The sequence below is a fragment of the Prionailurus viverrinus genome, chromosome C2 (assembly GCF_022837055.1).
Source record: "Prionailurus viverrinus isolate Anna chromosome C2, UM_Priviv_1.0, whole genome shotgun sequence".
In the NCBI taxonomy this organism is placed as follows: Eukaryota; Metazoa; Chordata; class Mammalia; order Carnivora; family Felidae; genus Prionailurus; species Prionailurus viverrinus.
The window spans coordinates 115925052-115997140 of NC_062569.1; the positions used below are offsets into that span (position 1 = coordinate 115925052).

Genomic DNA, 72089 nt, shown 5'->3' on the forward strand with positions numbered 1-72089 from the left:
ATCTTGCAAATTTTAAATTTTTTTCTTTATCACTATATATATATATACATTGCCATTTTAAGTACTATGTATCTTAGTGTACTCCTTTCCTTCTTGGGTTGAATTTGTTAGGGGATGTCTGTGCCTCCTAAATCTGGATCTCTGTTTCTCTCCCCAGATTTGGGAAGTTTTCAGGTATTATTTCTTCAAATATATTTTCTGTCCCCCTTTCTCTTTTCCTTCTGGGATCCCTATAATGCAAATGTTATTACATTTAATGTTGTCACTGAGGTCTGTAATTCTATTATTATTATGCAGTATTTGTCTTTCACCTGTTCAGTTTAATTTGTATTAGTGTATCCTCCAGGTAACTGATACATTCCTCTGCTTTCTGTATCCTATTTATTCCATCTATTGTATTTTTTTTATTTTATTTATTATGTTCTTCATCTCTGGTATATTATTTTTTATCTCTTTGTCAAGAGTCTCACTGATGTTTTCCACCCTTTTCCGAAGTCCAGGGAGTATCTTTACGATCGTAATTTTAAATCCTCTATCAGGTGTATCGCTTACTTTTGTTGCACTTAGATCTGCTGTAATTTTGTCCTGTTCTTTTATTTGGGGCACATTCCTCTGTTTCTTCATTTTGTCTGTCTGTCTGCTTCTTAGTGTTAGGAAAATCAACTACATCTTCTGCTTTTGAAAGTAGTGGTTCTGTAAACAAGAGGTTCTGTAGTGCTCTGCTCTGCTGTATCCCCTGTTCACCAGAACATGGCACTTCAGAGGAGTCTCCTACATGTGTTGCTTATGTCCTGCTAATGTGTGTGAGTCACTTTTTCTTTCAGTCCGGATGTCTGCACTGACTGCCTGTTCTGGGCTGTGCTTGCTCTCTGTGGTGTTAGTGAGACCCAGGCAGTTTGGATTGAGGGAGTGTGGCTCAAGAGGGCTCATGAGCTGGGTAGTGGCGGTAGCAAAATTTGCCCTGAGCCAGCAGGCTTGGAATAGGTAAGTCTTCAGGAGTACACATGGGCAGGACACACTGCTAGCAGGTTAAGTAACAAGAGTGTGCAGTGCCATCTCCTGCACATGACCCCGTGTTTATGCCATGAGATAGACGAAGGTGGACCTCACCAGCTCTTCCCAAGGAGGTCCTCTGAGATGCTCTGAAATCAGAATAAATAGATCTCCTTCCCATTTGCCCCATTGTGCAAACTGTCACTTTTATGTTGCCTGTCTGTGGGCTGCTGTGTCTTTAAGGGCAAGGATCCAGCTATCATTCCCTCTCTCTGCTTGCCCAGTGCTGAGTCAGCTGACTTTTAAAGTTCCAGGCTCCTGGTCCTAATGGTTATATAAACTCATGGATTGCAACCGTCTGCTTTTCAAAAACAGACTTGGGATTTGCCTTTCCCATGTACATTCCCTAGTGATTTCCCTTTCTTGCACTTACATCTCTCTCTCTCTCCTGCAGGCAACCCCCAGGTACCATTTCTGACCATCCTAACCTCTCAGATGTGACTTCTTCTCTACATTTGTGGAGTTTGTCCTGCCATTCTTTAGATTACTCTCTGGTTTACGTTCATGGTTCCAACTAGATACCACTAGTTGTAAACACGGATTGGGGTGAGCTTGGGGTCCTGCTATACCACCATTTTTCCAAGCTCCGCAGTTTTAATAATTATTTTAGTATTCTGGTGTTTCCATGTGCTTAGTGTGCCTGGTGTTTCAAACAGCTATGACAAGTTTAGGTTGGTTTCCATCAATTGACTTATTTTCATATTATTATTCATATTTTTATACTTAGACAATTTTAATTGGATGGTAGATATCATTAAGTTTACCTTATTAGGTGGTAGGTTTGTTTTTGTTTTTGTTTTTGTTTTACATGTATTCTTGAGCTTTTGTCTGTGATGCAGTGAATTTATGGAAAAATTTGGAAGTTATGGAAAAAGTTTGATATTTTGGGTCTTGCTTTTAAGATTTGCTAAATGCTAATAGAGCATTGCTCGGTCTAGAGCTTATTATTGTCCCACCGCTGAGCCAAAGCCCCATGAATCTTGAGATTGTCTACTCTGTCTTATGGGAATGAGTACTATTCCCAAATCTATATCAGTAATAGACACAATTACCACTGATTCTTTTGGATAGTTCTATCCCCAGCCTAAGGTGAATCTCCCTCAGGTATACACTGGTTAGTACTCAATTCGATGTTCCAGGGGAGAATTCTGCAGGACTCCCGAGGTTCTTCAGTGATCAATGCTCTGATCTCTTTTTACTTTTCATGTATATTTCCTTAAATAAGGAAACCTGTCCATTTTCACCTAGGTTCCCACTTCCTGTGCTATATTCTGAAAATACTCTCATTCATATATATATATATATATATATATATACAGGTGGGTATATATGAAAATTCTAATCATAAAAGAATATCATGATCATGCACCATTTCTTTTCTGGAAATATAAGAACTATTAATTAGTTGGGATATACTCATTTTCCTATTATAGTCAAGGTGATAGTAAGGAAGTCTCTAAGAAAATATTTAATATGAGGCTTCCTTAAAATTAAAAAATGCAGTCAAAATTAGGAGTGTTTGAAAAATATGCACTTCAATTTGTTGGTTTTTACCCTTTGATATGAGTTTTTTTTGTTGTTGTTTAGCATTTTATAAACTTAGTTAAATTAAACTTAATTTTATGAAAACATTATTTCATTATATTGCCTTTGACTATACAAGCAATCTAGGTATCTTTTTTTTTTAGAGAGCATTTTCTGATTATATATCTAAATTCTAGCAAAATAGGATGAAATGAAAACGAAAATGAAAATCAAGACTGAGGAAGCCCCAGTTTTTGATACTGACATTAGAACATTGCCGGGGCCACTGGGGATTTTATTATTTTCCAATCAGTAAAACCATCCCATAGATTCTATAAATGACTTTCAAGAAAAGAAAATCCAAAGTCTGATTACACAGCACCATGTGTTCAAGCTCTTTACATGTGTTTGAACAGTGGGTATTCCTTCACCCCACATTAGAAAGTCCCTGCTCTACAGAAAATGCTTGCATAGGACTGCAGAGCTATTTCATTTTTCTGCTTCTCTTCTCCTGACAAGCTGCTGAAAATGGTAATTTATGTGCAAGCCAGCCAGCATCACAAATATTCAGATAATTTTACATTTCTTTCATGCCCCAAATTTAGTGATTTGCTTATCACTTTGACATATAACAGGAGTCTTCTACTGAAACATCCTTTTGTGCTCTTTTTTCTGTTGAGCTACGGACAGTGGGTCTTCAGTGTTGGCCAAATATTTAAGGGGAGTTGTTAGGTTTATTTCAGGGCCTTCCTTTACTACACTGGTTTCTCCTTTCTGGGATTTCTCTTTTCAGTTTCCAGCTATGCTAACAGCCCTAACCACATCTGAAGATACCTGTAGTCAATGGAATTGTAGCTTTGTATTTTAGTTTAGTAGCACCAAAAGAAATATATAAGTGCAAATCTCATTCAGTGAGTGTGGTTCTTTTTTCTCAAAAGTTAAATCACCTCAGAGTTTTGCCTGGTTTTGGCCTCCACTATGGCTTTAAATATTATGCAACTATAGATTGAGCTTATAATTGCTGCTGGAGTATTAGTCCTTTACAAGGTACTCTACCATTACCTGAAGCGAACCTTGGCCTGAAATAATATATTCTAAGGAATTTTCATAAGTTTGTTTTATATCATAAAGTTATGTTGCTATGTGTTGTTTCCAGTGTTTACATTTATATGTGATTTAGAACTGCTATATAGATTATTTTCCATATCCAAAAAAATAGGTGGGCATAAAGATGATTAACTTCAGTCATTATTAAAACTATCTTTTTCTTAAAACATTCATCTAGTGCATTGTGATTTTAAAAGGTGAACTGGAAAGCAAACTGTTAGGGGCTGTGGTATGTGAAAATTGCTGGAACACAAAAACTAAAGCCCTTCTGAAAGAAAAGACAAATGTGCTTCAACATCTTTTATTCATTAGATTTATACATAAAAATAGTTCTATTTCACATCCAAGTGAAGGTTTTCAATTATTTACTTTATAACATTATTTTTTTTTTCAATGTTTATTTATTTTTGGGACAGAGAGAGACAAAGCATGAACGGGGGAGGGTCAGAGAGAGAGGGAGACACAGAATCGGAAACAGGCTCCAGACTCCGAGCCATCAGCCCAGAGCCCGATGCGGGGCTCGAACTCACGGACCACGAGATCATGACCTGGCTGAAGTCGGACGCTTAACCGACTGCGCCACCCAGGCGCCCCCAATTATTTACTTTAATAATGAGTGGTCTGGATGCCCAATGTGGACAGGTAAGCAAGATACATCCCATCATTAATCAGGTAAAATAAAGGGTACATTGTAAGAGTAATTATGAACCATAAATGAGCCCACTACTAGCTGCCCTCCTTGACTGCAGGTAAGTCTTGCAGTTACAAACAAGAAGTAGGAAAAGAAAATATTTCCTGAAGGTCCGTGCCACAAGCATGCTGTAAAAATTTGCATACATGTTGCATCACTGATATGATCTTGAAGTCCCAAATGAAAAATTTTAATTTCAAGTGGTCCCCTGAAAGTGGTTCTCCCAGTGACTAGTGAAGCATAAAAAAAAATAGTTACCAGTAATTTAAGTCAAGTAGCTGGTTAGATACCATGAAGATGGGAACAGAACTTGTATTCCCCAAAATTAATGTCCATAATGAAAATAAGTCACAACCTAAATCTTAAGCTATCACCCCTTTGGAAGTGCCGTTTACCTCTACCCTCAACTTTATAACCTGAATTCCCAGATTGGTTGTCAAGCAGTTTCCAGAGTTACATACTAATTCTATACTAGCAAGGGAAACATAATTATCTGCAATTAGGAATCATTGATACATTTCTATGATTCACATCTTTGTATTTCAAACAAAAACCAAATTGAGAGGCAATTTCTCACAAGTGATACTAAACTTCAGTAGACGTTAATATTTTATTGACAGTCCATAATTGACATAATTTAGCAAAAGTAATAGCAGTATGATTTTTTCTAGACTTTGTGCAATATTAATGATTCATATGTACTGTCCAATGTGTCACAATACCACAAACAATAATAACAAAGAAGGGTTCTATTTCTCTAGCAAATATATATTTTAATTTATAAAGAATAATGGTCAATTTTTAAGCTTACCTTCCTATGTTTATACTGCATGTCATTGTTATTCGGGTAATTCAATTAGGCAAAAGAAATAAACCAAAATGAGTTAAAGAAGATATTATAACATGTTATTTACAGATGATATCACCTTATGTGTATAGGTTAGTATAGGATCTCCAGAGTGTTACTAGAACTAATAAGTATATTTATCAGTTTGCAAATTGCAAGATCAGTACGTGAATTCAACTTCACAAATTCACACACAAAAAAACAACCGGAAAACAGTAAACCACTACCACTTGTAATAGCATAAATATATCTTGGAATGAATCTAATAAAAGTTATGCAAGGGGCACCTGGGTGGCTCAATCCAACTCTTGATTTCAGCTTAGGTCATGATCCTGAGGTCATGGGATAGAGCCCCACATCAGGCTCCGCTGAGCATGGAGGCTGCTTAATATTCATTCTCTCTCTCTCTCTCTCTCTCTGCCCCTTTCTCCTGCTTATGCCTTCTCTTTCACACATACATACAAAATTTTTTAAAAAACATATTTTTTTAAAGTTATGCAAGTTTTCTAGACAGAACACTGGAATATATGGCTGCAAAAATTAAAGACAAATAAATGTAGATATATTACATTCATGAATTACAAGATAATGTTTTTATGATATTCACTTTGCGAAATCCACATCTTCAAAATAAATAAATAAATAACCCATAGCTTCAGTGCAATCCCACTCAAAATATAAACAAACATTTTGGAAAAAATAGACAAATGGTTTCATTAGAATGCAAAGAATGTGGAAATGCTAGGACTTTTACAAAAGATGAGCAAAGTAGGAGGATTTGAAATAACTGATGTCTACTCTTGCTATAAAGATAATGCATTCAAGATAGTGCTACATTGGCATAAGAATAACACATGGGTTAATATATAATAATCCAGAATTAGACTTATACATGTATGTTCAATTGAGTTCAATTCATGTCTTTTATACAGTTTTCTTTTTTTTAAAAAAAAAAATTTTTTTAACGTTTATTTATTTTTGAGACAGAGAGAGACAGAGCATGAACGGGGGAGGGTCAGAGAGAGGGAGACACAGAATCTGAAACAGGCTCCAGGCTCTGAGCTGTCAGCACAGAGCCCGACGCGGGGCTCAAACTCACAGACCGTGAGATCATGACCTGAGCCAAAGTCGGCCGCCTAACCGACTGAGCCACCCAAGCACCGCGATTTTATACAGTTTTCAAGTCAAGTAAATAGATAAGGAGTTTTTGAGCATTGGCAGTAACAACTGGGTATTTTCATGGGGAAAATAAAACATGGCACCTACCTCATCCTATACATTATAAAAGTAATTTGAAATAGATAGACCTAATTGTAGAAGACAGAATCAGAAATATGTTAGAATCAAACAGTAAAATTTCTTCAAGAATTTGGGTTAAATTTTCTTAAATAGTACATAATAAGCACTAATTATTTTAAAAAATGAATTTTACATCATCAAATAAAACATGTTTGCTAGTCAAAGTCATCATTAAGAAATTTATGGGGCTCCTGGGTGGCTCAGTCGGTTGGGCATCTGACTTCAGCCCAGGTCATGATCCCACACTTCATGAGTTCAAGCCCTGCATTGGGCTCTGTGCTGACAGCTCAGAGCCTGGAGCTTGCTTCAAATTCTGTATCTCTCTCTGCCCCTTCCCTGCTTGCACTGTCTCTCTTTCTCCCCCAAATAAATACTAAAAAGAAAATGTATAATAAAAAAAAGAAATTTATAAGAAATTTATTACAGGAGTGCCAGGGTGGCTCAGTCAGTTCAGTATATAACTCTCGATTTCAGCTCGGGTTATGATCTCCCAGTTCAAGGGACCAAGCCCCACATGAGTCCCATGTCATGGAGACTGCTGGGGATTCTCTCTCTTTTCCCCTCCCGTGCTTGTGCACGCTCTCTCTCTCTTTCTCTCTCTCTCTCTCTCAAAATAAATAAACTTAAAAAATACTAGTCAGAAAAAAATATTTTAAAAAATTTTACTATACAAGTCACAGACTAAAATATTTGTAATTCTTATATGTGTCAAAGAGCTTACTTAAAATCCTCCTAATACTCCTACAAAAAAAAAAATTCCTATACATACTCTTACAAATCTACAATAGAAAACAGAAATAATATAGATCGGTAAAATCATGAACAGACATTTCACACACAAGAAAAAGATACAGAAATAGCAAAAAAAAAAAAAAAAAAAAAAACACATGAAAATGTGTTCAATGCCATTATTTATGAAGAAAATGCAAATTTCTTCATAGGAGACCATTTCATACACACTAGAATAGCTAAAATAAATCTACTTTGATTACCCTATTTTGGTAGGATCAACACAATGAGAACCTTTGTATGTTGCTGGTGGGAGAATAGCTAGCTGTATGGCCACTTTGTGGAAACATGTTTATAATTAAAGTTAAATATACATTAGGTTGCCACCCTGCAATTACCCTTCTAGATATTTAATCACGTACATTTTTAAAGACATAGAAAAATATTTGCACATATGTATTCATGAGAACCTATAATTCAACTCAAATATTCTTAAGAGAATGAACGCATTTGGTATATCTATGATATGGAATAATATTTAAGTATAAAACAAACGAGTTATTGATACATTAAACATCATGGATCAGTCAAAACAAAACAAAAAAAAAATAAACACGGCATTTTGAGAGGAACCCCACACAAATGTGCTGATAAGTTTTCACTTGGGAAAAACTAATAATGATAGCAATCAAAACATGGTTGACTCTGGGAGAGATAGAATGGACTGAAGCGGAGCTTATGGGAATTTTGTACATCTCTACGTTATGAAAATTTGTCTACTTCTAATTTTCGGAGTGCTTACACAGGTGTATACAATTGTCTAAAGTCATGAAACTAAATATTTCTGTGTAAATATCATATACAAATTACAGTTCCACACATGAAGCTATCAAATAACCATTTTAGAAAATTAAGTTTAGGGGCACCTGGGTGGCTTGGTCGGTTGAGTGTCTGACTTCGGCTCAGGTCATGATCTCACACTCCGTGAGTTCGAGCCCCGCGTCAGGCTCTGTGCTGACAGCTCAGAGCCTGGAGCCTGTTTCAGATTCTGTGTCTCCCTCTCTCTCTGCCCCTCCCCTGTTCATGCTCTGTCTCTCTCTGTCTCAAAAATAAATAAACGTTAAAAATTTTTTTTTAAATAAAAAAAATTAAAAAAAAAAGAAAATTAAGTTTATACCAATTTGGTGAACTTAAATAAGTAGGCGGATAAAGAGTATCATTATTTATCTTCAGTACAGTGTTTGGGTTGGTAAATGAGACTAGGTTGCACTTAAGAAAAACAAAAAGCCTATGTGAGTACCCAAAGGTCTGAATGTCTAAAACTCAGTGTCTAGCATTTTTGTTTAGTTTTAATTTTTTTAAACAAAGGGCATCTCATGGTAAAAAGTGAGATTCAGTTTATAAATATTGTATCTCCTCTGTGTTTATTTTTGCAAAGCAACATATCCATAATTTTTATTGAATTTCTTTGATTTTCTACAATTTCCCACATTTTCTGGATAACTATCCAAATATAGCTGATGACTTTGAATGAAAGATATGTAGACTAGCAATTTATTACCTAATAGCTATTGCTTATTAAATATATTTTTGTTTCGGACACTACATTAGGTTCTAGGATAAGAAACTAGTCATCAGTTTTGATTACATAATAGAGATAAAAACTTACTAGCAGTGACCTTTTGCTCCTGTTTCCTAATCTTTTAGCTAAGATAATATTTTCTGGTATATTTACTAACTGTACTGTTTCTTCTTTCATCAGTTTCAAAATATTTTTTTCACATTTCAAAACCTACTTCTATGGTCTCATCTTTAATGCTCATCAATGGGGCGCCTGGGTGGCTCAGTCGGTTAAGCCTCCGACTTCAGCTCAGGTCACGATCTCACGGTCCGTGAGTTCGAGCCCTGCGTCGGGCTCTGGGCTGATGGCTCAGAGCCTGGAGCCTGCTTCCGATTCTGTGTCTCCCTCTCTCTCTCTGCCCCTCCCCCGTTCATGCTCTGTCTCTGTCTCAAAAATAAATAAATGTTAAAAAAATTAAAAAAAAAATAAAATAAAATAAATGCTCATCAAACAATTACATATAGTAGCTGAGGTATATTCTTGGGTTGCCTATCACATTTATGTTCTCTGGGCATCTTTCCATTCACCTTTCTATTTCATTCTCTGTACCTAGAGTATTTCTTTCTTTTTCCATCTGTTAAGCTATTTAAGTCTTCCCTCCAGGATCGATCCCACCACAAAATTAAACTGTACTGCCATCTGTTTCTCACAAGTAAACAATAGCAAGTATGCCTTTGAATATACTACTAAAGGTCTATACATTATTTTTCTCATTTTACAAGGCCACGTTGGGAAAAACTAAACCATTAATTCTCATATCACTCATTGGATATCATAAGACTAGCTTTATCTTTTAAAATTTAAAAAAAAACGTAAACTTTTTTTTTTCCCCAAAACATAATTCTATTACCAGCTATACTGTTCAGGCTATACAAGTTCTGATTTTGTTATAAAGGTGCAATCACTTTCTAAGAAAGAAACTATATGATTATTGCGATAACTACTTTAAATTTGAGTCACTGAGACAATTTCCAAGAAGATATACATATGCATATAATTTGTAGCCTTAATTACTAAATTACATCTTACCTAGCAAGGCTTTTATTTGATTAAAATTTATACTATGAGATTAATGAACCTAACCACTTTGGAATTTTGTCATATAAGCATGCGCCTAAATAAGTGTGTAGAACATGTAATATCTTATTTTCCCAATATTAAACAAAAAGATTAGCTAATGTGAGAAAATTGGATTCAAAATTGTACATTAAATTCATTTAATTGCTATTTTTCAAGGGATTAATCATTTCCAAACATTTAAAATAAAAACAGCTTCTGAGTAATTTTTTTTTTTTGAGAGAAAGCATGTGAGGGGGGCGGTGGGGAGACGGGGCAGAGGGAGACAGTCTTAGTCTCCACACTTAGCAGAGAGCCAGGCATGGGACTCCATCCCACAATCCCATGACCCCAGGATCATGACCTGAGCTGAAATCAAGAGTCTGATGAGCAATCAACTGAGCCACCCAGGCACCCTCTGAGTAATCTTTTAAATCGTATATCAATGCATAAAAATATAGGGCCAACAAGAGTCGACGTATATCTACAACAATCAACATCTAAGTCAAAATGCAGAAAAAGTTAAAATTCAGAAAGCAAGTTCCACGTTGCCACGGGTTACTTGCTCCACAATGAACAGATTCTGCCTTTTTTTTTTTTAATTTTTTTTAATGTTTATTTTTGACAGAGAGAGAGCAAGAGTGAGCATGAGTGGGGGAGGGGCAGAGAGAGAGGGAGACACAGAATCTGAAACAGGCTCCAGGCTCTGAGCTGTCAGCACAGAGCCGGTCTGGTCATGGGGCCCAAACTCACAGACCGTGAGATCGTGACCCGAGCCAAAGTTGGACACTCAACTGACTGAGCCACCCAGTTGCCCCAAATTCTGCTGTCTAATAATTTTTTTCAACCTAAACTACAGCTCAGTTTTTGGTATCTGATTTAAAAAAAATTTTTTTTTAACATTTATTTATTATTGAGAGAGCATGAGCAGGGGAGGGACAGAGAGGGGGAGACACAGAATCAAAGCAAGCTCCAGGCTCTGAGCTGTCAGCACAGAGCCTGACATGGGGCTTGAACTCACAAATCGCGAGATCATGACCTGAGCTGAAGTCGGAGGTCCAACTGACTGAGCCACCCAGGAGCCCCTGATATCTGATTTTGATGATGAATAAAATGTATTTGGTTTTCCAGTATTATACGCAATTCATCCCCATTACCATATTTTGGCCACATAAATGGGAAATTTGCTTATGTGATATTTGACCTATTCTCTGAACTTTCTGGACACTATAGTATAGTTAGACTCTAATTCACCAATTTAGGCACGTACCATGAAGTAGGAAATGTGTTAGGCACTAGGAACATAGTCCTAATCAATGAATTTTTTCTTGTTTTATATATATGTATATAATTAAAACATTTATTATAAAAGTAAAAGTATTAAAGACTATAGAAACATGGAAGGATAAGAAGGTCACATTAAGGAAAATATATTAATGAATGATGAATAATGGTTATCTTAGGGGTGCCTGACAGGGCTGGTCAGAAAAGCATGTGACTCTTGATCACAGGGTCATGAGTTTGAGCCCCACATTGGGTATAAAGAACATGTATAAATAAAGAAAAAAATAAAAAAGGACTGGAAGCCTTTAAAAAAATGATTATTTTGGGGTACTCAGGTGGCTCAGTCAGTTAAGCCTCTGACCCTTGATTTTGGCACAGGTCATGATCTCACAAGTTCATGAGTTTGAGTCCTTCAACCACCTCTGTGCTGGTGACAGTGTGGAGCCTGCTTGGGATTTTCCCTCTCTCCCTCTCTGCCCCTTTCTCTGTCTCTCAAAATAAATAACTTTAAAAGAATGGTTATCTTAAAATATTAAAAAAAAAAAAAGTGAAGGATACAAGTAGAAAGGAAAGTATAGAGGAGATATGAAACAGCCTGGAATATTACAGGAATTAGAATTCCTTATAGTTCTGGAGCACTGCTGATTCTGATTAACTGCTAATTTTGTACCAACTGTCCTCTGTGGTTTTTCTTTTTAGATTACTTTCTGGTGTCTCTCTTGGTCCTTCTCATTCTCATATACTTAACTTCGATCATGCTTGTTTTGTCATAAGACAGTTATTGTTAAGCATGTAAAGATTAATGTAGTACTTTATATATTTAGGTAATGAATTTAGGTAATTTTCACTAAATCATAAAAAAATAAAAAATCAGGCACAGTTCCAATTGGGACAGTCTAATCCCAAAAGGGATTTGGACTGAAGGTCAACACAGTTCAAACTGGTATAGTTTCAAAAGAACAGTCTGGTTTTGAAAAGGAGTCAGACCTAAGGCTAGCACAATTTCAGCAGGAACAGGACAATTTCAAACAGGAAGTAGGAACAGTCCAATCCTGAAAATGAGCGGGACTAAAGCCAAATGAGTACTTGCAGAGATTTAAAAAAAAAAAAAAAAAGGCCTTAAAATAGATCCTGAATAAAGCCTGGAGGGTTCTGGATATAAGGTGTGGAATTAAAAAATCCTGGAGAAAACTTATTCTCAATCCCCAGAGCTGGCAGGAAAGCAGTGAGCCCAATCATCTCGGGATCTTGGGGGGGGTGGGGCACACCTGTTTGCCCAGAACCCCAGAGTTGTTGGGGGATTCTCTCTGGATCCCATCATTGCCACCAACCAATGATAAACTTAAAAAAAAAAAAACAATTAGTTATTTTACCATGAAAAATTGATTTATTCAGAAATAAAAGAGAATTGCAATCCAGGACAAACAAGCTGCAAGCAAAACTGTGGCGGTTGCTGGGGGTAGGGCCTGGGGGTGGGGGGGCAGGGGCGGGCATCCAGAAAACAAGAGATGCGTGCTTTTCTATGGACAAAAGGGGTGAGTTGGGAAGGCTCTTATACACTAAAAATCAATTGGGTTAAACTAAGGGTTTGGAAGTACCATGGCTTCTCATTGGCTGAGCTTTTGCCAGGGATTAGTGTCTTCCTCTGGCTGGGATAGTAAGGTAGTATCCCCACACAAAGTCAAGTCCGTGTCTTCCTGTTGCATTTGCAACTGACTATGAGTCGTAGGGTGTGTAAGTTCCCTCTGCTGAAATCTCCTGACTCCATTTTAGTGAGGTTTTCTGTTATCAATTTTCACATCACTTTGTAAATAAAGTCCTGACAGAATGAAAATTAGACAATTTAGAAAACATTCTTCCATAGTTTCTAACATTTCCTTTCATAAGTAGGTTTTAATATTATTAAGGGTTGGTGAACATAGTATGTGCTTTTTAATGTTATTTTATCATCTGTTTTCATTACTGTAAAATAGAAAGTGAGCCAAAGCTGAAAGCAGCCTTTGCATGATTTAATGTAAAACAGATCTCCTACTACTGCTAACACTGTAATGCAAACTTCTTTGCTCCCACATCGGCTAAGAACGCTGAAAACTCACGTAAAACACACATTTCATGAAGGGAATCAAAACAAACGATTATAAAATTCCTCTTTAAAATGAATGAATGAATTTGAAATGGGTTTTGATCTTCTTAAATGTGATTTTTTTTTAACAAGCAAAGTCATATCAGCAAGAAAGATTCAATGTTATTCATTAACACGCATTTATTGAGTACTCTGTCAGAATATGGCATAAGCTACGGGGAGAAACTGACTTCGGAACAGACCATTTACTGTACAGCGTGTAAACACTGATAGAAATGGCTGTGAAATGAGGAATGGAGGGTTTAATTCAAATTTCTGTGGCCAGAAAAAACCGTCACAGAAGGATGGGCAGATGGGCATAACCAACAAAAACATGTTTTCAAGATGTGAAAACACCTGCGTGAAATGAAAAGAAAAAAAAAAACCAACTGATGTTTTGTTTACAAAACAAATGAATATCTACCTACAAATGACAGTTTAATTTTGAAAAGTGTTTTAATGAAATCTACCATGTTTTTTTAAAAAAATGTACTTTTCTAATTCCTCTTTAAAATCTGACAAAAAAACAAAAACAAAAACAAAAGTATAGATTCTGCTGAACTGAACTGGATTTTCATTAACCAGAGCCTCTTTACATAATATGGTATAAGATGAAAATCAACAGTCCACAGGTTTTCCCTGTTCTCCAAGTAGGAACCTCAGACTTAGTTGTCCAGAGTATTTTTTTAGTCGCTTTTGTCTATTTTAGTTTGTCTATATATTCCCTTTATCATCCTAAATAATTTAGTGTGCTAATCTACAATTTTCCTTTAATGTATTAGGAAAGTTCATTTTGTTAACAAAAATTCAACCAAGTAAAGGTCTGATTGGCTTTATGAAATCATTCATGTGTTGACAGCATGCAAGTAGAGGGGGGCTCCACGAGGTGTACAAAACGAAAGGTTTTTATAGAAGGAAGGTGGGGCAAAAAGTTATTAGCAAAATAAAAAGATGGTTTTAGGCCAGGCGGCTTTCCCTTAGGTGAAACAAAAGATATATCAAGCGGATTGTTTAGCATTTGGGGGGGTGGGAGATGGAGAAGGCCTGAATGGAAGATTCATTGGTGGAGATCAGAAAATTCCCGAGTGACCAGTTTAGGACTGTGTTCCTAGGGGAGGATGAAACTGCCATTAGATCAGGTATTAAGCCCCAGTTTGGGAACTTGGTCTAAGTGACCCCCTTTTGGGTGTGTGGTTTTCGACTGAGAGGTGTGATCAAAATCATTCTCAGCTAATGCTCTGAGGTTCCCACAGCTTTTTTGCTCCTCCTTGTGGCATGCAGAGGCCATGACATTGTTACTTAACCTCTGACATTCACAGGTTCTGTCTTCTGGCTCACATTGCATTGGTTATTTTGTTCATTCTTTAGATGTTCCAGTCTTAAGGCGATCCTTTGCTTGGTGGTTAGTGGCTGCAAGCACATCTAAAGTTCTGAGAGAATATAACACACCAAGGAGATTATTATGATTGCTTTAAGTAGGATAATTCCCAATATTTGGAGTGTACTTTTAGAGCCATGGATCCCAAGACTCAAACCAATCAAAATCAAATAAATCAAAGAGAGACCTTGTGGAAGTAATCACCTTTTTAAGTCAAGTGGCTTGTTCTTATGTAATTGAGTTTTAACCTCCCCATAAGTGTTAATCCAGTCACAGCAGGTGTTGTTGGAGGCAGGACAGACACCTCCTTGCTTAGCTAAAAGATAGGTAAGAGCTATTCTGTTATCAAGGATGACTTTGTTTAGAGAGTTTAAGAATCTTTGTTGTGCTGCTATTGCTTTAGTGGTCCATTTTGTAATAATTTTAAGAATTAAGAAATTCTTCATCATAGCCTCATTTACCTTTTTCCCTAACCAGGGAAATAAGGACCTGCCAACATAAGTAAATCTGGAATCAGAAAAGCCTCCTGGCAAGTTTTTAACTCAACAATGTAAATTCAGGAGAGTTGACCAATGAGATGGCTTATTTTCCTTGGGAAAAGTCATGGGGACAGTTAGATTTTCTCCTAGCCTAAAATAAAAGGTTATTCCTCTCCCTTAGCAATGGTCTGGGAGATACAGATGAGAGTGCTACCTTTCCAGGCCAATGGCAGAGTCAAGGAAAAGAAAAAAAAAAGGAAAGGGTTTTATCTTTAGCTAAAATATGGTCTTGATCCATTGTCTTGGGTGGAAGCAGTCTACCTTGGTATCAGCTACTTCTCTTTCTCATCTATTTGATTTAGAGGGCTCTATCATGTCTTAGTTTTGCAAGTGTTAGTGGTTAGGACTACTTGGTAAGACCCCTCTCAAAGGGGCTTGAAGGCTGTTTTCCTCTGATAATGTTTTGGAATACCCAGTCATCAGGCTTTAGATTGTGACTGACAGTTTCCTTTGAACTAGGATCCAGGAAGCCTTCTTTAATCGGCTGATAAGAGGCTGGAACCTAAGACATTAGAGACTTACAGTAGTTGATCGTTTTAGCATGAGATAAGAAGGGATGGACAGAAGGCTGTATACTGATAGAATTTCAAGAAGTTTGTAACATTTTGGTTAAGGCTCCTATGATTTGTCCAGTGACATAGGTGCCTTGATCACTGGAGATAGTGGGAAATATACCTCAGGTGGGATACACATTATTTTAACTCTTTTGTTATTGTTCATTCACTTTTTTCTGTGAGGGCATCAGCTTTGCAGCAAGGAAAACACACATACAATAACAAGAACATATTGATAACCTATATAAGTGGCAACTTAATGATACCCGGTTGCAGGTGTTTAAATGGTCCAGAAGGAGGTCTGAAGCCTCTAAGAACAAACAACAACAGTTTTTTTCAGGATTATGGACCAAACAAGTCAGATGTTGCTGATAGCCTGTTTTTGTAATTTTATACCAATGTCTATTCAATAATTTGAGTCATCTTAAATGTACCGCGTTGGGTGAAGGAATGTAAAAATTGAACAATGGGATTTGTCAGGGGGCCAAGGAGCACTGAACAGTCATCTTGAGCTTCCCCATAACCCTGACTGTTCATTGAGTTTACAACCATCATATGACCATCTTAATTATTTTTATTTGGAAGCAGTCTGTCATGAGGACATCAGGGTGACAAAAGTCTGGCACTGAAGGGCCATTTTTGTGGAAACAAAATGGACTTTATCTACATGTGTCACAATCTTACAAATATAAAGGCAGCTTAGTATTTGTTATTTGACACTGCTTCTCATGTAATTTATATATAGAATAAGCCTAATTAGTTTTAGCATTTTTATTTGGAATATTCAAGGTCAAAGGACTTCATTTAGAATTTTATTTTGGGAAGTTTGTAAAAAAAAAAAAAAAAGAAAGAAAGAAAAGAAAGTTTGAAAACATGTGCCTGAATAAATAGGATCACAGATAATGTTGAAACCTAATACTTAAAAGGTAAGGAAACTTGTACTTCCCTATCAAAGGCAGACTGAAAGTCCAAGAAAACCTTGTCCTTTTAACAGAGAGAAAGCAAAATTGTAATAGCATTTGTTTTAATCTTATCCAGTTTTGTCACTAGGAAAAGCAAAAAGCGCTTTGTGTCTCAGCTCTTAAACGTGATGCAGTAAGAATTAGAGATCAGCGCCCAGGTGAAAGCAGAATGCAGCTTTGTTAAAGCAACAGTATACTCTCTAGGTGGGAGAGTGGGCAGACCCAGAGGTGGCTGTGTGGTCTCTAGTGGAGGCTGCTTCCAATCATTTGTGGAACTCTCAAAGCTTGGAAGGGGGAGTTTTTGACCCTACAACCTTTGTACCAGAACTCTCTTGGCAGCCTTTTCCTGTGTTGGGGCTATATGGTGCAAATGCATTATAATGAGTCTAGGGGTTACCCTGGAGCAGAAGTGGAAGAGGAGAGCCCATGCTCAGCACCTGTGGCTCTTGGTCTATTAGCCTCAGGGTCATAGACAGGATGTTGTGCTCCCCCACCAAACCCCTCCATTCTTTAATGCTAATCATAATCTATTTATCACCATCCTTGCCTCCAGCTAGGGTCCCTATCATTCCCTCCAACATTCCCCCATCAAAGGCCTGGGGACTGCCTCAGTGCGTTTCTTCCACTGTTCACAAGTAGCTGCTACCTAACAGTTTTAATTACATATATTAATTACAATTTTTAACCCTTAGGAAACTTGATTTCTAGTGAAAATTAAGAATTATGAATGGTCTTTCATATTAGCATTTTGTAATTTGTAAATTTATTAATACATTTTAAAATTTCTAGAAGCATATGACTTTTTCATATATTTTTTTAAGTTTGTTTATTTACTTTGAGAGTGAGCTGAGTAGGGGAGGGGCAGAGAGAGAGAGAGAGAGAGAGAGAATCCCAAGCAGGCTCCATGCCACCAGCACAGAGCTCAAAGGAGGGCTTGATCTCACAAACCTTGAGATCATGACCATAGCAGACATCAAGAGTCAGATGTTTCACCCACTGAGCCACTCAGGTGCCCCTAGAAGCCAAAAGTAGATAACATATGTTTAGTAATTATTTTATTATTTTGTCTTATTTGGAAATTATGTGGATATTTAATAATTTTTTTTATGTATATGTATTTTTGAGAGACAGAGACAGACAGATGGAATGTAGGCAGGGAGAGGCAGAGAAAGAGGGAGACTCAGAATCAGAAGCAGGCTCCAGGCTCTGAGCTGTCAGCACAGACCCCTAGTGGCTCGAACTCACAAACTATGAAATCATGACCTGAGTGGAAGTCAGACGTTCAACCTAATGAGCCACCCAGGTGCCCAGGATATTAAGTAAATTTAAGTAAACTCATCACTTAGCAAAACTTTGAGGGTTTTAAGTTAACAAAGATCTTAGAGCTTTTGTTTTTAAATTACTGCGATAGGTACACAATTCACTAGTTATAAAAGTTGAGTCTGGGTTTTAGTGTTGATGGAATAAGTTAAGGTTACTTATCTGGATGAATAAAGCTTTATTTTAGCATTTGTAGAGAAGATACTTAAGACTTGTGTTTATCCTTGGCAAGTTTTAAATGGCCCTTTCCCCTTGGCTTTATTTGTTTACAATTATAGCCCTGAAATTTGCATTTTAAAGAGATGGACTTGATAAAGAGATCTTGGAAAAGACCAGGTAGAACACTGAACATTTACATTTCAAAGTCACAGGGAAAAAAATGCAAGCACTTTCTGGAAGGACTTTTGTTCCCTCAAGGTCAGAAATTTTACAATACTTATAAGCCTTTTGAAATAAATAGGGGAGGTTTTGGGATTGGTAAAAAAGGATTGGTGGTCTGAATTGTTTTGGGAACCACACTTTTTCTCTTGTAAAGACTTGATCTGTAAAACAACGACAACTGTTTTTAATTTCTCGAAAACAGATGGTTGTTGCTAAAAACCAAAGCGATACACCATCTACCTTTGAGAATGTCTTCTTTTCCTCTGGGTACATTTAGCATAAGAGAGAAGACCTAAAAAAATTTTTTTTCAGGTTTTGAATACCAGCTTCCAATTTGACCCAATTTTGTTTCAGAAAGTCTGATACCCCCACTATGGAAACATTGTTTTCACTCTAAGGAATTTGTTTTCCTAGGAGAAATGGGCTTTAAGATAGAAAGGGTAGCTCTGGTGTCAACCAAGTTTTCATAAGATTTTTCATTAATTTCAATTTTAGTTTCCTCTTGGCTGTTTAAGGCAATTCCTGGTAGCAGCTTACAAGAGAATCCTCTGGAGTCCTCTCAACTCAGAGAGGGGCCCACATTGGGGCCTCCCTTGGGGACACTAAAACTGAAGAGTTTACATAGGTCTTTGAGGACATTTTTCCAGTGCTCCCGTTCGTTATGAATTAGACATTGATCTTCTGGCCATCATTTTGAAGGTGGACCCTTAGAAAAGAGAAATGTGGGGTCCCAGATGTTATTTTAGGTCTCTGGTCTTGGACCTGTTGTAGCCGTAAAGCCAACAGTTTGGTAGAGTTTTGCTTATAGTCTTGCTCCAAGGTCCTTTCATAATACTCAGCTATAGATAGCTATGAGCTCGGTCAGGCCTTGCCCTCCCATCCTATTTTTTGCCTTTTTATTAACCCACTCATCTCTGGGGGTAATCCATTTACAAGTAGGGCAGCTAGGGCATGTTGAGTGATCTCTTTTATTGCATGGAAGCTGGAATACCACAGAAAGAATGCCTCCAAATGGGCTTTAAAGGCTTTCATATTCCATTCTTTTGCATGTTTAAATAGACCAATCAGTATGGGCAGGAAAGGCTCTAGGAATGGCTTTTTAAAAGATTAGCTGCTATTTTGCAAGGTTTTTGTTTTGTTTTGTTTTTTTGTTTTTGTTTTTTCCGATCCATAGGAGAACTAGAGACTGAGGACCTCAATGATCATTCTCAGGATTATGCCATTCTACTTCCCACATCCATTTTTTGTACCTCACCAAATCCTACCACCATGTACACGAGTTGAGAAAGATGTGGCAGCCCAGGGTTATAGGACCTGATAAGGGTTTTAAACTCTTCAAAAAACCTTTGGGGATCCTCCCTTCACGTAGGAAATTCTTTATGGCCCTTAGTTCAGTCTCCCACCAAAAAGTAAAAGATATCTCAGGAGGGTTGCCTCCAAATTCAGGCGATTTTATCTAAGAGGTAACTGTTTAATTGTCTCTTCCGAGTAGAAAGGTAGTTCAGTAGTTCAGACAGAAAATAAGTAGACTATGAGAACTCAGGTAAAGAAAAGTAGAGGGGAGCAGTAGGAGTCACATCAGTTCTGTCGTCTTTTAAGTTCCTCTTGTGTTTTTATTTTTCCATTAGTCTTTTGTAATGAATCTTTCAATGAGGCTATTTTGGAATCTTGAAGCCTTTGGAAACCTTCTGCATACCAATTACAATAGGCAACCTATTCCATTTGTTTAATTCGGGAATCTTTACTTTCAAGTGCACTTCTTAAATGAACAATCTTGTCTAATTGGAACATTCCCCATAATAGCCACTGTAATTCTAGGTTATTTTTAGTATTTTTTTTTTTATCTTGCTAGATATCTGTAACTTCCAGAACTATAGTCTTAGACATAAAATAAGCAGGTATGCCAGAAGGTAGTACATTTGACTCTTCAGAATTTAAGAAATCCGTTAGTTCTCGGAGCTGAACTAATACCTATGAGGGATAGGCATATTCCATAGTTTGGGGATTGTGTGTTTTACAGTGTACCTCATTGCATGACAGTTTTCTAGGTAGGTGACCTGGTATAAATCTAATCGGTTCTGTAAACAACTTATGGGAGTCCTCTTGAAGTGGTGAACAGTGCCTGTCAGTGCTCAAACCATGCCCAGCAATTTTTGCAGCTTTCTGGCCTCTGACATCCCCACTAGCAATAGCCTTTATCTACACAAAATAAGACTACAACCACGGGCACCTTAATGTACTCGTAGTACAGTGTCCTGACCATGAGGAGGCACTGTGTGAATAATCACCAATTCCAATAGAATCTTATTCTTCTCCAAAATCTTCCTCCACCTGAGGAATTGTGGTCTGAAAGGCTAGGGGCTTGACTCTGGGCAGACCCTTCTGTCAGCTCACTTGGGCTCTAGGCAAAACCGCCATTTCAACTAGGCTTAGGGCAGAACTGCCAGCTCGTTTGGGCTCCAGGCAAACATGCCAATTTACTCAGGCTTCAGGCATAACCATCTGCCAGCTCAAGCGGACCTGCCTTATAAAGGAAATCCAGTTAGATCAGGAGCTCGAACACACACAAAAAGAGCAAAGCTCACAACTGAGAAGAGCTTACCCATGGCCTTCAGAAATGGCAAGAAATACAGTGAATTCAAAGGGGTCATGGCTACCCTTGCTGCTGAGTTGACTGGCCCTGTGTCCTCTACCCAGCCTGCCTCCAGGGACATCTAATCTGGTTCCAAGAAAAGAACTCAAGGCTGGGGCACCTGGGTGACTCAGGCGGTTGTGTCCAACTTAGCTCAGGTCACGATCCCATAGTGCATTCGAGCCCCGCATCAGGCTCTGCTGATAGCTCAGAGCCTGGAGCCTGCTTCAGATTCTGTGTCTCCCTCTCTCTCTGCCCCTCCCCTGCTCATGCTCTGTCTCTCTCTCTTTCTCAAAAATACATAAACGTTAAAAAATTAAAAAAAAAAGAATTCAAGGACAGATTAGATAATGGTTGAATAGCACAAGTGAAGAGCTTATTAAAAAAAGCGTAAACTCTCAAGATAGGAGAGCAGGCGACTTCAAGGGAGAGCTGTGCTTGGGGTTTTATTAACAGTTGTTAACTAGGTGGAATATTTATTATTTGGGGAGGGGACTTCTTTGTGAGCAGGGTTTTGCATCCTTTTTCCTTACTTGGTCAGGGTCTCCGACCTTTGTTTTGGGTCTGTCTGATTCGATGTGGCTTCTTGTGGCCTTGTTTGTGGAATGCTGCCAAGGCAGGTTGTTAACTTTCCTCATAATGGATCTTGACTCCCCCTTTGTTGGTCTCCAGGCATCCTATTAAAGTCTAACTGCCTTCTCAAACATCATGCCCGCATTTCTCCGTGTCCCTTTCTCAATGCTGCTGGAAGTTCACGTCAGATTCCATCGCTGCCACCAAATCAGTTAAATAACAGAAATTCAACTGCATAAATTATAAAGATCTAATTGACTTTATTAAATGATTGATGCATTGACAGCCTCCCATCTAGCACGTAGAGTGAGGCTCCAAGGAAGTGTATACAATAAAAGGTTTTTGTAGAAGGAAAATGGGCCAAGACAGCTGTTAAAGGAAAAGAATTGTTTCAAGCAAGGTGGTTTTCCCTTGGAGGAAAAGCAAGGTGTCCTATTATGCATATTACTCCATCTTTCTTTGGGGGCTGGCGAGGGCCCACTTAACCAACTCATTGGCACTTTTTGGAAAATTTCTGACTGGTTAAAACATTTCTGGGGAGGTTAGATTAGGTATTAAGCCTCAGTTTGAGAACTCGGTCTAAGTGAGAATGTTTTGGGCCTGTGGTTTTCTACGGAATAACTTATATATTAGTTTCTCTGTAACAATACTCAATGTATTATTGTTTAATCTATATGTTATTACTTATTCAGTATTTACTTCACACTTCTGTGCATACCTATTTGTCAGGATCTCGGCTAAGCTAAAAAGTGAGGCGGTGCCAGGTGCCAGAGTAATTGCTAAGAGCAATAACAAGCCAAAATGAAATTTAATAATTATCACTTACTGTGATAGCAATGTTGTTATTATTATCAATATTATGGTAGAGGGCCAAGAATTTATTCCTGGTTCTTTTCCTTGGACCATATTTGATATTGTTTCAAATGCTCAAATTTTACAATTAGTTTCTCTGCTTTATTCTTATTTAAAAAATTATTGCCTAGTAATCTCCTTTAAACGGAGTCTGGTTCTATAGAACTGCCAACAGTGAACACGTTTGCATTCCCACTCTTCTTACTATTGGTGCTATTTGCAAGTTTTTTAGCGTTTTGCTTTATTTTTAACCTTAGGATTTTTTTTGCCAGATTGTCTCTTATGTATTCTCTTTTGCATGGCTGTATTACCATTAATTACAGTAACAACTTCTGTCCTATTTGATTCATTCACAGTCATTCTGAAATCAGATATTTAATAAGGTTTATTACTGTTGGATATCATGCTAAGGCCTGGGGATACAAATGCAAAACTAAGATACATGATATATGGCCTCTGAATAGTGAATTCTTTCTAGAGGTGAGTAAAAACAAAAACATAAATCATAACATAATAAACCAAAAATAATTTACTAATTGTGATAATTGCTATGACAAAAACAAGCAAAGAATTTAAGATAGAAAGTAGTAGAATATAGAAATTCTGAGACTGAAATTTTCTTTTTTTTATCTCAGATTGTTTAGGAATTCGGTGTGTTATGAGTGCCAACTCAGAGAAATTAGGCCTGTTATAACCTGTCAGTGTTAGCAACACAGTAAATAGGAATGCGTTAATTTTAAATCCTGGTAGGCACATGAGGGTCTTGATTTTTCCTTTTAAGATATTTTAGAATACAGTTTCCATTACTTTCTATTTTGTTTCCAGAAACAGGGAAAGCTAATGGAACTAATCTACATATCTTTATTTTCTAAAAAGTTTTTAAAAGCATGCTATTTTCATAAAGAGGATGGGAGTTTTAGAAGAGAAATTTATATCTTGCAAGGCTGTAAGCCATTTTCTCATCCAGTCATCTGGCAAAATGATTTAGGGAGCTATAGGCTAGTCACATTCACATGACCTTGAACATCACCGTATCTTCAATAGGAACTTTTTTTTTTCTTTTTCTCAACCTAATTCAGTGTCCTGAAATGAATAACTGGGTATGTGTTAATATATGATCCTCCTGCTAATGAACATTCAGATCCCTCAAGGCCTGGAACCAATTTGACAGTTGTCTGAATGTTATATACTCTTAAGACTTCATTAGCCAATATCATAATTTCCAAAGACTTAAATGCCAAGATTGGCAATTTTTCTGCCAAAGCATTATTCATTGGTATTCTGAACTGGGAATTGCTTCCCTAGGGACAATTTCTCAATGGATAGTTGGCCATATTATATTAAAACATCACTCAAGGTCATTTTTAAATCACAATATCATACTGCTCACATCAACTTGTCTGATAAACGAAAATTTAAGTTGCTTCTATATCAGGTAGACTATTTCTGTTAGTCACCATTTCTGTTAATCTCTGATCTTGGCTTTTTTTAATGCAAAATATAAAATATTGAATACAACTATACAAGTTTTAACATAACAGAAAGGTTATATACCTATAGCTATCATTAAACTGACAAAAGTACTCTGCATTTGAAATGGCTCTATGTAAAATATTTATTTTGCAAAATATATTTTTAACATAAAACATATATTAAAGAATAGGGGCATCTGAGTGGCTCAGTCAGTTCACTGTCTGACTTCGGCTCAGGTCATGATCTCACTGTTCATGAGTTCAAGCTGTGCTGACAGCTCAGAGCCTGGAGCCTGCTTCAGATTCTGTGTCTCCTTCCCTTTCTGCCCCTCCTGACTCGCACTCTGTTTCTCTCCCTCTCAAAAATAAACGTTAAAAAAAGTATAATATATATCTAGACAGGCCTTGAGCTATTTGCAAAATTATATAACAACTCACTATCCCTCCCTCCTGTGATACAAACACTGTTCTGAGTTTGGAATATCTTATACCCATGAGTATTTTATTTTTTATTTTTTACTATTTGTGTAAACATGTTATGTGTGCATGCAAGCACATATATGTTTGCATTTTCATTTTTACAGAGCTTTACACATATAGTAAACATTGGAAAAGAATGCACATGGGTGCATGTGTTTAAAATCTAACATAAATGTGGGACACCTGGTTGGCTCAGCCGGTTGAGTGTCTGACTTCAACTCAGGTCATGATCTCACTGCTCATGAGTTTTGAGCCCTGCTTCAACAGATCTTCTGTCTCCCACCATCTCTGCTCCTCCCCCACTTGCTCTCTCTTAAAAATAAATCCTTTTAAAAAAATCTAACATAAATGCTATCTTAAAGGGGACATCTTGCAATTTACTTTTTTAACTCAGTATTGTGCTTTTGCATTTTTTCCATATTTGACATATGGATGATGCAGGTAGGCTGGGTCCAAGGATATGGAGGAGGATCCTGTAGGACTAGCCAGTAAGGTCCTTGGCTTCATGCAGCATAGAAATCAAACATGAACCGGAGAAATTAAAAATAGTTTATTGAATAGTGTGTCAGAAAAATGCAGACGGAGTGTCTGGGAGACTCAAAGGAAAGGAGAGTGAGTTTCCCTGTCACGTGGGGTTAGGAATTTATCCTGGAAAGGGGTCTAGGGTCCATGTGCCTCCAGGAATCTAGAGTAGGAATCTAGGGTAATCTATCAAAGGTGAGTGTCAGGTGAACAATAGGTATTATTGCATAAATCACTGAAGGTAAGGAGGGTTGATGCCAGCGTCAGCAGAGGATTGTTCAGAACTGACATTCTGGAACATGTTTGGGATCTGGCTCTTCTTAAATGTTATCAGGTGTTTGGGGCGTAGGACAAAACTCAGAGAATGATTAATTTTCTTGTTTTCCCCTTGAGGTGGGAATATAGTTTTTTGGCTTATCCAGAAATGGGACCTTGCAGAAAAACAGCAGAAATAAAGATTTTCTCAACTGGAGTCCTTTCGGCTTCCCTATTTCATGGAGACCTAGTATATCATTCTAATGTTTTGTAAAGTATTCCATTTTTTGAATAACTCAATTTATTTATCCATTTCCCCAAATGAGCAGTTAGATGTTAGTGTTTCTGGTCACTCCTTTTTTTTTTTTTTTTTTTTTTAAACCATTACTTGCAGTATGAAGTGAACACATTTGCACTTACATCTCTGGGCATTGTGTGGCAGGGCCTTTAGAGAAGACCCATATGAATAAAATTGTTTAATATTAGAATGTTTAAGTCTTTTATTTATAATAGGTATGTCCCAAAGGCAGTCTTTTACCCTGATTTTTTTTATCCCTTATTTTGCACTATATGACGAGTAGTTTGTCTTCTATTTGAATTTTTCCTTAGTGTTGGCATTGAACATCTATTTTTCCCAGTGATATTCTTTCCATATTTTTCAGGGTGCCTAGCCGGCTCAGTCAGTAGAGCATGCGACTCTTGATCTCGAGGTCATGAGTTCAAATTCCACACTGGGTGCAGGGATTGCTACAATAAATAGACTTTGAAAAAAAAAAAAAAGAATATATGTTTAGACTTTCTTTGCAACTTGTGTATTTTTATTTACTAGCATCTTTACAAATAAAGTTGCTTAGAGAGGGTTCATAGCTTAAGCTTATAATGCTGATGTCTTTTTATTCTCTTGGCTCCAAGAAGCTATCGCTTCTGCCGTGAGTTCTAGGTTGCATAAGTAGCAAAAAGGGATGTGTAACTTGTATATCTGCATAGGGACAGAAAATTTTCCATTCTTCTGTTCTTCTGTTCTTTGGATGATCTAATAATTAAATTGATACATGGCAGATGAGGAGAAAAATAAAAGTTTGGTAACATATATACATGGGACAGACCCAGAAAATGGATTAACTCTGAAATGCCCAAAGCTATCACCTCAAATACCAACTCCAGCTACAGGCAAAAGAAGATGTTTTGGGTGGGGAGTCAGTTATGGGATGTTACCTGGAAAGCACATTAAATAAGGATAACGGTGTAATGCAGACTGAAATTGTCTTCTTGGTAGGAGTTTCTAGAGATTTAGAGTCCTTCCCATCTTTCTGGTACAGTGAGGGAGACACCTTTATGAATGTCGATTTGCCTCATACATGTAAATGTCTCTTATGAAACAGTAAATTCTATTTTCAGTTTTTTAAAAACAATCAGCATAAAATAATTCTTATGCAAAACAGACATATTTTAGGGGTGCCTGGGTGGCTCCATCAGTTAAGCGTCAGATTCTTTCATGACTCTTCCGGTTCAGGTCATAATCTCACAGTTTGTGGATTCTGGCAGCATGGAGCCTGCTTGAGATTCTCTTTCTCTCTCTCTCAAAATAAATAAATAAACTTTAAAAAAAAAATTTAAAAAGAGAGACATTCTGCACAGCAAGTTTTGTTCCCCTACAGTCTTGCTTTGAAAGCTTAGAAGTTTCACAATGCAGAAGCTAAGTTGATAGATTTGCTCCATACCTCAGTGAGCCAGTCTCTCAGACCTGAGGATAGGTCATTTTAAAGAGTTGTGTTTCATTTAAGGATGCAGGTCTTTCAGGTGGGCTTTCCAAGGTATGCCTATATTGCAGGTAAAAAAAAAAAAAAGGTATTTAATAAGGCATTTCTATGGAAACAAAAACAATTAAAGGTTAATGATTAGAATATAATATACAGTACAAGCTTGGATTGTGAGTAACGTGTTCTGGGAGTTTTCCACAAGACGAGCAAACATTTCTAATAAATTTTAACTTAACAAAGGAGCAATGTCTTACATTACGAGTAGTACATGACACCGAACATCCCATGATCACAACTGAGCCAATGGTTCTTGAAATTCGCTTTGATATACAAGTACTTTGTATTACAAGCATGTTTCCAGAATAAATTACGCTTGCAAACCAAGGTTTTACTGTAAATCCATTTTGAATCTTGAGGCCAGCCAGTTGAGACATTTCTAGATGTAGGAGTTAAAGTATCTTTTGCAGTCTGAACTTCTCTGATAATGTCATCAGGTATTCAGGTAAACTCTAAGTGGTTCACATAGCAACAGACACGATTTGTCTAAACATGAGCTGTTGTGATTTTTCTGAAGGTTATATAGTCATCTAGCTTCAGTCTGCAGGGCATTGAGAAAAAGGGGCAATTTTAGTTCTCAAAGATTCCAAGTCAAAAGAATGGGAGAAAATTGGAATGTTACTTTGGAGTGTCATAGCCAGATATTTGAAGAAACCAGAAAATTTCAGTATCCAGTTTATAAGCAAACAACAAGCCCTCAAAAACAATGAGATCTAGAATTTAATATTGACAAAAGTGTGTTACCAAAACATAATTTTTCCTTCTAAAAATACTCTTATTTTCAGCAAAGATAGCCAACTTAAAGCTGATTTGTTTGTGGAGTAAGTCTAGCCAATTAAACTTGGCTTATTTACATAAGCACATCAAGAATACCAATCAATTATATAAGTTAAGATCTGCATTACAGAAACTTTATAAGGAGGCTCAGATTGAACTTCTAAAATCCTCTCAAGGATGAGAAGCCAAGCCAAAGATTTGCCATCAGACTTGCCTGTAATACCATTAGATGTGGGTGAATTCCTCTCTTCTTGAGGCTCCCAGAATATCTAGAGGTTCCTGCACCTCCCAGGAAATGCCCATCCTAAGTCACCTAGGAAGGCTGCTGGAAACCCTGTAGGCAAGGTACCACTCTGTCTTCCCAAGGGGTTTTAGTGGCTTTGTAATATTAAGCATAGTCCTTAAAGCTGTTTTGTCCTCTGAGTCTATACATACCTCTCTCAAATATGACATTCCAGGCAAAGCTTCTGTAACATAACCAGTGTTTCTGATTGTATCCAAGAAAAACAAGATTATAAACAAGAAAAACAGATTCTTATTGAACATAGGCAAACAAATGTATTGCCATGAAAATATAAGAACTCACTGAAAGTTTCTGGATTCTAAAGGAATCAGGTAGGGTGGAAAAGACAAATGTTTCAATTTGTTCACAGAGGTATATTTTTATCAAATTGCTGTAAGTCATAGCTTAACAGAAAAAGTTTCTCCAAATCTGGCAAAACAAAATATTAAAAACTTGGCAACACAAAAATATCACAAACACTATAATCATTCTCATTATCTCATTTAGTCCTTTGTTACTGATTTTGTTTTGCTTGAGTCTCGTTTTTCTGTTAGTTCTGGAAGTTCTTACTCCCTTCAGTTTTATGATATGAAAATTGTCAGAAACCTGTAGTCTAGAGTACTTTCCATTAGTCTCCTTATATATGAAAAACTTTTGTTGTAAACACTTTTTCAAAACCATCAGATAAAACAACTGCCTGTAAATGACAGACTTAAAGCTCAGATGCAAAGCAAGTTCATTACAATGCAATTGACAAAGATATTTGGTTATTTCTGCGACATACATTTTAAGACAACTAGAATTATGACTGATAACATCATACCAGGGCATAGCAGAACTTTAGGAATTTATTAGAATATCTAGAACACATTATAACAACTATATTATAGTTATATAATTACAACACTTATGTTAATAACAGGTTATATTTTATGGGTAAATATATGATGGCTTATCATCACTTACTAGACAATAATTTTTTTTCCATAATTTTAACATGTAAAATAAGCTTAATTAGGTTAGCAAATCTTTTGTGATGTTCCAGGGACCCTCTGGAATTTCCTACAGTATCTTTCAGGTCAAAAATACTTCATATAGGGGTGCCTGGGTGACTTAGTCAGTTGAGTACCCAACTTGATTTTGGCTCAGGTCATAGTCTCATGGTTTGTGGGATCAAGTCACATGTTGGGTTCTGAGCAGATAGCACAGAACTGCTTGGGACTCTCTCTCTCTCTCTGCCCCTACCCTGCTCTCAAATGCATGCATGTGCTTTCTCTCTCAAAATAAACTTTTTTTTTAAAGACTTCATTTAATAAATTTAATTTGGGGACGTTTCTCAAAGATATCAAAAGATTTTGGACACGACTAAATAGGAGCATAGGTCACTGTGAAACAATGGTTATTTATCTGTTTAACCAAACTGATAATTAAAGACTTCATAGGCAAATATAGAAGGTTATATAGTTCTGAGCAAAACTTAGCTATTTTAATATCAAAAGGAATAGGTTTATTTAAGTAATCAATGATCTGTTGATACAGATAACATGAAGCAAAGATAAATTTGTTTTATTCTGATAATAAATAAAATATAAAATAAAAATAAAATAAAATATAAAAAAATAAATTTGTTTTATTCTGATAAAACAAACAATCTTTGCTTTTTAGGAGTAGACAAATGGCACAAAAAGATTTTGTCCTTTCAGCAAATGAAAGAAAATTAACTTTTACTTTTACATAGCACATTACTAATATTAAAACTTATTTTAATAGACTTTAATATTAATTCAATTTGAGGCTGTTTGATTATACAAGGTAAAATTCTCTCTCCTCTCCCTCTCTTTTCCATTCTGAACAATCAAGACAAAATTACTTGTTTTCTTCCTTAACAAAAACACATATGCATACCTCATACATTTTTTTAGGTTCTTTAAATTAAAGTATAATTGATATACAATCTTACATTACTTTTTGGCGTCTGACATAGTGATTCAACAATTCTATACATTAGGCAATGCTCACCATGGTAAGTGTAATTAACATCTATCCCCATAAATGTTATTACAACATTATTGACTATATTCCTGTGCTATACTTTTCACCCCTCTTATTTTTATTTATTTATTTTTACTTATTTTAAATCTAGAAGTTACCTCTTATTTTCCTTCAATTATTTTGTCTATTTCCTCACAAATTTTCCCTCTGGCAATCACCTGTTTATTCTCTGTATAAGTCTTTTTTTTCCCCTTTATTTCAATGTTTGTTTATTTTTGAGAGAGAGAGAGAAAAAGTGTGAGTTGAGGAGGGGCAGAGAGAGAGGGAGACACAAAATCCAAAGCAGGCTCCAGGCTCTGAGCTTTTAGCATAGAGTCTGACACAGGATTCGAACTCACAAACTGCAAGATCATGACCTCAACCAAAGTTGGACACTTAACCTACTGAGCCAACCAGCCACTCTGTCTTTTTAAAATTTGTTTATTCTGGTTTTCTTTTTTTAACTTCCAAATATAAGTGAAATCATATTATATTTGTCTTCCTCTGACTTATTTCAGTTAGCACTGCCTAGATTGAAATCTTGCCATTCATAACATGGATCATTTTTTATAGTTGAGTAATATTTGTGTATGTACATGTGTGTATACACACAAATACACACATGACATTTCTTTATCCATTCATGTATCACTGTATGCTTAGGTAGTTTCCGTATCTTGGCTATTGGAAATAATGCTGCAATAAACAAATCTTTTGAAATTAGTGTTTATTTTCTTTGGGTAAATACCCAGCAGAGGCATCCCTGGATGGGTATTTGATTTCAGCTCAGGTCATGATCTCTGGTTTCTTGGGTTCTAGCCCCACATTGGGCTCTGCTCACTGCGCAGAGCCTGCTTGGGATTCTCCCTCTCCTCTCTGGCCCTCCTCTGCGCGCTCTCAAAATAAATAAACTAAAAAAAAAATCCTTTTGGTATATCTCAAATAATTTGGACCATGTGTTTTTATTATCATTTGTCTCAAGGTATTATTTCCTCTTCGAGTTCTTCATTTACCCATTGGTTGTGTAGTAGCAGGTTGTTCAGTTTCCTTCTTGCAATTATTTCTAGTTATATTCTGTTGTGGTCAGAAAAGCTGCTTGCTACAATCCAATCTTATCAAATTTATTGAGCCTCATTTTATGCTCTAACATGTGATCTATCTTGGAGAATATGTTGTGTGCACTTGGAAAGAATGTATATTCTCCTGTTTGGGGATGGAAAGTTCTGAATATGTGTCAAAGTCATTCTTTCCTTATTGATTTTCTGTATTGGCATGTATTCATTGATATTAAGTGAGATGTAGAGTCCCCTACTATTTTTGTATTACTGTCAAATTTTCCTTTATCTGTTAATGTTTGCTTTATATATTTAGGTGCTTTTACATTAGGTATATAGATACTTACAATTATTATAATCTCTTATTTGGCTGATCCTTTTATTGCTATATGATGATCTTTGTCTTGTGTTATAGTTTTTGTTTTAAAGTCTGTTTGTCTGATATGAGTATTACAACTCTAGCCTTTTTCTTTTCTAATTACCATTTGGATAGAATATTTTTTTCTGTCCTTTCACTTTAAAGAAAGAAATCAGTTAACATACTGTACAATATTGATTCCAGGAGTAGAATTCACTGGTTCATCACTTACATACAACACCCAGTGCTCATCACAAGTGGTCTCCTTAATACCCACGTACCCATCTCCCACCCACCTGTCTCCATCAACCCATAGTTTGTTCTCTATCAGTTTCCCTCTTTTCTCTACCCCCATTCACATATGTTCATCTGTTTTGTTTCTTAAATTCCAGATGTGAGTGAAATCATATGGTATTTGTCTTTCTCTGATTGACTTATTTCACTTAGCATAATAAATTCTAGCTCCGTCCACATCATTGAAAATGGCAAGATTTCATTTTGTTAATGGTTGAGTAATTTTCCATTCTACCTCTTCTTTATCCATTTGTCAGTCAATGAACATTTAGGCTCTCTCCATAGTTTGGCTATTGTTGACTATGCTGCTATAAACATTGGGGTGCATGTACCCCTTCAAATCTGCATTTTTGGATCCCTTGGGTAAATACCTAGTAGTGCAATTGCCAAATCGTAGGGTAGTTCTAATTTCTGTTTCTTGAGGAACCTACATAGTATTCTCCAGAGTGGCTGCACCAGTTTGTATTCCTGCCAATACTGCAAGAATGTTCCCCTTTTTCCTCATTCTTGCCAATACCTGTTGTTTCTTGTGTTGTTAATTTTTGCCATTCTGACAGGTGTGAGGTGATATCTCAGTGTAGTTTTGATTTGTATTTCCCTAATAAGTGATGTTGAGCATCTTTTCATGTGTCTGTTAGCCATCTGGATGTTTTCTTTGGGAAAGTATCTATTCATGTCTTCTGCCCATTTCTTCACTGGGTTATTTGATTTTTGGGTATTGAGTGTGATAAATTCTTTATAGATTTTGTACACTAATCCTTTATCATATATGTTACTTACAAATATCTTCTCCCATTCTGTAGACTGCCTTTTAGTTTTGTTGGTTGTTTCTCTGTCCTTTCACTTTCAGTCTGTATGTATCTTTTGGTCAGAAGTCACTTCCCTTGCAGACAACTTACAGATTGGTCTTGTTTTCCATTCAGTCATTCTGTTTTTTGATTGTAGCATTAATACCACTTACATTTAAAGTAGTTATTGCTAGGTATGTCATTGTTAACTGTTTTCTGCTAGTTTTCATAGTTGTCCTCTGTTCCTTTTTTCTTCTCTTGCTCTCTACCCTTGTGATTTATGACTTTTAGTGTTATGCTTGGATTCCTGTCTCTTTATATTTTTTCTGTATCTTTTACAGGTTTTTGGTTTGTAGTTACCATGAATTTCATATATATCATCCTGTGTATATAGCAATGAATATTAAATTGATAGTTGCTTGGATTTGTACACATTCTAAAAGCACTACATTTTTACTGTCTCATTCATTTTATGTATATGATGTCATTTTTTTTTTTTTTTTTTTTTGAGAGACAGAGAGAGAATGTCAGTGACCTGGGGAGGGGCAGAGGGAGAGAGAGAGAAGGAGGAGGAGAGAGAGAATTCCTAGCAGGCTCCATACTAGGTGTGGAGCCTGGCATAGGGTTTGATTTCATGAATTGTGAGATCATGACCTGAGCTGTAACTAAGTCTGCTGCTTCACCAACTGACCCACCCAGGTGCCCCTATGATGTGAATCCCTTAACTAATATTTTAGACATATTTTGCTACTTTTGTCTTTAACCTTTATACTACTTTTATAAGTTATTGATCTACTACACTTACTGTATGTTTCTTTAACCAACCAAATATTTTTCTTGTAAAATCTTCTTACTTCCAGTTATGTTCTTTTCTTTTCAAATTAAAGAAAATCCTTTAACATTTCTTGTAAGACCAGTGTAGTGGTGGAAACTCCTTTAACTTTTATTTTACTAGGGAACTCTTTATCTCTCATTCTAAATAATAAGAGTCTTCTTGATTGTACATTTTTTTTTTCCTTTTAGCATTTTGAATATATCCTGCCACTTCCTTTTGGCCTACAAATTTCTTCTAAAAAATGAGCTGCTAATGTTATGGGGTATTCCTTGTAAGTAATTACTTTCATCTTGCTGCTTTTAAGATTCTCCCTTTATGTTTCATTTTTGCCATTTTAATTATTTTGTGTTGTGGTGTGGACCACCCTAGGTTCATTTTGTTTGTGGCAGTCTGTGCTTCCTAGACATGGATGTTCATTTCCTTTGCCAGGTTAGTGAATTCTTCTTCTCCTTTATTTCTCTCTTATCTTTCTGGGACCCTAATAATGCAAATATTAGTATGTTTGAGTATCCCAGAGGTCTCTTAATGTAATCTTACTTTGAAAATTCTATTTCTTTTTGCTGTTCAGCTTGGGTGCTTTCTATTACCTTGTCTTCCAGATCGATCCATTTTTTCTGTATTTTCTAATGTGCTGTGGATTGCTTCCAGTGTATTTTTAATTTCAGGTATTGTATGCTTCAACTCTGGTTCTTTTTTTACACTTTCTCTCTCTTTATCAAAGTTGTTAGTAAGTTTATCTACTAAGTCTGGTGAGTATCTTTATGACCATTAGTTTGAATTCTTTATCAGGTAGAGTGCTTAACTCTATTTTGTCTTGTTCTTTTGTTTGGTGCATGCTCCTCTGTTTTTGATTCAATTTCTGTTTACGCGAAATAGACAAAACATCTACTATCCCTTGTGTAGGAATATTCCCTGTGTAGATTACATGAGACTTGCAGGTTTGGCAAGTTGGCTGGAGCTATAACGAACAGAGGTTGGGGTTTCCAGGGGACTCCATGCCAGGGCTACCCGGGGGGGGTTGACTGAAGCTAAAGTGTGCACAATCTAGGGTTTTCTGTGCAGGGGGCTCACTGGCATGATGGCTGGAGCAGAAGTGGGTGTGGGCCAGAGGGGTCCTGGGGCATTGTGCACAAGGGGTAAATTGTTGAGAAGCTTGGAGCTAAAGCAGGTATGGGCCCCAGGTATCCCAGGGTGCTTTGAGCTGCTGCTGCCTTGACAAGATAGGTAGAGCTGTAGTGGACAGGCCAGTGTTATTCCCAGTGGACTGTGCTGTGGCTGCCTTGGTGGGAGAGCTTGAGCTGGTGTTGGCTCGGGGCCTGGGGCTCACCAGTATAAAAGATGGATAGAGTGCTTGGACCCTGCTCAAGTATGTACTATGAAAGTGGAGGAGGAACATAAACTTAGCACTTGCTAGCATTTCTGACTGTGGAGAGAGTTCTAGTCATTCCACCATCATTTGGCAGATGCTCTAGGGTTAGTAAATGAGTTTCCTTCATTTATATTTTATTTGCCTTTTAAACTGTGGCTTTTTTTTTTCTGTGCCCCAGTGTGGGGAGATATGTGCATGGTTCTCTTAGTGCTATCCCTTCCTAATGCATTTTGCAGTATTGAGAGTGGGATTTCCATTGTTACCATGTCTCAGTCTCTCCTGCCATTCCCTATGTGGTCTCTCTACACTTTAGTGTGCAGAAGCTGTTTCACCAGCCCTCAGTTCTTCAGGAGGAACTGCTGTACGTAAAATTGTAGAATCAGTGTGTCTGTGGGAGAGGTGAATTCAGGATCTTCCTACACTTTCATCTCCAGCCTATGTTTTTTAAACCAAAAACATGTGTTTTCCTTGCCTACAGTGTTGTTTCCCTTATTATTTCCAGGAATCACACTTATTGGGGTTGTTAGAAAAGACAAATACCATATGATTTCACTCATATATGGAATTTAAGAAATAAATGAACAAACAAGAGACAATAAATAAATAAATAAATAACTCTTAAATGCAGAGAATAAACTGGTTGCCAGAGGAGAGGTGGAGGGGATGAAACAGAGGATTAAATAGTTGAATCATTAGATTGTACATCTGAAACCAATAGAATACTGTTAATTATATTTTTAAAAAAATTAGAAAAAATTTTAAATAGAATTCTTAACTCTTAGAAACCTTAATTTCTAGTGAAAACTAATAAGCAATTGTGAAATGTTAAACCAGCAATCTCTAAATTAGCAAATTCATGAATACATTTTATTATTTCTAGAAACATGTATTTTTCGATTTTCCAATGTAGCACTAACATATCCAAATATCTTTTAGTCTCTAATAAAAAGCTAAAAGTAGAAAAACCTACGTTCAGTATTTAATGTTTCAGCTTTTATGTTATTTGGAAATGATCTAGCTACTTAATGACTACCCATCATCTAATTTAACTTAGCAAACCTCTGAGGTTTTACATTACCGAAAAGGTTTCGGTAAACTATTTAAGTGGACATAAATATTGCTGAAAAATCATTTACAAATTTGTATCTTAGTTGTACCTATTTAACTCACTTGTTCTTAATAATTATGTTTAGATTAATCATGAAAATTTCATGAAACATTGGATAAAACCAACTATCATCCTAAGCTATTTTCTTGCTGACAGTTTTTGTAACAAACATGAATTTGATTAGTAAACCAGAAAGGAAGGTAACTCTGAAGATCGATCTATTTTAACTACAATGACAGGCTTCAACTAGGCATTATTTACCCATGATTACCCCAGATGATGTAAACTTGAAAAACAGTGGTTTAGTTGTAATATTTTTCAGAATTTTAAGAATACTTCATTTTTAACCTTTTAAGCCAAATTAATTTTGGCAATGCCATCCAGGTGTAGATACATATCACACATTTACAATTTACATATATAGGCACACATAAACATATATGCAAAGAGAAATCCTAAAATTCTAGCCATTATACAGGTACAATTAATATAAAATTCACTAGATAGAATGTGTTAAGTTTATCTGCTCAGATGGGTAAACATTTTTTCTTTTTTTTTTTTTTACTAAAATTTTTGGAAAATACACGATTTTTTTTATTCACCTAAATTTTAAATCAAAGTCTCTTTTTTGTTTTCACTGTGATAAGAATTACCTCCCTGAAGTTTGTAGAACATTTACATCTCAAAAGCACAGGTTAAAATAAGTTCCTCCAGGAAGGAAGGACTTTGGTTTCCTAAGGCCAATATTTGTAAGCCTTTTGAGATAAATAGGAAAGGTTTAGGGATTGGTAAACTTTGGATTGTTTCTGCAGTCACACCTCTAGTTTTGCAAAAACTAGCCTAGCTTTGTAAAACAAGGATGACTGTACTCAATTTTTCAAAAAGTTGCGTTGGCACCAAAATGATATCAAAGGACTATCACACCCATCAACCTACATGGGAGTTTGTTCTTACCCTTTGTGCACATTTAGCTTAGGAATGAAGCCTTAAAAAAAATTCCTATGAGGCTCTGAATATCAACCATGGTCAAGAGTTCATTCAGTCCTGTGGCTTCTCATTTTATTTTCTGGCTTTTTGTCTATCCACTAATCTCAGGAGGTAATCCATTTACAAAACCTTTTGAGAATCCTCCCTGAGTTTAAGAAATTCTTTAACTATGGCCCTTACTTTGGCCTTTGACCAAGGAGTAAAAGATATCTGAAGAGGACTACCAGCAGCCCTGGATGGTTTAATTTTGAAAGGTATCTGTTTAATTGTCTGAATTTCCTTTCCACACTGAATAGACAAAGGATTACTAGAAACAGTCCTCAAATAAAGAAGGGAACACTAGAAATTACATCAATTTTATACTCTTTTGTTTTTCGTACCTCTCATAACTTTAATTTTTTAATTAGCCTCTTATAACAAATCCTTCAACGAAGCTATTTTGGTATTCTGAAAATGTTTGGAGGCATCTGCATACCAATTAAATATGTATTCCATTTTGTTTGTTTGATTTGAAAGCACTTGCCTTTAATTCACTTCTTAAAATAATCTTATGTAGTTGGGACATATTCCTCATAATGGCCATTGTAATTCTAGGTTGTAATTCCCCTGAGGGCTGGTGGCAGTTTGGGAGAATCCCAGCCAAAATGAAATTTAACCTACATTTTCTGTTTGGACATATCTAGCCACAAATAGGTTGCAATTAACACTTCTGTCTGGCCTTAGTTTGGAACCCCCCCGTCTGACAGTTATCAAGTCAAGTTGCCAGAACACAAAACAAACTTAGAATGATTCTGCCATTTTGGTAGGTATTTACAGCTTTCTCGACTGCAGTTCTTATAAATCAGGTGTGTGTACCAGAAGGCGGCATATTTAATTCCTTGGAATTCAAGAAGGCGGAATTTACATTGGATATAGAGTTTAATTTTTATTTTGAGTTTAATTTGTAATCTTTTATTTTGTTAAAGGGGTCTCTAAGGCTAACCATTTCACTTCTCTTTGTGTCTAATTTTTAATTTGGACTTGTCCATAGGCACCAGTCAGACAACTGTTAAGGATGAGAGCTCTATAAAACTGTTTTTTTTGGTTTTTTTGTTTTTTTTTTGATCTAGAAGTTTTTAAAATTCAGAGTATCTACTTTCTGGCCATTGATGAGTAGGATCTCTTAATCTTAATAGTAACTCAAACCAATAAAACTTTTATGTCTTACTAATGGATGCAAGAGGCATCCCAAAGAAAGGATTAAAAGATGCAGTCCTCACAAGATACAGAAAGTTTATTCCCAGAGATAGTCTAAGAAAGAAAATACTTTATGGTGACAGGTGGTAAGAATGGTGTAGTGCAAATAATGTCTCTGGTTTCCCATGAGACGCCTCCAGTCACAGATCTGCTAATATCTGACATTGGCCAGAACTAAATTGGACTTTTCTAGCCTAACAAAATAACAAAAGTTGAGATGACAAAGGTCCCTTATGGGCCAGGATCCCTTATGATAAACTCCCCTGAGAGCTGGCACAGTCAGGAAGACAATAAGTGACCAATTGCAAGCCTAGGTTGTTAACAGCAACCTATTTGGCTATCCACCAGACGTGTGCCACTACAGACCTCTTCCGGTTGGTAGAGACCAGAGAGGTCACACTCTCAAGATATGGAACAAGATGACAGAAACAAAAGAAAATAATAACCACCTCTTGGGGGAAAAAGATCAATAGAAAATGAGTATGCATAACAAACTTTTACCAAAGTCACTATACCCAAGGAAATAATCCCATAAATATTTTCTTCTGCTAATCTAAATTTAGACAAAGAAAAGGACTCTTACCACTCTCAATTCCACCAGACCCTGAAGGCAGAGATCCAGAAGACCTGACATGGTAAAAATTCTCACCTTCTGCTAGCTTTTGTCAGTGGTCATAGAATCTCTCAGCTGCCAGCAGCCATGAAGTGAGCAGTATCCAACTAGTGAAGTTTGTCCCTTCATGGTTATCATCTTCAGGGGCAGAAAAATTCTCCTTTCTTCCCTTCTAGGTTCTTGGATCTAATAATTAAATTGATATAAGTCAGATTAGCAGGAGAAAAACAAAAGTTAAGGAGTATGTGTATATCAGAGAGACCCAGAAAAACTGAGCACCTCTGAAATGGTCAAAGCCATCACCTTTAATATCGCATCATTTTTGGCTAGACACCTAAGAGGTTGTTGGGAGTAGAGAGCCAGTTACCAAGAAAATCACAATAAACAAAAATAAGTTTTTTAATGCAGATTTAAGTTCTGTCTTCACCATTCATAAATTTCTAAAGATTTAGAGTTATCCCCATATTCTTGGCACAGTGAGAGATACCTTTACAAATAGATTTGCTTTATACATGTAAATGTTCTCTTGCAAAAGGGTAACTTCTACTTGATTTTCAGAGCTTCTCCTGTGTTTGCAGTTTCTTAAAAAGTAAGCAGCCTAAAAGAATCCTTATGCTAAAGAAACATTTTAGGGTGGCAAATTCTGCTCCCCTAAACTGCCAACCTTGTAATATCACTGTTGGGAGCTTTTCTGGAAACTATACCGTATGACTGACACATCTTATTAGCCACCTTCCTATGCCAAAGGGAGGTTAGAGCAGAAGAGGTATAAGCACTGGGGGTCAGGTCACAGAGAAGGAACAGGAGTCTGCCTAAATAACATAATCAGCAACAATAAATATGTGCACATGCACATACATAGTAAACATACCTACTTATGTACTTGATTGGTACTTCTCCCTAGTTTCCCTCAGGTTGTTTTGGTTATAAAAAAAAATACTAATAATGTCTAAGACCTCACTTTGATTGCTGTTTGAGTGAAATCATATGTATATATATGTTTACACATCATTATATAAGCACATAGAAATAGGTATGTATATTTCAATTAGATATATTTTAAATATAAAATATTTTTAATGTACATCTATGTTTGAACTATATTCCATTCTGCTGTGTAGCAGTTTGATCTCAAACCATTTTGGAGCAGGAGGGAGAATGTGTATACACTGGTACAACTGATCATCTCTTTAAATTGGTTACATTTGCCTCGGATCAAGATCTCAAAACCTCTGCTTGGCTAGATGTAGGACTGATTCCTTAGTAAAAATAGCTAGAATTCCATCTTTTTGACTGCCTCCTTTTACTAATTACCACTGCATTGTACTTCTTCTCTCAACACATGCACATACTACACTAAGGAATATGTTCACAGAAACAGCCCTCCTCACTATATTTAAGGTCTACTCAACCCAAAATTCACATTCAGCCTCTCGTCGTCTTATAAGTATAGCAACTTTTAAGCACTTTAAGCCAATTTTCCAAATTCTTAACGGCAAATTTATATATTTAGGTTCTTGCAATTTATCTCTTGATTAATATATTCAGTCTTCATAGTGATTCACACATTCTTCATGAAAACTTATCATGTACAATATTGAGTCTCCAAAGATATGTCAAATTATTTTAATAAGCCGTAGTAATTTAGAGACAAACTATCTTTGTTAAAAAGATATTTTAATCTCTGCTTTAATTGTGCTTATACATTAATATGAATATACCCTCATCCTTAGGAAGAATAAAAAAATAAGAATAATTTTAAAGTGTTTGCCATTTGTTCTTGTGATGAAAGCTACACATACCTGCATACACAAAGTGAAGATAATCACACAGTAGCATTAATATTTTAGAAATCCTTATATAAGAAAGCAAAACATGACTTTTATAACATTAAGAAACCTATTGATTGTAGTCTATCATGTATTGACCAATAAACTATTCTTTTTTTAATTCTTATTAATGTATGATGAAATATATTATTTTAATTTTACAATGAAAAAATAAGACTCAACAAGATTACATATACAGCCTATATGAGTTAATATGCATAGAGAACGTACATATGAAAAAGCCAAATTTTATTGTGGAATTTTGTTTGTTTTCCCCTAAGAATGTATACTTAATAATACTATGATGAATGACAATTTCATCTTAATCATATAAACTTTCTTCTAGACTATGGTAAATTATTAAAGTTATATAATTTTATTGAATTATTTCCATAAATTTCCCACAACTCACTTTTCCAAAAATAAACATTAGCATTTATTCAAGCTGAGTAAATATATAATAGAAAAACTGAAAGGAAAAAAACAAGTTCTTTCATAATACCAGTTTATAAAACACATACTTCTCTATTCAGGCAAGATTATAGAGATTAAAGATGATGTCACTCTCAGGTAAGTAGCAATTTTTTTCTTCTTAATTACATAACTATTTACTTAAAAATAACCCTAAAAGAAATATTCCAATTACCTGGGCATAGATGCTCTTGTACTTTTATTCCTTTGGAAGTTTATACATATTTCAAATCAATTAAAATGTACTTTGTAGCAAACATACCTGAAAGATAAATAATAGCCTGTATTTTATAATTTCCCAAGGTTATAAAAATAAGTCAAGGGACTCTATCATTTCTATAATCAAAACTTAATTATAATCTTTGCCTCTTATTTTTTGTTCTTTGGTTTAGTTGTCTTCCCAACTTTTGAGTTAAATTAAAAAGAATTTCCAGGGGCGCCTGGGTGGCGCAGTCGGTTAAGCGTCCGACTTCAGCCAGGTCACGATCTCGCGGTCCGGGAGTTCGAGCCCCGCGTCAGGCTCTGGGCTGATGGCTCAGAGCCTGGAGCCTGTTTCCGATTCTGTGTCTCCCTCTCTCTCTGCCCCTCCCCCGTTCATGCTCTGTCTCTCTCTGTCCCAAAAATAAATAAATGTTGAAAAAAAAAAATTTTTTTTTAAATTAAAAAAAAAAAAAGAATTTCCAGAAAAGATGAAAACATTAAAATCAGCACCCCCCTGTATACCTTTCCCTTTGTAAATCTGTTCTTAACATTGACTACAGTAATTTTATCGTCTTTCTTTCTAAATATAGCTCTAATTATAGATATATACTTCTTTTTGGTTAAATCTTTTGAAATTGTAAACAGGACGATGAATTTAGGGAAGATGGAAGCATAGGAAGATCCTGAGCTCTCTTCATCCCATAGACACATTAAGGTAACAGCTACATCTATACAATTAACTCTAAAAAATGACCCGAAGACAGAACAGACCTTCCACAATTAATCCTAGAGAGGAGACCACATTGGAAGGGGGAGGTGGGACAGAGACTTGATTGGAAACCAAATCCCTGGTGGAACTAACCACAAATGGGAGGGACATCACAAGCATGGAGAAACAAAGGATAAGATCCAGTGTCAGGTAACTCCTGTGGAGACCTGCACTGGGAAGGTGAGTACCCATACATTTAGCTGTAAAAACTTGTGGGGCTTAACTTTGGGAACTTAACAAATCAGTGGGCTTAAAGCTGGGAGAGGCAGAGGACAATAGAAAACTGAGCACCTGCCTTAAAGAGCCAGCATAATAAATAACCCCACCAAGACAAGTACAGAAGTAGCAGTTTGAAAAGTACCTAGGTATATGTAAAGGAGATTTATTGGCTAATTTCAGGCGCTGGAGGGGCAGGGATCTTCAGAAGATTTATCAGGGACCAAAAGTGCTGGTGGGTGCTATTTCTCTTTCTCTCCACCAAACTAGAGAGGTGGATGGCTGCAGGAGCCAGCACTAACACTCTCTACCTACCCTGTAAGTACTGTGTTCTCCTAAGGACCCACCACATCCAACCCGCCCACATCAACAGGTGTCCTTCCAAAGTGGTTCCTGTTTTGTCACACCCTGCAGGCAAACCTGGAAGGGACTGGTGCCTCTGCAGGATGTGGGGAACTAACCTCACACACTAGTGTATCCATAGTCCCAGCAACCCAGCCTCTTAGCTCAGGTACATTGCAGGGCATAGCTTGCTTTCGGCACAGCCAGCTATGGCAGAGAAACTAACTGAAGACATCTAGGTCATACTCACCCATGAAAGCCTTTCAGCCACACTGGAAGCAAGCCCCGCTCTTTGATCCTCCAGAAGCTGAGGCAGGAGGCTAAATGCAGACACCTAGGGTGACCAAACCACACACAGCCTCAGCTCAACAAAGTGGGAATCAAACCCTGCCCAATGTGCCCTCAGCAGGCAAAGCAGCTCCTTGCAGTCAGCTGGGCTGAAGGCAATCACAGCTCAGCCATAATAGTAGGGCACATGCAGTCCACACAGGAATAAGCCAGGAATATCTGATTCTGGAGACTAAGGGGGATTATGCTACAGGACACCACAGAAACTCTTTTACAAAAGGGCATGACTTTCAACACCAGGAGACATAGCTGACCTACCTAATACCTAGAAACAGAGAATTAAACAAAATAAGGAGACAGAGGAATATGTCCCAAATGAAAGAACAAGACAAAATTTATAGCAAAAGCTTGATAAAGAATTTAAATTCATGGTCATACGATACTCACTGAACTAAGAAAAAAGAGTGGATAAACTCAGAACTTCAACAAAGATTTAAAAATATTACAAAGAACCAGTCAGAGCTGAAACATCCAATAACTAGAATAAAAATATACAGTAAGGGGAATCAATAGCAGATTAGAGTATTAGAACAGGGTAATGGAAAGTAACCAAGCTGAACAGCAAAAAGAGAAAAGAATAATTAAAAATGAGAACAGATTAAGGGAAATCAGTGACATTATCGAGCATATGATGTAATGCCCGAAGTTCTGAAACCTCCCACAAAAGTCCACCAGAGTCGTAAGTCAAAGCCAAGCGGCAAGGGTCGTTTATTGCAGGTTCGAACCTGGTCCCCGTGCACTCGTCGCCGGTGACGCAAGAGGCCACGATCAGGGTTGGTACAGCGCTTTTATGGACAGAGACAAGTAGCACAGGGGAGGTTTTAAATTATGAGGGGCCTGATTGGTTGATTTTAAAGTAAGGACATTTGTTGTTCTCTGATTGGGCGTCCTTTGTCTGTCCTTTGGCGGGAAGGCTTTGTCCGTTACTTGTGGCGGGAGGAGAAAGGGGGAAGGGGGAAGGGGGTAGGCTAGGTGAGGAATGTGCTAAGCAAGCAGGTTTACAGAAGCGAGAAATGCCAGTTAGTTTATGTACAATCACTCATTCCATCACATATCAGACTACATTTAGGAAGGTTTACAACCCATTCTACTACACAGCGGGTTACATTCAGGAAAGGCCTCACAATGCTCGTAGCAAAGAGCAAGCAAAACAGACTTCTCAGCAATTGTATATTATTATTTTTTATCAAAAATTTATAATTAAGCAGAAAGGAGACCTTAGTTTTAAACTAAGGCAGGGCTGTTTTTTGAATTTAAAGTTGTTCTTTTCAATGAAACTCACATTACTGGGGTCCAAAAAGAAAAAGAGAGAAAAGGGGCAGGAAACTCATTTAAACAGGAAGGAGACAGACATCTAGGTCCAGGAAGCAAGGAGAGCCCCTACCAAGATGAACCAAAAGGAAATCCACATAAACAAACTGGCAAAAAGTAATGATAGAGACTTTCAAAAGCAGCACATGAGAACAGTTACATCTGAGAGAAACCCAAGAAGGCTATTGACTGATTTTGCAGAAACTTTGAATATATCATGCCACTCCCTTGTGGCCTGCAAAGTACTTACAGAATAAAACCCATGACCCAGAATATACCACCTGATAAGATTATCATTCAGAATAGAAAAATAAATGAGTTTCCCAACTGAAGTCAAGAGTCCATCACCACTCAACCAGTCTTAGGATAAAGGGAATCCTTTAAATGGAAAAGACTAGAATTAGCAGAAAATTACGAAAGGAAACTGTTTCACAGGTGAAAGTAAACATACAGTAAAGGTGCTAGATTAATCATTTATAAAGCCAGTATAGTATACTTTTGTTTAAATACGAAAGTAGTAAAATCAATTACATCTGCAAATGTTAGTCAAGTGATATGTAAAGTAAAAAGGTCTAAAATATGATATACACAAAATGTGAAGGAAGGAGTTAAAATTTAGTATTTTTAGAATGTTTTCAAACTTAAATCACCATTAACATTTTTTTTTTTTTCCCAACGTTTATTTATTTTTGGGACAGAGAGAGACAAAGCATGAACGGGGGAGGGGCAGAGAGAGAGGGAGACACAGAATCGGAAGCAGGCTCCAGGCTCTGAGCCATCAGCCCAGAGCCCGACGCGGGGCTCGAACTCACGACCGCGAGATCGTGACCCGGCTGAAGTCGGCCGCCCAACCGACTGCGCCACCCAGGCGCCCCACCATTAACATTTTTAGAATGTTTTCAAACTTAAATTACCATTAACATAAAAAAGACTTCTAGTAACCACAAATTTCAAAACTACAATAGATAAACCCAAACACATAAAAGAAAAGGAAAAAAAAAGGACTTTAGGCATTACATTAAAGAAAGCCATCAAACCACAAGGGAAGGGTGCAAGGAACAGAGAAGTGCAAAAATAACCACAAAACTATGAACAAAATGGCAATTAAGTACATGACTATTAATTATTTTAAATGTAAATGGCCTGAATGCTCCAATCAAAAGACACAAAATGGGGGTGACTCAGTTGGTTGAGCATCCGACTCTTGATTTAGGCTCAGGTCATGATCTCACAGTTCATGAGTTTGAGCCCCACATTGGGCTCTGTGCTGTCAGCTTGGTATTCTCTCTCTCAAAATAAATTTAAAAAATTTTAAAGAGTTTAATTCCTTAAAAAAAAAGATTTAGGGTGACTTGTTGGATTAAAAACACAAGACCCATTTATATTGTACTTAGAAGACCTAAAGACACAAAGTGAAAGCAAAAGGATGAAAAAACAGATCATAAAATTATAAGTGAAAAAAAATTAAAAAAAGACCAGGCTAGCAATACTGATATTAGGAAAAAAAGTAGATTTTAAAACAGAGTCTGTAATAAAAGCCAAAGTAGGGGACCACATAACCATAAAAGGATCAATCCAACAAAATGATATGTAACAATGGTAAATATCTGTGCACCCAACATAGAAGCACCTAAATACATAAGCAATTATTAACAGACATAAAGGGAGAAATTGACAGTAATATGATAACAGTAGTGGATAGAAGATCCAGCAAAAGATCAATACAGTAAGTGTTTTCGAACAACACATTAGACTACACGGACTTAACAGATATGTATAAAACATTCTACCTCAAAATGGCCAAATACATATTCTTTTCAAGTTCACATGGAACATTCTTCAGGATAGATCACATATAGGGCCACAGATCAAGTCTCAATAAATTTAAGAGGATTGATATTGTATCAAACATCTTTTTCATCCATATAATGGTATGAAACTAAAAATCAATTACAAGGAAAAAAAAACTGGAAAAACCCCTTGTGATGGCTAAACAATCAATGGGTCAACCAAGGAATCAAAGAACACATAAAAAAATACATTGAGGCAAGTGAAAATGAAAACACAGTAGTCAAAAATCTTTGAGACATAGCAAAAGTACTTCTAAGAGGGAAGCTTACAACAATAAAGGCCTACCTCAAGGAACAAGAAAAATCTCAAACAACCTACCTTTACACCTAAAGGATCTAGAAAAACAAGAATAAACAAAACCAAAAATTAGGAGAGAGAGAAAAATAATAAAGGTTAGAGCAGAAATAGAGACAAAAAAAGATTACTGAAACCAAGAGTTGGTCTTTTGAAAATATAAACAAAATTGATAAACCTTTAGACAGAGTAAACAAGACAAAGAGAGGACTCAATACATATCAAAATGAAGAAAGAGAAATAACACCTGACATCAAAATACAGTATAATTATGAAAAATTATATGCCAACATATTGGACAACCTAGAATAAATGGATAAATTCCCTAAGAAACACACAATCTCTGTTAACTAAATCAGAAGAATTAGAAAATTTGAACAGACTGATTACTAGTAACAAAATTGTATCAGTAATAAACGCCCAACAAACAAAAGTGCAGGAATGGATGGGTTTATTAGTGAATTCTACCAAATATTTAAAGAAGAATTAATACCTCTTCTTCTTGAACTATTCCAAAAAATATAAGAGGAATGCCTGACTGGCTTGGTTGGTTGATCATACAACTCTTGATTTCAGGGTCATGAGTGTGAGCCCCACATTGGGTATAGAGATTACTTAAATAAAAATAAATAAATAATAAAATATATAAGGGGAAGGAAAACTTATAAATTCATTCTACAAGACCAGCATTATCTTGTTACCAAAGACAGTACAAGAATATATCTAATATATCTGATGAACGCAGATGCAAAATCTTCAACATAATATTAACAAACTATTCAACAATACATTAAAAAAAATCATTCACCATGATCAAGAAGATTTATTACAGGGAAGCAAATGTGGTTCAATATTTGCAAATAAATTAATATGTTCCATCAAGTTAACAAGAGAAAAATTAAAAAAATTTCAATAGATGCAAAATTTTGACAAAATGTTCATATAAATTAACAAATATGTTCAAATGTATCATCTATTTATGATAAGAACTCTGACAAAGTGAATTTAGACAAAAAATACTTGAACGTAATAAAGGCCATATATGAAACTAACATCATACTCAATGGTTAAAAACTGAAAGCTTTTTTTCTAAGATTGGAAACAAGAATGTCCACTCTTCCCACTATTATTCAACAGAATACTGGAAGTTGTAGCCACGGGAATCAGACAAGAACGAAAAATTAAAGGCATCCAAATTAACTAGGAAGAAGTAAAATTGTTACTGTTTGCAGATCACATGATACTATATATATATATATATATATATATATATATATATATATATAACTCCACCAAAAAAACTATTGGAACTGATAAATAAAGGTTCAGAATGGAAAGTTACCATTATAAAATATGTTGCATTTTTATACACTAACAATGAAATAGCAGAAAGAGAAAATAAGGAAATCCCACTTACAACTGCACCAAAAGAATAAAATACCTAAGAATAAATTTAACTGAGGTCAAAAACCTAAACTCTCAAAACCATGAAATTGAGGAAATACACTGAAGAGGACACAAATAAACGGAAAGATATACCATGCTAACAGACGGAAAAAAATAGTATTGTTAAACTGTCTACAGTACCCAAAGCAATTTACAAATTCAATGCAACCCGTGTCAAAATACCAATGGAATTTTACACAGCACTAAAAGACAGAATCCTAAAATTTGCATGGAACCACAAAACACCTTGAAAAGTCAAAGCAATCTTGAGAAAAAAAGAACAAAGCCAGAGGCATCAAAATTTCAGGTTTCAAGCTATACTACAAAGCTGTAGTATTCAAAAAAGGATCATTTTGTACTGGCACAAATATAGACACAACAATCAATTGAACAGGAGAGCAAGCCCATAAATAAAGCCACACTTATATGGTCAATTAATCTGCAGCAAAAGTGGCAAGAATATACCATGGGTAAAAGACAGTCTCCTTAAATGGTGCTAAAGAAAACGAGATAGCTACATGCAAAAAAAATTGTCTGGACTGCTTTCTTATACCATACATAAAAATAAACTCAAAAATAATGAAAGACCTAAATTTGATACCTGAAACCATAAGACTTTTACAAGAAAACACATCAGTCTTGTAACTGGACATCAGTCTTAGTAACATACTCATGGAGACATCTCCTCAAACAAGGGAAACAAAAGCAAAAATATACTATTGGGAGTGCGCTACAACAAAAAGGTTTTTCACAATGAAGGTAACAATCAATGAAACAAAAAGGCAATCTACTGAATGGGAGTAGATATTTTCAAATGATATGTACAATAAAGGATTCATACATATAACACATAAAGAATTTATAAACTCCAGGTGCCTGGGTGGCTCAGTTAGTTAAGCTTCCAACTTCAGCTCAGGTCATGATCTCATGGTTTGTTGGTTCATGCCCCACGTCAGGCTCTGTGCTGACAGCTCAGAGCCTGGAGCCTGCTTCAAATTCTGTGTCTCCCCCTCTCTCCGCCCCTCCCCCACTGACGCTCTGCTTCTCTCAAAAATAAACATTAAAAAAATTAAAGAATTTATAAAACACCAAAAATAGATAATAAATAAACACACAAAATCTGCTTTAATAATGGGAAGAGGACCTGAACAGACATTTTTCAAAGGAACACAGATGACCAACAGACCCATGAAAAGATGCTGAACATTACTAAGCATCAGGGAAATGATGATATATCATGATGAGATATAAATGATGAGATATCACCTCACACCTGTCAGAAAGGCTAGAAGCAAAAAGACAAGAAATAACAAGCATTAGCAAAAAGATGTGGAGAAAAAGGAACCCCTGTGCACTTTTATTGGGAATGCAAATTGAGGCAACTACTTCAGAATGTGGAGGTTTCTCCAAAGCAAAACAAAACAAAACAAAAAACTAGAATTACCATTCAATACAGTAATCCCGCTACTGGATATTTATCCAAAGAAAACAAAACCACTAATTTAAAAAGGTACACGCATTCCTATGTTTATTGAGATCTTGCCATTTGCAACATGATGGACCTACATAAAATTAGGGAAAGACAAACTACATAGGATTTTATTTACGTGAAGAATCTAAAAACAGACCCAAATACAGAGATCAAGTTTGTGATTTCCTGAGAGGACATTGCAGAAGGGGATAGCACAATAGATAAAAGGCATTAAGAGGTACAAACTTCCAATTATAAAATAAATAGATTGAAGGGGCGCCTGGGTGGCGCAGTCGGTTAAGCGTCCGACTTCAGCCAGGTCACGATCTCGCGGTTCGTGAGTTCGAGCCCCGCGTCGGGCTCTGGGCTGATGGCTCAGAGCCTGGAGCCTGTTTCCGATTCTGTGTCTCCCTCTCTCTCTGCCCCTCCCCCGTTCATGCTCTGTCTCTCTCTGTCCCAAAAATAAATAAAAACGTTGAAAAAAAAAAAAATTAAAATAAATAGATTGTGGAATTGAAAGTGCTATATAGGAAATATGGCCAACAATATTTTAATAATGTGACTAACAATAATATGATGACAGATGGTGACTAGGCTTACCATGGTAAGCACTGAGTAATATATATAAATCTTTAATCAATATGTCATATATTTGAAATTAATATGACATTGGATACTTCATAAAGTATTGTATACTATGACATACTTTTTTTAAAAAAGAAAATTTGAAAAGTTGTGAGAAAATGAAATATTCAGGAAAAGGGATCAAAGGAAATGAATGATTAAAAGGGAAAATATTATAAACGTTGTGATGTCACTCAGTTAATGTAATATGCATTTCAAAAAAGAAACACATTCTTCTACTTAACTATATACGCTAAAGGACCTTCATTTAAAACAATAAAATTATCTAATAACCAGTTATTTTTTTTTCTGTTGACTCAATAATATATTTAACACCTTATTATGATTGTTTGTTTTTCAATCCAACTAAGGATCGTGCATGACATTTATTTGTAATTTTTTTTTCCTTTGACCTCCTTAATCTTTTTGGAATAGCCCTTAATCTCTTCTCTTTATTCCTTTAAAATAGAGCTATGTACTTGCTTTTTTGTCTTTTCTATCATTGACACCTTAAAGAACTCAGGTTTATGTGCGTGTTTTTAATATGTCTCACAACTTAAAAAATTTTTTAGCAATTTTTTATTGTATTTAACATACAGTATTATATTAGTTTCAGGTGTACAACATAATAGTTGATAATTATACACATTACAAAATGCTCACAGTGATAAGTATAGTTATCATCTGTCACCATGCAATGTCATAACATAATTGACTAATTTCCCTATTATTTATGTATTGCATAACTGGAAATTTGTTCCTCCTAATTCTCTTCACCTATTTGAAGTTGCTTGATCGTTATCTTTTTGTTCAGATTAAACACAATGTGTCAAGAGTACTATAAAAATAATGTTGTGTCACTTTCAGTTCATCACTCTAGTAAGGCCATAAGGTCATTTTGTAATATTCTGGATATTAAATTCCATTACTTGATTTAAGGTAATGTCCTCAGACTTCATTATAAAAAGAAATCTTTGTAAGATTAATCACATTACTAAATATGTAGTAACTAAAATCATTGATAGTGTATAAGTGCATCAGTATTACATTGATGATTGAAACATGTTAATATTCTTATTCTATTATTCTTTCCACTTACATTATGGGTATTTTTACATATAGAAGAGCCTTTTGTTCTCTGCACTCTTGCACACACATGCATGTCACATGGACTCAATGTTTACTTTTATTCAGTAAGCTATTCAAGCATACCTCATATTATTGCACTTGGCTTTATGTGTTTTTCAGATACTTTTTCTTCTTTTTTTAAACAAATTGAAGGTTTACAGCAACTCTGCACTAAGTCTATTGATATTATTTTTCAATAGTGTTTGCTTATTTTGTGTTTCTGTATCATATTTTGATAATTCTCATGAGCTTTCAAATGTATTATTGTATTTGTTATGGTGATCTGTGATCTTACTATTATAATTGTTTGGGGGCACCATAAACCCCAAAGCCTGCAAACTTAATAAATGTGTGTTGTCAGCCGGTTCCAGCAACCATTTGTTTCCCCCTATCTTTCCCTTTCCTTAAGTCTCCCTATTCCCTGAGACACAATAATATTGAAATTGTGGGTTCTGGTCTCAAACGGTGACATAGGAAGACCCTCAAGTCGCCTCCTCCATGGACATACTAAATCTACACCTATTTATAAAGCAATTATTCCTGAAGAACTGAGGGCTGACAACAAAAGGTGGAGACACCACATAGAGTATGGCAAAGAGATAAAGTCACGGAATGCCCACCCTGATGCTGCAAGCTATACAGTGGGGAGGGATAACACAGTGATTCTAAACAGATCTGTTTGCTCCGAGTCATGGGGAAAAAAAAAGCCACAGTTTAAAAAAAAGCAACTGGAGTATAAAGGAACCAGCTCTAAAACCCTGACAAATGGTGGGAAAGCTATTGGAATTCTCTCTGGGTTGTGGCAAGTGCCACAGTTTACATTCCCCCTCCACCTTGATTGCACAGACAGGAATAGGGTCTGGACACCATAGCTGGCCTGCTGCCTCAGCAAGGCCAGGCTCCTAGTCCATACAAGCCCCAGAAGCCCTGGGACAGAGAAAAAAAAAAAAAATCCATGGTTTAAAAAAAGCAACTAGAATATGAAGGAAGTAGCCCTAGAACTCTGCCAAATGGTGGGGGAGTTGCTGGGGCTCTATGTGGGAGGGGCTGGTGAGCCCCATAGATTATGTTCCCTCTGACCTTGATGGCATGGACAGCAGCAGTAGGGTCTGGGCACCCCCCTCGTCAGCACCTTGCCTCAGCTCCAGCTGCCCCACCCTGCGTCCTGGAATACCCTGCCTGTGCTGGCCTTAACTCCAGTTCCTCTGCCACGTCACCTCCTCTACTGAGCACCCTGTGACACCCCAGCTTACACCCGGTTTGTCTTCCGCAGTTCTGCCAAGGTGCACTCTGTGTGGAAAGCCCTGGGACACCCTGGCATATGCCCACTGCAATTTCTTTTTTTTTTTTTTTTTAATTTTTTTTTTCAACGTTTATTTATTTTTGGGACAGAGAGAGACAGAGCATGAACGGGGGAGGGGCAGAGAGAGAGGGAGACACAGAATCGGAAACAGGCTCCAGGCTCTGAGCCATCAGCCCAGAGCCCGACGTGGGGCTCGAACTCACGGACCGCGAGATCATGACCTGGCCGAAGTCGGACGCTTAACCGACTGCACCACCCAGGCGCCCCTGCCCACTGCAATTTCAACTATCCTGCCAGGATGCCCTCTGTGCATACAGCTTTCTGGGCATGGAGCCCCCGACCTCCCCAACTTGCACCTTTTTCAGCGTCAGCCATCCTGACAGGATGCCCTCTGCGCAGAGAGCCCAGGGACTGCCGTGGCCCATGCCCACTTCAGTGTTAGCTATACTTCCAGGGCAACCTCTTTACAAAGAGCCTTTGTACTCCCTGGGTTGTACCCACTTCAGCCTTAGCTGTCCTGCCATGTGGCCTCTGTGTGGAGAGCCCCAGGACTACCCCACCCATGCCCACTTTAGCTCTGGCCATCCCATTAAGTTAGCCCCAGTACAGATGCCCCAGGACCCCCAGTCCATGCCAGCCACAGCTCAAACTAGACAGCTGCAGTTACCAGGCACACACAGTCTACAAAGCACAAGACCATACACAAGATTGCTCCCTAAGGTTTAGGAGAAGTAACTATTCTGTCTAATTCATAGAAACAAACACAGGAGGTCAAGCAAAGTGAGGAGATAGAGGAATATGCTCCAAATGAAACAACAAGACAAAACCTCAGAAAAAGGACTAAATGAAACAGAGATAAACAATATACCTGATAAAGACTTTTAAGTGGTGATCATAAAGATGCCCATCAGACTGGAGAAAAAAGTGGATGGACTTAGAACTTCAATAAGAGATACAAAATATAGATAAGAACAAATCAGAGTTGAAGAGTACAATAATTGAAATCAAAAATACATTAGAGGGAATAAATAAGAGATTAGTGGATGCAGATGAATGGGTTGACTGTCCAGAAGACAGGGTGATGGAAAGCACCCAAGATGAGCAGCAAAAAGAACAATGGATTTTAAAAAATGAGGACCAGTTGGGCACCTGGGTAGCTCAGTCCCGTTCGGCTCAGGTCATGATCTAGTGGTTTGTGAGTTGGAGCCCCACATCGGGCTCTGTGCTGACTGCTCAGTGACTGGAGCCTGCTTCGGATTCTGTGTCTCCCTTTTTCTCTGCTCCTCCCCCTGTGCACTGTGTCTCTCTCTCTCAAAAATAAATAAACATTGGGGCGCCTGGGTGGCGCAGTCGGTTAAGCGTCCGACTTCAGCCAGGTCACGATCTCGCGGTCCGGGAGTTCGAGCCCCGCGTCCGGCTCTGGGCTGATGGCTCGGAGCCTGGAGCCTGTTTCCGATTCTGTGTCTCCCTCTCTCTCTGCCCCTCCCCTGTTCATGCTCTGTCTCTCTCTGTCCCAAAAATAAATAAATGTTGAAAAAATAAATAAATAAACATTAAAAACATTTTAAAAAATGAGGATAGGTTAAAGTCCTTTTTGGAGAACCTCATGCAAACAAACATTCATGTTATAGGCGTCCCAGAAGGAGAAGATAAAAAAAAGGGAGAAAACCTATTAAAGAAATAACTGAAGACTTTCCTAATCTGGGAAAGGAAACTGATATCCAGGTTCAGGTAACACAGAGATTTCCAAATAAGATGAACCCAAGGAGGTCCACACCACACACATAATAAGTAAAATGTCAAAGATTAAAGATAAAGAGAGAATTTTAGAAGGAGCAAGAGAGAAAAAGAAGTTATGTAAGGGAAATTCCATACAGATATCAGCTGATTTTTCAGCAGAATCTTTGCAGGCCAGAAGGGAATGGCATGATTTACTCAAAGTTCTGGTAGGAAAAAACCTACAATCAAGAATATTCTGCTGATAATGTTGTTAACTACTCAGAATTGATAGATAAAAGTTTCACAAACAGAAGTTAAGAGTGTTTATCACCTATACACAGGCCTTATAAGAAATGTGAAAGGGACTTCTTTACAGGGAAAAGACTATACTTAGAAGAAAATTATGAACAAAAATATATAAAATATGACAACATATACATGCAATATGGATGTGGAAGTAAAAAAAAATAATTCTTTTAAAATGTGTTTGAACTGAAGTGACTATCAACTTAATATAGATTGCTATGTACTTAGGATGCTATAGATAAACCCTATGTTAACCACAAACCCAACACTTATAATAAATACACAAAAAATAAAGAGAAAGAAAACCAAGGATAATACTTAAGAAAGTCATCAATCACAAGGAAAGAGAGCAAGAGAAAAAGAAACAGAGAACTACAAAAACAACTATAAAACATTAACAAAATGACATTAATTTCACACCTATCAATAATTATTTTAAATGTAAATGTTCTAAATGCTCCAATCAAAAGACAAGGAGTGCCGGAATGGGTTAAAAAACATGACTCATGATTATGCTGCCTGCAAGAGACTCACCTCAGACCTAAAAACACATACTGACTGAATGTGAAAGAATGGGAGTTCTGGATACTCAATGCTATCAGCTTTTCTGTCAGTCCAAATAGGAAGGGCTTGTTTTTCTAGCACTGAGACAAGAGAAATGTAAATTATGGGGCATTTTTATTTCCCTTCCCATGCTGGCATTCATCCACTTAATAGCTTGCTTGCCTGCCTTTTTCCAAGTGACTGGTGTAGCTACTCTCCATTCTACTGGTTATACAGGGGGTCATAGGTTTTCACTATATTCTCCATTATCCCCCAATTACATCTCACCATTAAGTCTGCTTTCCTAGCTACAGAGTGCATGGATGAGAAGAGATGCTTGAAAGTGGAATCTAGACTAAAACATGAAAACGACTCAGGTCCAAGGTATAAGATACACAAACCTGTGTCATCAAACTGAGCGGGTGATTCATTAACCAGTCAAGAAATTGTGCCCTTATTCCTTTTTTTTCAAGGAAATCCGCTATTGAGGGAACTGCTTGTTCAAAAAATCATCACCTTCTTCAAGGAGTCAGTTTGAGGCAAGGAAGGACAAAGAGACACAGGGAGAATGGAGAAAACAGGAACAGTAGAGAAAGAAGGAAAGCTCTGATAAAGGGGAAGTGCCTTTAAGTCTCACATTTCCTCTCTTTTTTTTTTCTTCAATATTTTGCGCTCTGGTTATCCAAATCATATTTCATTTTCTTCTTAGAATTATATCCCCCCAAATACCCATAATTAATTTATTTGGAATGAAACCCAAGAATCCCGGAAAATACATTAATTTATCCAAATCAAAAGAACTGTTCTTATGCCATTAAAGAACCAGATTCTTATATATCCATTCAAAATATGACAGAAAGATATCAGCTTTTTAAGAGGAAGAGCTAGAGGCAATATTCTTGCATTTTCATATTGTCCAACAATATGATCTGAATGGTGTTTTAGAACCTGTATTACCCATGCTATTCAATAGTAAAATCTTGAACTGAGAGAGTATGGTGGTTTACCTAGTATTCCAAAAGAGTGGAGAGCTGGAGGGGAAACTTTTCTATAATTCATGGCCACTTACCTGACTATTGTGTGGCCACAGACCTTCAGCTGCATTGCTCAGTTCAGGAACTTCCAAACATACTGTCTTCATTATCAGAATTGTTGGGGAAATATAATTAAAAACAAAATCTTCTCAAAAACCTCTGCACAAAGATAAAAGAGAGATAAAACAACTTCATTATTGCATAAGCATTAAACCAGAATGTGATGTGCATCACAGATAATTTGCTAAGAGTTTGCAAAACCAGAAAGATCTCTCACCCGTTCAAAGAGCCACACAGACGAACACCATTTACATACATGTTCTCAAGAGAAACAATAACCAGTCTTCAAGTAAGAAGACTTGCCAGCATCTTCCGCAACTTGGAAAAAGGTAGTTCTGCAACTTGGCAAAAGGCGCTACAAAAATTAGGCTCCTATTCTCCCCCAGAAATTGGAAGATTGAGGCCCTGTCTTTGTTGATGATTACATTTCAAGGCGATGGTTCCCTGCTTGTTGAAAGAGACATTTCTGGGTCATAAAGCCAGCAAGTGGCAGTTTTAGCTTTTAAAAAGATTTGCAAATATTTCAAGAAGGCAGATAAGAATTCACTACTGTCAAGTTTTCTAAAGTAAATGCTCTAAGGAAAGGCAGTCTCTTCCCTTATTTTCAACAGAGAGAATTAAGTTTCTTATTTGTAATTTGTGTTTTGCTTTTACAATGGCAGTAAATAAGACATCTACTTTCTACTTATATTAGGGCATGCCAACAGCAGTAACAACTCCAAAATCTCAAGGGTTTCACAAAACAAAGACACATGCCTTGCTCACGTAAGTCTAAAGTCATGACAAGCGGGGTTCTCTCCATACCATCCTTCAGGGTTCCTAGAATTTCTCCCTGGTGATTTTTCCAGCAAGTGTCAGGCAGAAAGGAAACAAAAGGAGAGGAGGGTCTCTCACATTATTGTGTGGGAAGAGAGAATATCCTTATTTTCTTTCCTATATATTTCAGACTTTTAAGCACATATTTTTATTTTATCTCCAAATAAATCTCCAAATAAATTTTATCTCCAAATAAATATTATTTTGTCTCCAAAATGCAGGTGCAAAAGAAGCCAAGCAAAGGAGTAGTCACTTTCTGGTTTTATTTATAGAAAGTCCATGACCTGGCAATGATAATTGCTGATGGTAGAAATAAGAGTGGTTTTCTTTGGGGCATGGAACAGGTAAGGAGATGAAAGAAGTATTCCATACCCCCTTTGTTTTTTGGATGAAAAACTAAACTTTATTTTAAAAAACCAAACCACTAGGAAATATATCACAGCTTTGAAACACCCAATACAGGCTATATTGTCATTTCAAGTAATAAGTTACTAGAAAGACAAGAAGGTCTTTCTCAAAAGGATAGGGTGCTAGAGCTGGGACAGCCCGCAAACTGCTACAGAAGGCCCGAGCAAAAGTGGCATTTGGTAACGAGGGAGTTTCTCCTCTTTTCCTTTAAAGGAATCACAGCTCACCCCTGAGCTGCTTACTTTTTCTCCTTTGACCTTCTTCTTGCCAAGGGAGTGTCTCAGGAGAGCTCTGTTGTTTCAGGGGGCTAAGTAAGAAATAATGAGTTTAAGACTTTTATTCCATTCTGGATTTTCCAAATTTAGTACTTAATAAGTCTCTTAATTAAGAAGGCAACAGTTTCTCCTTCAATGTTTACTCCTGGATACTGGCATGTAGTGTAATCAAAACCCTCTTTCCCTTCAAGGGAGCGTGTTATTGCAAGATTGTCCTATTGCTCTGCTGCAGTTAGCCTCAGGGCCCATCATGGCGACCAGAGGGAAGGTACGTTTCCCATAACCTGTGTAACATCGCCTCTCTGTTTTTACAGGGTCTCCTGGCTGAAAGATGTAATGCGTATTTCAAGAAATGCATATTAACATCTTGATAGCCAGAAACAGATGTCCACAAGGAATTGTTCAAGTTCTTATCCAAACTACCTCTCCCAGCTCCACATCTTTAATCAACTTCATGATCTTCTATATAAAACAAAACCAAGCAAAACAAAGACCCAGAAACCATTTTTTCCCTTGCTAAATTAGTGACCTTATGGATTTTGTTTTACAGCTTATGGAAAATGACTTAGAGGTCCTTCTGATAAACAGAAGGTTGGCAACAAATGGAAACACCTCTACTCACACTCCACCAGATTATAGGCAGTGTAGAGGAACCTGCCAGCTTGTTGGTGCCCATATCCTAAGAAGAATCTGGTACCTTGGAGGGCTCAGGCTTGGTGCAAGGAGATCCCTAGTGCCAAGACAAGCATGTGAAACTGAGGCCATCAAAACCTCTCCTGTGCTATGTCTGACCCAAATTTTAGCAGAAGTTTTTTCGGTTTCGCTTTCTAAGGTTGAAACAAAGGAACCAGGGTTCAGAGGCAAGTGTCACATGCCTCAAACTTGCTGCATCAAACTTCACTTCAAAGTCCAAAACTCCTATTTCACATTTTAAATAGATCTCTGCTGTCAGCTCTGATGGCCAATTGCAAAGACTTCTATTTCCCAATAGACAGGCGAGACGCCTTCATCTTCTAGGTCATGGTAGGGATGCGGTACATGTGGTCATCCACACACTTAGTCACTCAACTCTCCAGCTTCCATTTCACCTGACGCTCTTTACTTCCTGAATCTATTGAATCTTTGGCTTCGTCATTGCAATGCATGGTACACAGGGCCAGGTGGTCCTGGAACTTATCCAATGCACTGGTCACCAGAGGCGTATGGCAACGCTCAATGTACTGGGGCATCAGCTGCAGTGGAAGCCCTACTGTCCTCACAACAGCTGGTGCTGCACTGGAACATGAGGCCTTGTATCTTCTGGACTTTCTCTCTCCCCAGACTCTTCACCACAGAGCATACCTCCTCCTGCCCCCAGAGCTGCTGCAGCTCTGTCATGGCAACCCTGTACTACACCAAAAATATCCTATACTTTGTCTTAAATGATGAGTATATAGATTTTACGATCATCGGAACTCATTTAAATATACACATAAGATCTTCAGATTTCAATATACGTAAGTTATATCTCAATTTAAAAAATTTTTTTTGGGGGTGGCTGGGTGGCTCAGTTGGTTAAGCCTCTGACTCGATTTTGGCTCAGGTCATGACCTTGTGGTTTGTGTGTTCAAGTGCAAAGTCTGCTTGGGATTCTCTCTTTATTCCTCTCTCTGTCCTCCCCCTTCTCTCACTCTCTCTTTCTCAAAATAAGTAAACATTAGAAAATTTTATAAAAGATAAGTTTTCACAAAATAGGTGGAACTTTCCATTCACCATTCATTATACACTTTTTAGTTTATTTATATTCTCTCTAAATATTCTTAGTATCTATTATATGCTAATCTACTATACATTATTTATACAATGGTAAATAAGACAAATGTGTAGGCTCTTCTAGAGGAATTCTCTCTACAATTACAATTATGAATGCAGTAATGTTTCCCTATCACATTTCCCTATTATTTTGTTTTTTCTGTCTTTTAACAGTGTAGAAAATTTTAAAAATTGGAATTGCAAGTCTATTTTTTTACTTCGACTATGGTTTCTGTTTTTTTTCTTCCCTAGTCTTATACTAAGAAATTCTCAATTTTGTTTGAAAAATTTTAGCGAATTTTTTATAGATAAGCCCCACCTCCAGTAATTGTAGAAAACTTTGTGTACTATCTATTCCATTAAAAACAATCTCTGTATATCCTTATATTTTGATAACAGATTGCTGTTCATAGGGAATATAGACATATTTCCCAATTACGCTTACATGTACATGAAAAATTGTAGTAAACAAATCATATTAAAATGACAGCAATTTCTGCACTTTGATATGTTTATGGCTTTACCTGATTAAATTTGGAGAACAAAATTGTTCCCTATAGCAATTTGTATAACTGCAATTCTAGCAAATAACTTATTGTTGGGAAGTAAAGAATATATATGGCTCTATCATCTGAAACCTGCATTTCACTCAGGTTTGAAGTTTAATTTACTCTAAGCTGAACAAGCCAACAATGTTAGACACCTGTTAAAATGTCTAGCATATTCTAAGACCCATTAATACAAGATCTAATTGCAAAAACAGTGTGTATTAATGATTTTTGTTAATCACCCATGACTCAAGTATTATACTCAATTCTAAGCAGTGTGTTTTTACAACATGGTGATCAGAATAATAAAGGTTTTGGAAATAACAGAAATTCATTTAATCCTCACGGCAACTCTGAAACAGAGGTAGTGTCATCCACATATTTTACTGATGATGAGAAATAACTAACTTTATAAATCTGAGACAGTGAAGTGTGATGATGGAATGCCTATTTAGATGTATCATGACCATAAGGGCCATTCAATTAAACTGTCTCATGCTATTAAATTATTTCTTTATCAGCAAATATTTTACATTTAAAAGTAACTCACAAATTGTGAAAGAAACCTGGATGCAAGAGAAATGTTAACATTTTATTTTAAAGGTAGTCGTAAATATCTAAAGCAAAGTAGAAAACCATGTTTATTTAGAGACAGTAGGTTTAAAAAGAAGCAGTGGATCGTGTGTGTGTGTGTGTGTGTGTGTGTGTGTGTTTGGCCTATATGTTATGTATAATTTAATTTATGTTCTTGGAATCACAAATACATTTAGATAGATTTCAGACAATCATTCTCCCCACCTGAAAATAGCTAGCAGTCTCTCTGAAACACAAGTAGATTTCAAATTTATAAAAGGGAGCCACACATTCTTGTTGAGCTTTCATTTTTGTAATGTAAGGGAAAAGAAGAACAGGTCATGACTAAATTTCATGCTCTCATGAACCTTAAAATAATTTACAGAGCTATCAGGGCATTCATTCAATTTCCTTATTACCTAGCAGTTGTAGTACACAGGTATGCCTGACTAAAGAAAAACCTTTTTAATTTTGAGCCAAAATAAACTCTACACATTTAACTTCTGGCAAAAATTACCTTAAAATGCATATTTGACATGTCATATGCTATATATATTTTACATATTTTGTATATGTTTAACTGTATTTGAAGCAAAAATCAATAATTTTAAATTGAACTAAGACATCACATTTAAAATGTTTCACATGTTAATGTTATTTGTTGTATTTTATTTTTCTTTATAGAATTCATAATGATCTTGGTTACCCAGTTTGGTCCAGACATTGTTTTTTAAGTTTATTTATTTATTTTGAGAGAGAGAGCACAAGCGGAGGAGGAAGAGAGAGAGAAAGAGAGAGATAGGGAGAGAATCCCAAGCAGACTCTGCACTGTCAGCATAGAGCCTGATGTGGGGCTTGAACTCACGAATGGTGAGATAATGACCTGAGCCAAAATCAAGAGTCGGATGCTCAACTGACTGAACCACCCAGGCTCCCCTGGTCCAGACATTTGTGTAGTGAGAGTGGGTCATCATATGCAAAGTTAACTTTGGGAAGCAAACTTGAAATGTAACCTGTACCATGTGCCCATCTTGATCTCCCTCCTTTCCACTCCTACCCCTTTTTAAGGAAGCATCAGAGTCATGAAATAGTAACTTGCCATTCAATTATATTTGCTCCAGCATTATATTTGTTTCTAAAAAAAAAGACAAAACATTCAGAAGAGAGAATATGGGACAAGAAACTGTAAATAAAGAATAGACTGGAAACTTATCTGATGAAACTACTTGGAGATAGGTTCAGAACGTTTCAGTGAAATTCTATACTCATGAGTAGAAGACAAGGGATGGTACTGTATCTTCACAATAGCTTTGTGGAATAATCCAGAAAGACAACTGTAAAGGAACCGTATTGAATTATAAATAACAGCCTCCAAAAGGAAGCAAATGAACTCTCATTTCAAAAACCCCTACACACTGAGGTTTTAATATTCTTTTAAAATCTAAACTCTTTTGTGGTAGGGATATTAAAATAGGGTGCTTCCCCCCGGAACTGAAAAAAAATGTATGTATTTATATGTATAAATGTATATACATATATGTATATATGTATTTATATGTGTGTATACATATATGTATATATGTATATGTGTGTGTATACATATATATATACACATATATGTGTATATATATATACACATATATGTGTATATATACACACACACACACACACACACACACATATATATATATATATATATATATATATACACATATATATATATATATATAATCACCAGAAACAAAGATCTGAACTTGGACTGTTGTTTTAAACCCATGTAGTAAGGGGTACCAAGGTACCAAAATAAGAGTATGATTTTCTCTTAATCCTTCCTATGCTTTCCTAGTTTTTATAACCAGATGTATCCCTTAAGTCTGGTTTTGTAGGCCAGGGCTACAGCTCTTCAGCTCTTGCTACTGCCATTCCCCATAACTCCCTTCATCTAAGATCTGTGCTCTGTTGTTTCCCTGCCTGGCAAAAGACTTACTTCCACCTAAAACAATATCTCATAAAACACATTTTTGTTAATGTCTTAAGCAGTATAATTATGCTTCCCAAATAGTTTCTGCCATAACACCAAAATTCTAGATCCTACCCACTGGAAAGAGGCCTTTTCTAGATGAGATCTAACTTGCCAAGCAACAATATATAAATTATCAATAACTTTGGTGAGAAGCATAATGTAGAATTAGTTCCATCCATTCTTGTCTTTCCTTGACACATGCTTACAATTATGATAAAATGATCCTAAAGTGTTCTAAATCTATAATATATAATAATAATAATAATAATATAAATAATATATAATATATATAATATATATAATATATAATAATATCCTAAATTATCCTAAAACTTAGAACCAACCACAGCTACTGATATACACTGATATCTACTCTGTACCATTCAGTGATGACCAATTTTTGCTCAATTTATTATTTTTTAAAATTCAGAAAATAGTATTGCTCTAAAACTTAGAGCTGGCTAAAATGTGTGTACACTTTTTTTTTTTTAACTCATCAAAATGGTTGAGGTCACAGGGCAACCAACCAGCCCATTATCTAAAGAGAGAGAGATTTATACAAGGGAAGGTGAACCTGAGGAATATATAGCTAAACAAAAGTAATAAAAATTCAGTTAACAACAAAACAACAAACAGGTAGAGTGTGGGCTGGTAATAGTGTGTGGTAAGAGGCATGTTTATATGCAAGACAGTTCATATGAATTTTCAAGCCTTATTTTTAATTCACCAGGTAATCATCCAAATGACACCATCATGGTGCTGGCATGGGCTAGGAAAGCAAGTATAGTGAACGTGAGACTTCATCAGTAATTCTTATACTCTAATATGCTACAAATTAAAGCATTAATCTACAGTAGGTATAACAACAAGAACTATTGCCTTCAGGGCAACCCATGATGGAAATCCATTGCAGCTAGAAGAATGGAACACAGATAAACCTTTATTCTTAAGGAAGAGCAGAAATAATTTTAGGCCAAAACTACAGCTAGGAAAATGGAAGGAATACTGAGAAGGTCACATCCATGAGACCCAAGAGCACAGTCTGCCTAATACTGAGTCTTCACCCAAAAAATTGATAATGATTATGATAATGATATGATAATGTTACTCCTTGACCCACACCCATCGCCATAAGGCTAGCAAGTATCTAGTAAGAAGTAAGAGGGAAGCACACTGCAAAGGAAAAGCCTAAGAGTGAGTGAGTAACAGACACTGAGAAAAACTCTCCATCAAATCAGCTCCCACCCTCAACATAAAGCAGTTATGGAAGATTCCAATGACCACTGAAACTTCAAGCTCAGGTCAACTCCTAACAAGATTAACTCAAACCCCCAAATAAAGATTTTTAGCATGGGAAGCTGTGATCATTTTGACCATAAACTTGTTTATTTCCATTGTTCCATTTATTTCCATTTATTTCCATTGTTCACTACTGAACAATAAATTGAAATACATAAGAAAAGGCAGAGAAAAAGCACTGCACTGACAACACATACAACAGTCAAAAGGACCAGACTCAGATATGATGTATACATTAGCATCTTCTTCTGAAAAGGAATTAAAAATTATTTTTAAAATGTTGATGGCTCTATCAAAAATGATAAAGAATACCTGAGACAAGATGAGAAACTTCAACAGGGGGATTAAAAATGATAAGAAAGAACCAAATAGAAATGGCAGGAATAAAAATGTGAAAACAATAATGAAGAATGCCTTTGGCAGGTTCATCAGTAGACTCAGTTAAGCCAAGGAAAGAATCTCTCCACTTGAAGTTAATACTTAAACTCAAAAACAAACAGGAAAACAATTCTAAGTAATCTAAATGGATCCTCTGAAAGCGATGGGACTTAAACTAACAAACGTGTAACTGAAGTCCCAGAAGGAGGAGAGAAAGAAAATAGAACAGAAGCATTATTTTGAAGAAGTAAAGTAATGACTGACACTTCTGCAAAATTAATAGCAGGCAACAGGCACCAAAATTTACCTAATAAGCTCTGACAACACCAAGCAAGCAAAAGAAGGAAAGAAACAAAACAAAACAAAAAAACAAAGAGCAGAATTCTTTCCAGAAAGCTTAAGGCAAAAACATTGGATACATCTCAAAATTGATAAATATATATACACCAGAATTCTATACCCATAAAAATATATCTCTCAATATAAAAGTGAATAATATTCACTTCTTCAGACAAAATCTGACAGATTTTTAGCAAAAGATTTACACTACAAGAACTACTAAAGGCAGAAGGAATATAACAGAACCCTGGATTCACATAATGATATTAAGATAAAATAATGTTTAACCTTAAATATGCTAACAGATCAGTAGCTAATCAAAGCCAAATTTTAAAACATCTGATACTGGGGCGCCTGGGTGGTGCGGTCGGTTGGTCGCCCGACTTCAGCCAGGTCACGATCTCACGGTCCATGAGTTCGAGCCCCGCGTCAGGCTCTGGGCTGATGGCTCGGAGCCTGGAGCCTGTTTCCGATTCTGTGTCTCCCTCTCTCTCTGCCCCTCCGCCGTTCATGCTCTGTCTCTCTCTGTCCCAAAAATAAATAAACGTTGAAAAAAAAAATTAAAAAAAAAAAACAAAAAAAAAACATCTGATACTGTGTTCATATCATAGGCTAAGTGAAATACATGGCAACACTAGCTCAAGGGTGGAAGGAAGAGAAATAGAGAATGTGCTACTATAACGTGCTTGCACTATATATGAAGTGGTATAATGTAATTCAAAGGTAAACTGTGAGTAAGTAATTAGAGAAATATATAGTAAACCCTGAACCACTAAAAAGGAATTTTAAAATATATAAATATAACATGCCAATAGAGAATATTAAATGGAAAGGAAAATGCTGAATTAAATTGAAAGGGGGCAAATAAAAAAGATATAAACAAAGAGGAGATGGAACAAATAGAAAACAATACAACCATATCAGTATCAGTTTTAATGTGCATGGCCTAAAGACATTAATTGAAAGACAGAACTTGTCAGATTGATTAAAATAGGAACAGCCCATTTTAGGGGTACCTGGGTGGCTCAGTCAATTCAGCGTCTGACTTCGGCTCAGGTCATGATCTCGCAGTTTGTGAGTTCAAGCCCCGTGTTGGGCTCTGTGCTGACAGCTCAGAGCCTGGAGCCTGCTTCAGATTCTGTGTCTCCCTCTCTCTCTGACTCTTCCCCGCTCACGGTCTGTCTCTCTCTCTCAAAAATAAACATTAAAATTTTTTTTAAATCACCGTTTTAAATATAAAGATATTAAAAAGTTAGTAAAAGAAAGAAAAGCTTTAGCGTGTAAACAATACCCATAAGTAAAGACACATTTCAAAACATAGAATATTATCAAGAAGAAAAGACAATTGTATAGGTATAAAAAGGTCAATTTTCCAACAATATACAACAACCCTACATGTTTACATGATTACTTGATTAGTAAGAATCAAAATCCATTAAGTCAAAAATAAGTAAAACTACAGAATAGAAACAACACTAGGAGAATTTAACACACTTCTTTTTCATTAGTTGATACAACTGGGAGAAATAACATTTGTACAGATATAGAAAACCTGAGGAACACTATCAATTAATTTGACCTAATGATCTCAAACATTCCCCTAACAATGTATATTAAACCTTCACCAAGACTTTTTTTATACTACATAAGACAAACTTCTGTATACCATTAAAAGGAGAGAAATTATATGCAGTATTTCTCAGCCCATGATTGAATTAAACTAGAAATCAATAACAGAAAGATAAGTTTAATAATCTCTGTATTTGAAAATGAGACAATAAAATCTTGAATAACTCATGGCCCAAAGTGATACTCTCAGAGTAAGTTAATAATGTTTTGCATTGAATAAAACTGAATAAACAAGAAATAAAATTCAGCTAAAGCAAGGTTTAAAGGAAAAGTTGTAGTACCCAAGGCTTAGTCTAGAGAATGAGAAAGGCCCAAAAGATAGAAATATGATAAATGAATTACATTGAAAATAGAAAACAATAGGAAAAAAATGAAACCAGAAGCTGGCTCTTTGATATACCAATAAAGCAGAGAAAACTCTAGCCAAAGTGACAAAGAAGAATAAAAAAAGAAGGAAGACATAAATTACTATTATCATAAACAAAAAGGGAATATTGCCACAGATCTCACAGATAATAAAGGCTAATCAATTAATATTACCAACCACTCCATATCCATAAATTCAAAAAGTAAATAAGTACGCAAATTTCTTGAAATACATAACCTGCTAACACTCATTAAAAGAAGATAACATGAAAAGTACTATATCTATTAAAGAAATTAAGTACACACTGAAAACCTTCCAAAAATAACAAAAACAAAAACACAGTCCATGCCTAGATATTTAGTGAATTCTAACAAATGTTTAATGAAGAAGTCATAACAATTTATACAATCCTTCTATAAAATGGATACAATTAAATGATTTATTAAACCAGAATTACTCTAATTCCAAAACCAGGGAAAACTTAAGAAGTGCTTATACACTTTGCTTCATAATCATAAATACAAAAATGCTAAACAAAATATCAAATCAAATCGAGTAACATATAAAAAAGATAAAAAAATACAATCAAGTACTGTTTATTCTAGCAATTCAAGGTTCTTTCAAAGTTCAAAAATTAAGCAGTGAGGAGACGTCTGGAAAGATGATGGAATAGGAAGGCCTGAGCTCACCTCCTCCTGCAGACAGACCAAGATTACAGTCACCTCAATGCAACTATGTAACTAACTCTGAGAGCTATCTGGGGACTGGGAGAACAGATTTTCCACAGTTAATTCTGGAAAGGAAGCCATATTGAAAAACATAGGATGGGTGGAGACGCAGTTGGGAACCAACAGTCTCTGGTGAGACTAATAACAAACAGGAGGGACACCTCTAACATAAAGAAGCAAGAGAATCAGACCCCACACCACACCCCTCAGGCATGGGGGACTCGCATTAGGAAAATGAATCCCCATGAGATTTGGCTTTGAAGGCCAGTAAGGCTTAGCTTTGTATGTTCTTACAAACCCTGGGGCTTGGCTCTGGGAAAGCCAGAGGGCACTAGAAAACTGAGCCTGTCTTTAAAGAGCCACCATAACAGTTAACCCAGCTGAGCTACAGCATAGAAGCAACAGTTTGAAAAACACTGGGGTATACAGAGAGATCTATTTACTAGTCTGGAACATGCATGGAAGGAGCAGCAATCTTTAGGAAATTTCTCCAGGAACAAAAGAGCTTGAAGGCATCATTTGTCTCCCCATTCTCAGCAGCCTACATAACAGGACACTTACAGGAACCAGTGGGCCACTCTCCCCCTATTTTGCTAGCACTGCTAGCCCTGTCTTCCATATTCTCCTGTCTATCCATCCAACACACCCCACTACAGAGAAGTCCTTCCAATGCAGCTCCTGCCACATCACATGCTGCAAGAAGTTCCAACAGGAAATGGTGCCAATCTAAAGTGACTCCTGCCCTAGGAAGGAAAAGATAACCACATGTTACCAGTGTACCTGAAATCCCAGAAGCTGAACCCTTATACCTAACAGCACAGATACAGAGCCCTGCTAATCAGTTTGACTGTGGCACCAAAAGAGGGACTGGGGCAGGCATCTGGTCTGCCTGCAGTCCCTACTCTCCAACAAAACTCTCTCAAGGAACAATGCAGAGAGAGCCTCTGCATTAGGTGTGACTGCAGCCCCAGCAGATAGGCTGAGGGCAGACATCTAGTCTGACTACTGATACCACCCAACTACAAGCCTGTAGCAAGCCCAGACTGACTGCTTAACGGCACAGGGGCCAAAACCTGCCTATGTACCTACAACAGGCAAAGGGCAATTGCAGTCTACCAGACTGAGGGCAAACATGTGGCCTAGACACAACAGTGGGGTACACACAAGCCACACAGTAGACATTCTTGAAGCTCCTGCTTTTGCACAGGGAGCCTTCTGCTACAGGATACCATAGAACCTCTTCTTTCTAAAGGTGACTACTTTCAAGACACAGAAGATGTGGCTGGCTTTCCAAATACATAGAAAAAAACAGAGAGTTGGACAAAATGAGGCATCAGAGAAATATGTACCAAATTAAAGAAAAAGGAAAAAAAATCAAAAGAGTGAAATGAAATGGAGATAAGCACTATGCTTAGTAAAGAATTCAAAGTAACAGTTATAAAGGTACTTATTGGACTTGAGAAAAGAATGGAGTATCTCAATGAGACCATCAACAAAAAGACTGAAAATATACAAAAAAAAAGTCAAAGATGGAGAACTCAATAACTGAAATAATAATAACAATAAATACACTAGAGGAAATCAATAGCAGATTAGAGGAGGCAGAAGAACAGATAAGCAACTTGGAAGACAGAGTCATGGAAAGCAATCAAGCTGAACAGAAGAAAGAAAAAAGAATAATAAAAACAGAGAATATGTCAAGGGAACTAGGTGACATCAAGCATAATAATATTCACATTATGGGGATCTTAGAAAGAGAAGAGAGAGAAAAGAAAGCAGAAGACTTATTTGAAGAAATAATAGCTGAAAACTTTCTGAATCTGGGGAAAGAAACATAAATCCAGATCTCCCAACAGAGGGACCCAATGAAATCAACTCAAGGAGATCCATACCAAGACATATAATAATTAAAATGGCTAAAAATAGTGATAAAAGAGATAATTTTTAAAATACCAAGAAAAAAGAAAATATTTACATGCAAGGGAAACCCCATAAGGTTATCATTTGATTATTCAGCAGAAACTTTGCAGACCAACAGGAAGTGGCAGGATATATTTGAAACACTGCAAAGGAAACACATTTGTAACCAGAATACTAAACCCAGCAAGGTTATCATTCAGATTAGAAGGAGAGATAAAGAGTTTCTGAGACAAACAAAAGTAAGGTAGTTCACGACTAAACCAGCCTTACAAGAAAGTTAAAGAGAAATTTTGAGTAGAAAACAAACAAACAAAGAAACAAAAAACAAACCATAATCAGGAGTAAGGAAATAATGAAAGAAAAAAAAAACTATTCAAAGGTAAATGCAAACATATAATAAAAGTAGATTAATTGTTTATAAAACCAGTGTAGAGGTTAAAGCACAAAACCAGTGAAATCAGTTATTAATATAAAAATCAGTTGAGGGCTTCACAAAATTAAAGGATATAAAGTATGTCATCATATGCGCAAAACGTGGTGGAGATAAAAATTTAATGCTTTTAGAATGAGTTCAAACTTAAGTGACCATCAACTTAATATAGACTGTTATGTGCATGTTATATATGAACTTACTGGTAATCACAAATCAAAAAGCCTATTTAATAGATATACAGCAAATAAAGAGAAAGGAATCCAGGCATTAACACTAAAGAAAGCCATCAAACCAAAGGGAACAAAGAAAGAAGAAAAGAACAGAAAACTACAAAAGCAACAATAAAACAAGTAACAAAATGATAGTAAATACATGCATATCAATAACTACTTTAAAAATATTGTTTTAATGTTAATTCATTTTTAAGAGATAGAGAGCATGTACAAGCTGGGGGGAGAGGCAGAGAGAAAGGGAGACACAGAATCCAAAGCAGGCTCCAGGATCTGAGCTTCTAGCGCAGAGCCCGACATGGAGCTCAAATCCATGCACCGTGAAATAATGACCTGGGCCAAAGTTGGACGCTTAACCGACTGAACCACCCAGGCACCCCTACTTTAAATGTAATAGGACTAAATGCTCCAATCAAAAGATATAGTGTGACTGAATGGATAAAAAGGCAAGATTCATATCTATATGATGCTACCGCAATCAGACAAGAAAAATAAATAAAATGCATCCAAATCTGTAAGGAAGAAATAAAACTTTTACTATTGAAGATGACATAATTCTATATATAGAAAATCCAAGAGACTCTACCCGAGAACTGCTAGAACTGATAAACAAATTTAGTAAAGTTGCAGGATACAAAATCAACGTACAGAAGTCTGTTGTATTTCTATACACTAATAATGAAGCAGCAGAAAGAGAAATTAAGAAAACAATCCCCATTTACAATTACATGAAAAGAATAAGATACTCAGGGGTAAACATAACCAAGGAGGTGAAAGACATGTATTCCAGTAAATATAAAACATTGATGAAAGAAATTGAAGATGACATAAACAAATGGAAAGATTTCATGCTCATGGATTGGAAGCAAACTACAGATTTAATGTAATCTCTATCAAATACCAACAACATTTTTCACAGAACTAGAATAATCTTAAATGTGTATGGAATCACAAGTTGCCTGAATAGCCAAAGCAATCTTGAGAAAGAAGAATGAAGCTGGAGAGATGACAATCCCAAAATTTACGATGTACTACAAAGCTGTAGTAATCAAAACAGAATGGTAGTGGCACAAAAATGACACCTATATCAGTGGAACAGAATAGAGCCAAGGAATAAACCTGCACTTATATCGTCAATTAATCTACAACAAAGGAGTCAAGAACATACAATGGGGAAAACAGAACAAAATGGTTCTGAGAAAACTGGGCAGCTACGTGCAAAAGAATGAAACTGGATCACTTTCCAACACCATATACAAAAATAAACTCAAAATGAACTAAAGACCTAATATAATTCCTGAAACCATAAAATTCCCAGAAGAAAACATAGGCTGTAATTTCTTTGACATTAGCCATAAAAGCACTTTTCTAGATAAGGCTCTTTAGGCAAAGGAAACAAAATCAAGCTATCAGGACCAAAAAAACTTGCACCAAAATAAAAAGCTTTTGCACAGCAAAGGAAACCAACAACAAAACAAAAAGGCAATGTATTGAATGAGACAAGATCTTTTCAATGATATACCTAATAAAAGGCTCATATCCAAAAAATATAAAGAATGTATAACTGAACACCAAAACATCCCACATATAATCCAATTAAATAATAGACATTTTTTTCCCCAAATAAGACATACAGATGTCCAACAGGCTCATGAGAAGATGTTCAACAACACTATTTATTATCAGACAAGTACAAATAAAAACCATAATGAGATATTACCTCACACCTGTCAGAATAGCTAAAACAAAAAAGACAAGAATTAACAAGCGTTGGCAAGAAGGTGGAGAAAAAGGAACTCCTGTGCACTGTTGGTGGGAATACAAATTGGTGCAGTATGGAGTTTGCTGAAAAAAATTAAAACTAGGATTACTATATGACCCAGTAATTCCACTACTGGGTATTTACACAAAGAAAATGAAAATGTTAATTTAAAAAGATATATGGATAATGGAGCGCCTGGGTGTCTCAGTCGGTTGAGCGACCGACTTCGGCTCAGGTCACGATCTCATGGTTTGTGAGTTCGAGCCCCGCGTTGGGCTCTGTGCTGACAGCTCAGAGCCTGGAGCCTGCTTCAGATTCTGTGTCTCCCTCTCTCTCTGGCCCTCCCCCACTCATGCTCTGTCTCTGTCTCAGAAATAAGCATAAAAAAATTAAAAAAAAATAAAAATAAAAAGATATATGAACACTTATGTTTATTGCAGAATGATCTATAGCCAAGATATGGAAGCAATCCAAGTATCCACCAGCAGATAAATGGATAA

At 36.4% G+C, this 72089-nt stretch overlaps 1 long non-coding RNA gene and 1 pseudogene across 1 annotated transcript; both read right to left on the reverse strand.

Annotated features, from left to right (window-relative positions):
- Nucleotides 1-25046: 25046 nt before the first annotated feature.
- Nucleotides 25047-42968, reverse strand: LOC125175227 (uncharacterized). Its single transcript, XR_007155709.1, has 5 exons — nt 42883-42968; nt 41280-41366; nt 38841-38990; nt 26975-27073; nt 25047-26014 (listed from the first exon to the last, which is right to left on the reverse strand). It is a non-coding gene; the product is annotated as an uncharacterized LOC125175227 (long non-coding RNA).
- Nucleotides 42969-58546: 15578 nt separating this feature from the next.
- LOC125174609 (protein FAM136A-like) lies at nt 58547-58946 on the reverse strand (annotated as a pseudogene).
- Between the last annotated feature and the right edge of the window lie 13143 nt (nt 58947-72089).